This window comes from Marmota marmota, unplaced genomic scaffold (genome assembly GCF_001458135.2).
Source record: "Marmota marmota marmota unplaced genomic scaffold, marMar, whole genome shotgun sequence".
Taxonomy (NCBI): domain Eukaryota; kingdom Metazoa; phylum Chordata; class Mammalia; order Rodentia; family Sciuridae; genus Marmota; species Marmota marmota.
The window spans coordinates 22,019,381-22,091,469 of record NW_025999990.1 but is presented as its reverse complement, the minus strand read 5'-3'; positions in this window follow the sequence as shown (position 1 = coordinate 22,091,469).

The window sequence follows — 72,089 nt, the reverse complement described above, 5'->3', positions numbered from 1 at the left end:
TATAAACAAATCGAAAGCTTATTGAATTCTTGAGGATGGCAAACTCTAAAAATTATACCAACAACACTTTGTAAACCATCCAGGTTAATTCTTCTCTGACTTAGAAATGAAAGAGCTGAAGTCCCCTGGAGGGACTAGTCAAAGTCATGTGCCTTATCATAATAAGGGCTCCAGATATATAAATACAAAGAGAGCTAATAAAAAAAGCTGGGTATTTTTTTGCCCTCATTTTACAGATTTAGAAGTTAAAAATTTACTAAAGTTAAGAAACTCACCCCAAACACATAAAGAGTAAGTTATGAAGCTGTGTCTATTAAATGCTAAATCCTGCAATGTTAATTTCCTTATTACATGAAGTATGAAATTTCTGGAAAAAATAAATTTTTTTATGTTACTGTGGAAAAATCACAATATATGATAAAAGTGTCTTCAAGATATACAGGGCTGGAAATTGAACCCAGGGCCTTACACATACCAGGCAATCTCTCTACCACTTTCTATATTTTTATATGGCTTTTATATGCCAAACTGTTTACAAGAATGGAGAGTGACTTAATCATAGAGATTACTTGTTGGGAGAAATGGAGACTGGGCAGACAGAGCAGGAGTGGGAAATCTCACTGTACTTTTAAAATACATGTTAACATTTGAAACATGTACATGGATTATCTCCTAAATTTTTTAAAATTTAAAACAGATTTTAATAACTATAGGGCTTTTTGTCTTGGCCATTTTGACATGGGGAATTTCTAACATGGTCTTAAATATACAGCCATTGTTAGTGTGTAATTGCATGTCAGACACACTCATTCCACTGCAGAGCCATGCCAAATCCAAACCAGTACAGAAGCCTGAGGATTACGTACAGAGCTTCTGCTTTGACCAAAAGAACTTGAGAAATTTGAGAGAAAGTCATTGTGACGCTGGCCCCTTGGCCTCTGTCTGGCTGCCCCAGGCCTCCCTGGTGGCTTTGCCCTGTTGGCATAACCCCAGCTCATGATTGGTGCTTCAGCTTTATGTGCTCATACCCTTGAGCTTTCCTCTTGACCAAAAGTGGATCTGCATCTCCAAAGTCGATTCACATTTGTGGGTTTGCAGGAGCCTGAAATATGAACCACAGCGAGCCAGCTTAGCAATTTACAATGAGACAGCAGAAGAGCCAACATATTCTCCCCCTGTAGGCAAAGACACATGGTGATACAACCTGTATTAACAGATTGCTCCATCCATATGTCATGAGAACAGAGGAACAAGCTCTGTGGTGGTGAGCAGGAGGTCAAGCCTGATGCTGCCATGTCACTGCAATAGGGACATCCTTGCCACACGGACCTGGGAGGATCTGTTCTCAAGTCAGAACATGTCTCCTTTGGTCAGTGCTCAGATGGGCCCTGCCAACATTTGCCTTTGGGCCTCCACTGTGTTGTGATTCTCAGGGACACGTTCATTGCCAAGAACAGTCTACAGAGCCCCTGTGTCTGGACCCCACTCCCCCGGGGTTCGTCAGTTTCCTTAAGCACACTCCCTGGAGGCTGACCAGAGCTAAACCACGGTCATCTGATACTGAGGCCTTTTCTCCTTCACTCTGGGAACTGTATTTTCAATTCATCTGTTTTCATGGGAAGGGAAATGCTTTATGACTGCATTAGGACTGCACATCTGGGTAAGAATGAGTTGACAGCCACGTTAAGTGCCAGAGAGGCCCAAGGAGAAACCATAAGGCAGTTCTTTGAGAGGGGAGATGGAATGCTGGGAGCTCATCTGTCACAGGACCAGAGACAAATGTGGGCCATCTCACAGTTTTGCTGAGGGCTGGTGCTAGAAGAGAGGATCCAAGGCAATCTAAGATCAGCAAGCCTATCCTCTCTCTGTGCAAGGTTGTACTGCTAAGGGCGAATCACTGGTCTTTTTTGAAACAGCAAATTATTTTAAATTGATCTTATATCCAAAGTGAAGAGTATAAAAGGACGTAGGGCAATGATGGTTCATGAACTTTGTTTTACTGGTGCACAGAAATTCAGAATACGAATTAAGAAGTTACAAATTTTAATAGCAATGTGAGATTGTCTCAACATCTAAGTATGAAGCCAGTGGTCTCTGGTTCAGGAAAAGGGAATAAACCAGTTGGAAGTTGTCAAGTTCACATGCTAAGTGGTACATAGAGTTAGTTACAGAGACACCTGAAAATTATCCTATTACTATCCATGAGCTGTAGTGGATGACAGACCATAGGTAGTTTAACCCTCACAGGTAGTTTGATAAACGCTACTATTCAGAGAAGAATCTTCTTCATCTCTGTTCCTCAACCGTCCAATTTGTTCCCTCCTGGAGGCAACAAATGTATTGATCTCTTGGGTATCCTTGCACCATTCAAATACATGCAGGTATACACACATGCATACACACACACACACACAAATACACAAATGGTAGCATAGTAAATATTATGCACCTTGCTTTTTCATTTATCTAGGAGACGTTTTTCCTGTGCTGCAGAATAGTCCCCTGTGTGACAATGGTATATAATTTTTAAACCATTTTTTCTGTTTTGTTAAGACAAAAGAACAATCTGATATGTATTTTGTTTTACACATGCGGACTAAATCATTGAATTGCTATTTATAAGCAGGAAGCGTGCATTTAATGCACATAATAGGTCTTTAATAAATACTTGTTAAATTAAGTGAAAAATGTCAGAATTGGTGAGTCTTCAGAGGAGACAGGGCAGACAACCTGGGGCACCATAAATACAGGGAGGATTTTTCCTGGTAGGTTGGAGACGAAGTAGGGAGGGGGCTTGGCTCAGAGTGCTCACTGCCAATATCACCCTGCCTTGCAGGAAGTCAGGAAAGACTGAGCCTCAACATTCGGCTCTTCCCTTCCCCCTTCCTTCCCCTTAAGGCTCCTACTGGGTTGCTCATTCCTTCCTTCCTGTTAAACAATACTGTGCCCATTCATTCCTGGTTGAGTTGGCTTGCATTGTCTCTGTGCCTTTTCAGCAATCAGGGACCGACTGGAAAACAGGAGTGAACTCAGGCTTAGGTGTAGATGGAAGATCCTGGCTTCAAAGCCATCTCTAGCTGTGTGAATTGGCCAGGTTTTTGAGCCCCTCCGTTACCTGTATCTAAAATGCAGATTGTAATGTGCCCTCCTAGAGCAGGAAAGATGAAACGTCCTGGCTCATATAATGCTCCAGTCCTGGTGCCTGGGATGTAGTAAGCTCTCAAAGAATTGTAACCCTTGACACAAGCCTAGGTGATCCATATACATTCAGTGAACTAAATAGAATCACATTGAATGCTGCAGAACGTTTTAGTGCTTCTGACCCACGTGGGTGACTGTACCATGTCTTCTTGTGTCTTCAAGATGCATTTGCTCTCAAAGAGCTTGGGAGGCCATCTCTCAGAAGCTCACTCCATTAGGGTGAGAAAAGCTCAAAAAGCCGATTTTCCCCCAAGGAGAAACACATAAGACACTGAAGGAAACTAAGACTGTTTCTATTCCTGGAGTTCAATGAGAAGTGGGGTCATTCAAGCCAAAGCCTGCTGTGCAGAAAACAGGCTGGAGTGAGAGGATGGTACGGAGTCAATGACCCGAAGTGCACGTTTATTCGCTGCCTTCTTATTACCTTAACAAATGCCAGCTTAGCCAGAGAAGGTACACAGGGTGCACTGTGCAGAACGGCAGAGCAAGTTTGGAACTTAGTGTTAATGACTGGGTCAGGGTGTTGGGGGGTGCACAGTTAAAAGGTGTCTGTTGCAACCTGGCCAATTTAGAGCTATTTCCTGGGAGATTGCTTCAGGCTGTGGGCTGACTGTGCACTGGCAGGTTGTGGAGTTCTTGTTACACCTCATCCATGAACTCTAGCCCAAGTACACTCGCTCACAACAGGCTTTTAAATAGCAATTGCTGGACGAAATGTGTCTCTATAGTCTCCTGTAGGATTAATTAGCAGTTTCCCAGCCTTTGGTACAGTGTCCCTAATGCTCAGCAACAGTCCAACACAGGTGAAAAAACTGCCTAATGGCTGTTAGGGAACAGAAATCAAAACCAGGAGAACCCATCTTTTGTTATAAGCAATTTAACTTGCTCCACCTCCAGGAAAGTCAGGTTTTAAAAAAATTAAATGTGCATTTGCACCCTTAGAGGAAGGTGTTTTGTTTTACCTGGAATACTGAGAACCAGCCAGTCTCTCAGGCTTAGGTGAACATGAACCTTTAGTTAGCCTTTTCCTGATTACCCAAGTAATACAAATGTTGAAGAACTGAATGCCAATACAAGTCAGCTGGTGTTGAAAGAGACTGGTAAAAGAGTGTGAGCACATGGGTAAAGAAGAGGATATGGCCCCTTCAGGGACAGAAAGTGAAGCTCATGGGGATGCCAAACTTTTCAACAGAGTCTGAGATCATTCTCCATCCGTCCATCTATTTAATATGTTTATACATCTACTACGCATCAGAAACTGCGCTAAGGGATAAAGGATGAAAATAAAACTTCAAGTCTGAGCATGCCCTACCAAAAAACTACCTGAAGTGCTCCAAGATGACAGAAGCCCACCTGAATTCAGAGCAAGGAATTAAGGATGAGACCAGACAAGGCCCAAATGGTCATGGGGACAAGAATGGCTATTTCCCTATGACTCATATGAGGTTACCAGTTTCTTGTGCCCTCTCCCTTTATCTGTAATAACACTGGACAAAGGCTGAATGATTCTGACTTATTCCTTTGATTCCTGCCCATCAACATAAGGATTTTGGGGCTGGGGTTGTGACTCAGTGGTAGAGTGCTGGCCTAGCACGTGTGAGGCACTGGGTTTGATTCTCAGCACCACATAAAGATAAACAAATACAATAAAGGTTCATCAACATATAAAAATTTTATTTTTAAAAAAGATAAGGATTCTGCTTAATTAATATGTGGCATTTGGTAAACGCCTAAAACATAGGAATTGTGTTTTCCAGAACACCAAACTAACTGTAAATAAATGTATAACTTATTAATAGGTTCATGTCTGGTTGGTCATAGCTTTGGTATAATATTCCAGTAGATTCTGTGCATACAGAGCAGGGACAGGACACTCCAACTGAAATACCAATTACTTCTCTGCCTGACATTTCCTCTGTTTACACTCACCTCCTAATGAACCTCTTGCATGAAAATGCAATCCTAGATATCAGAGGTTTCACAAGCCCCTGCAGCATGGCTGACTGTACCAGGTCAAGCCGGAACAATCCAAGTTTCTCCTTGAATTTCAAAAAGGAACTCAGATTAAATTACGCAGTGTTCCATGCTTCAAGTAGAAGTCTGTGTAGCCTCAGGGTTGTGGCTGTTTGGGGGGATTGCTCTGATTTACATGAGCAGAGAAGCTCACCTATAATAGAGAAAAATAGGCCAGAGAGTTTCTCAGTGGTGAAGAGAAACTCTCTAACTCCCTCACAACACTTCAGGTCCTACCACACCTGCTGTTATTGCAGCCGCTGGCTTTTCTGAGTTACACCTTTATCTTTAAACTCTCTAAAATTAAGGCTGGTTTGAATGGATTTCTAATACTTGTAATCAAAGTCCAACTGTCTAATATATTCAGAATAAAGGTCTAGGTCCTTCTAGGAAGATGTCAAGATGAAAGCCTAGATACAGAAGGAACATGGAATGTAGAGGTCAGAATGTGCCAGTCTGTGAAAAATCCAATAATCCAACAGAAATGAGGGTAGCCATCGCATCATCTGCTTTGCCTCAGTTTCTTTCTTTCTTTCTTTCTTTTTTAAGACTGTTTTCGGTTCCTTTCTGTTTTCCTGAGGACCTGTTGGGCATCGAATCCCTGCATTTTCTTTATCTATTGCTCTTCCAGCTAGTTTGTATCAAGCCTTTGTGGCTTTTCTGTTTCAGTAGCTCTGTCCAGTAGACCTCACTGCGATGACCAAAATGCTCTCAATGTGCGCCATCCAAGAAGGAAGCCACACATGACTACAGAGTACTTGAAGTGCAGCTAGTGTGACTGAGGAACTGATTTTTTTATTTTTTATTTTTTGGTGGGGATACTGGGGGTTGAACTCAGGGGCACGCAACCATTAAGCCATGTCCTCAGCCCTTTTTTGTATTTTATTTAGAGATAGGGTCTCACTGAGTTGCTTAGCCCCTTGCTGTTGCTGAGTCTGGCTTAGAACTCACAATCCTCCTGCCTTAGCCTCCTGAGCTGCTGGGGTTACAAGCGTGCACCAGCACACCTGGCTGAGTTTTTAATTGCATTTAATTTTAACTCATAAATGTACATAGAGTCACACAGGACATGCTTGCAGCTACTGCATTGGATAGAGTGTCTCTAGAACACACCCCATATCCCCACATCTCCCTGCTGCATCCTGCTCTGATAAGCCCCCAGCCGTACCTTTGCTGCTTCCTTTGCTTCGGTAGTTGGCTGTTCTTCACAGAGCTGCCGGAGAAATTTTTCAAAATAAAAAGCTGATTAGAAATCTCTCCTATCTGAAGCCATCCTGTGTTTTATATTTAAATTTGGAATAAAATCTAAACTTCTGTAGCTTTCCAGGCCTGCCCCCGCACAATGCTTGGTCCCCTGTTTATAGCCCTCCAGCCTCACTGGCCTTCATCCTGTCCCCTGAACAGGCCCAGGGTGTTGTCACCTCAGGATTTTGGTGCAATGCCTTTCTGCTTGGAATATTTTCTCCCAGATCTTGCTAGGACTAGCTCTTCCTCATTATTTAACTCTCAGTTCATACATTATCTTCTCAGGGAAATTTTTCCTGGACACCTGTGATGGATCTCCATTTAAAGTTGATCCTGTTTTCTTTTCTTTATAGGAATTATTATTTTCCGAAATTACCTCATGTATTTTTATCATCCTTCCACCCATCCATCTGTCCATTCATCCATGATTTGCCTGTGTATTCCCCTATAAAACCATAAGCCCTTGAGGAAAGAGGATTTGTCTGGATTAGCCATTACTCATTGCTGTAGTCTTGGAGCCTAGAACATTTTCTGGCACATAGTCAGTGTTCAACAAATGCATTTTGATGGCTGGCTGCCCTTCTGAGTTTGGAACTCTTGACTGTGGCCCTCTCAAGGCTCCCTTCTCAGCCTAGAACAGGGCCTTACAATAGCACAATTCCATTAATATTTATTGAGTAAATGGATGATATAGGACAGTTAGAAATTTAAATAAAGTGATTTAAATAGTTATGAAGTAAGTTCATTTTCTAGTAAACAGAAGCCACATAAATTAAGTAATGAGTCTTAAAGGATCAACTTACTCAAAGATTCATGTGTCCCATAGTCTTGAAGTCACTAAGAGCCCAGGCTGATTGGTCTAATTACCTATTTTCAAAGCAGAATCTTCTCCTTAATCATTGTTACTTAACACTGATGACAGATCAGACCCAGTTTGCCCACATAGCGTGTAAATACATTAAAGAAACAAAATTAAAAATCTCTTCTGTCGTGAGCATTGTTTACAAACTGTAAGCACTTTAGAGCTGCTTGTCACCCTAGGAGATGGCATCAGGGGGCCAGACAGAATCAGACGATGTTGAGAAAAAATGAGGAATTTGCTCCAAGAGAGGGACTGGTATAAAGACTACTCCATTCCAAGAAGACTGCCCCTGCAAGTAGAGGTGGAAATGGGAACACTTCAGTAAACTGAAGGTCACTGTCAAGGAGATGGAGGCAATGCAGGCCAGACTCAGGGCTGTAGGGCTGGCTCATCAGACCACCTCCCTGTGCTAACACTGCAACGCCCACCCTCAGACTTCTTACATTATGCCAACAGTAAGGGAACCAGAGTGGACTAGGACCTCCCACTTAAAAATAACAAGGATTCATAGAGGCCAACCAATTTAGTTTGGTGAGATCTAATTAGTGTATGTAGTAGAGCAGCCACTAAATAAACCTCTTTCTCATATCTGTGAATCCCCCAAATCTCTTACATCCATGGGCTCCAGCTGAGGCTCCTACATTTGACTTTAAGTGAACATCCAATAACCCACTGGTTTCCCTTGACCATCATGCATTCCAGCCCTCCATTATGGGGGAAACACAGAGAAAAGAAACGTTCTGTAGGGATTGCGATGATCTTCAAAAGCTTTTATAATCTGCATCTTCTCCCCCATGTCTTTCCTCATTGGTTCAGTAGCTATGTGTTGCATATCTATTTCTTACCAGGGCCTGTGCCAGGAATTGGGTTTATGAGGACAAAGAAGATAAAAGACCCTGGTGGTGGAGTTCACCATGTGAACCTTGAGGACAGAGCCCGTAGCTCCTATGCTGAGCCCTTACATGACAGAGATATCCTATCTGATAAAGAAAGGAAAATTTAAAGTCAAAATTACATTGAAGTCCCATAGGAATACCACAGTGAGAACCAACTTACAACTTTTCAATAAGCCCAACTGAGCCAATTTTTCCACCCAGAGCTATTCCTTGGTTGAGCATCAGTGAAGCAGTTGGCTTTTGTTCAGGGGCAATGTGGAAAATAAGATACAAATCTTCAATGGCAAAATCTTTGGCAATGCAGCAAGATTCTCAGGGAAGAAGGGTCACATTAGAACTAAGACCAACTTGGAACAGAGACTCTTTAAAGGAAATGAGCTATAGAATAACAAAATTATGTCACTTAATGTTGATCCTTCTATGTTTTGGCTAAGCCCATGTGGTTGAATAAGTCCAATGCCTGAATAAAACTGCAAGTTAGTATGTGTCAGGTGATTTTTGTACTTTTCTGATCTTAAAAATAAATGTAGGAGATATATCATTATCTTCATTTTACAGGTTGAGAAGTAGGCATAGAGAGGTTAGATAACTTGAACAAGGTCACAAAACAAGTAAGCAAACACCTTTGTATCAGTCAGGTGGCACAATGAAATTGGATAATTCAAGGATAGTCTAAGAAAGAACTATTTTCAAAAGATGTGGGCAGGATGTGGTGAAATATGACGGAAAGTATAATATTCTAAATTTGAAGATAGAAGTGATATTACTATCTCTAAACACATGAGGAGGGTAGCGGTACGGAATCATAAGAGAGAGAATGCTGGACCTGCTGCTGGTGGGAGCCATGCTGAAGTTGAGGGAGGCAGGTGACTAGGCGACCAAGCAGGGAGGGAGCAGGAGAGTGGCTATTCAGAGTTCTCTCCACTCTCAAGCTCCTCTCTCTCTGCAAGTTTCTTCTATCTGAACCCATCAGAAGGCAGAGGTCAAGAAAATCTGTTGGTGTGGTGCATATTGTTCAGGCTTCTGGGGCACTTGAGGGTTGATAATGAATCAGAAGGGACAAATTGAAGTTATCCAGCAAGATTCCCTGTCAGACAGTGATTGTAAAGTTGGAGTCAGCAGCATCTTACTCATCTTTACATTCCACTGAACAATGCCTGTCACATCATAAGAAATCAATGAAAAAATGGGCTAATAATTTTTCCGTCCTTTCCTCTCCACTTTTCTGTCTCCAAAACTCCAGTCAAAAGGAAAAATGGCATGTACAACCAATTGGGGACCGCTGTTGGTTGTTTAATAAGATAAAGTATTGTGTCCTTCCCACAGAGTAGGGGTACGAGGGGAGAACATTCTAGAACAGGTTTCCCTCCAGTAAAGACTCCATGTCCTGGCTTTTTGCAGTTGGCCTGAAGACTGGGAACAGGGAGGGTGGAGTGTTTCTTTTTCTGGGGATCTTTCCAAACCATTTTGTAGAGCATCAGCAACTTTAATTTGGGTCAAGACCAAAGTTTGAGAACTAAGCTATTCACTGAACATCTTTACAAGATGTTGGGAGGAAAATCCTACTGTTTTTCAAGTGACCAAAATTGTCAGAAGCACTTCAATTTGACTCATATTCATGAGAATGTGGCAGAAGAGAACTACCTATCTGTTCCTTCAATTAGCACCTATTAACTGTATCAGGAGCCTTAGCACCATAAACAGTCAGTTAGAGGACATTCAGGCTAAAACCAACAATAATTTTTTTTTCTTCTTCAAGTCCCCTCCCAAAAATCCAGCATCTCAAAAGCAAATTATTTGTGCTCTAAGGAGGTCATTTTGCTCTTGTTGGAGCATTTATTTCTGACAAACCTTTCATATGGTTATTGATGGTCTTTTAAGCACAAGCAGCTGGGATCTCACTATTTGTTAAAACTTTCTCTGGACATATTTGCACAAGAAGAATATGTGCTGTGGCTGGAAGGTCATGTGGAGGTCATCTGGTATGTCCCCTGTCCTTTTGTATTCAGTCCTTCCCATACTAGTTGATAAGAATCTTCCTGAGACTGAGAGCCCTGAAGAAGAGAAATCATCCTCTCTTCTAATTTGCCTTGTCTTGCTGCAAGAAAGCAAGTTGCTCTTTTTGAATCTTGCCTGTTCAGAATTAAAAATGGAAAGTACAATAGTTTAATACATTTTATGACCTTCATGTTTTATTAAATTTCATAAAGGCATTCCATTCAAAAGAGGGTCAGATTTTAAATTAAGGCTCTACAACAAATATTTAAACTCAGATTTAATAAAAAAGTTATTGTGTATTCATGCAATTGCAATTGATTATAGAAGACTTAGGTATTGAAATTTTAAAAGGGTAATAGATATTGTAAATGGATAATAATGTTTAACAGGATACAGAATTTGGTATTTATTTGGCCTATTTTATGTACATTTTGAGAATTTATGGAACAATGGTAATTGTTTTTTAGATACAAGTGCTTCACAAAATGAAGGAGCATAATAAATATTGATTGAAAGAAAGCATGGAATATATGAATGAAAAAATATCTGCAAACTATGTTCTCTTGTGTTATGAGGACTGATGTACTTTAATTAATTCCATGTAGCAAAATTTCACAGGGAGTATAATTTGTTCTAGCATTGCACCAAGCCTTGGACAAGCTATGTGAAATGTTCATAAGATAGCCTGCATCCTTTAAGAAGCCTACCACTGAGATGGAGAGATGTGATTTATGCCCACAAAAAACATGGAAAGAACTAGAGAAAAGAGACCTCTAGCTCTGTCCCAGCTCTCAGGGAAGTGAAATAAATAGTGGCACAAGACTTCATGGAGGAAATGCCACTGAGGCAGATCTTGAAAACACTTCCAAAGGGGTTTATAACATGCTTCTCCATTTTAATTACCATAAGCATTTAACAATGGTCAGAGGATTTGCCAAAGATTCTCATCCAGGCAATATGAAAAGCCTACTTAACAAAATAAAACTTCCTTCTCCATTCTATTATTTCTCTCTATGGAAAATCTCCCTATAGTTCTGTTTCTAGAGGTTTAGATCTATGTTACCCAAATATATCATTTTTACAGTTCTCCAATTATGATTCACTGAGCTACTCAAATCTGTGGGTTGATGTCTTTCATTAGAATTGGAAATTTCTTGAATATCCCAGACTATTTCTTGTTTATTTTTTTTCCTCTTTGAGGATTGGAATTCCATATACATTAGATGGTATAATTAATTTTGGCTATTTCTGTTTTGTTCTTTATGTTATTTTTCTTCCCCATGCTTTGGTTTGGGTGTTTTCTTATACCCTCTCTCATAGAATTCCACAATTCTGTCTATTGTTGTGTCTAGAATGCTGTTAAATATATTCAACTTTTTTTAGATATTGAATTTCTCACTTCTAGAAGATTCATGTAACTACTTTTTAAGAGATTCTAATCCTGTGTCAAAATAATTCATCTTCATATTCATTCTACTTATTTTCCTCTCAATTTTATTTAAGACTTGTTTAAAGTTGTCTGGTTAACTTCAACATCTAGATTATCTCTAGATGTGCTTCTGTTAACTGTCTTTCTCTCTATATAGTGAGTAACCTTTTCTGTTTCATTTTGAAAATTTTGATGGTATGCTGGACATTTTGAACAATGCTTTGCAGAGGTTTTGGTTTATCTTATCATCTTTAAAGAGATTTAAATTTTATTTTCGCAAGTAGTTAATTCCTGGTATCTCTTCTGATTCTTTCCAGGCCTGATAAAAGCTTTGCTGAGACAGAACTATTTCTTTTATTGTTGTTTTATTTTTATATTTTTTAAATTTCTCAAGCATGTACCTTACTCCTACAGTAAGTGTCCACAGTATGGCATTTTAAAGAACTTTAAATATTCAGGGTGTTGCTTGAGGTACCTCCATTCCATCTGTTCCCTGTGGAACTTCTTCTGTATTCTTGACCAGCTCTCAACCTCCCACCATCTGCAATCCCTAGGCTCCTAGGGTCTCATACTGCCCCCACACAGGCCAGGAGTTTGCCCCAGATCTGAGGTGTATTTCCACAGTTTGGATACATCCCATCTCTGGCATCTTGTCTCTAATATCCTGGTAATCTCTGCAGGCTCCATCTCTGATTTTGCTTACCTTGACCATTAAGATTACTATTCATCTAAAGCATCAAAGCCAGAAAATATCCCTAGGGGATGTTTCAGCTTTTCTTCTCTTAAGGAACATAGCATTTCATTTGGCTGCTCTCCAATATCTGCAAATAATGACTTGATATGATTTATATAGGTTTTATAGTTATTTGCTGGGCAGGTGAGTCCAGTTCTTATTATTTCACCAGGGCTGGAGTCTCCCTACTGAAGAGAAGTTCAAATTCACTTATATACAGCATAACAGGCAGGTTCTTGATATATTCACACTTTCAGATGTCCTGTACTTGTATCCATGCATACAGTTTTACTTATAAATTTACTTATAAATAAATATATATTTACTTATAAATATATACATGTATATATACCTATGTGCACACACATTGGACTGAGGTTTAATTTATGCAGCCAGAATTGGCTTTGTGTGATTAGAAGGTAGAAGTTTGTCTTTCCACTGACAGATAATTTATTAGAGATTGGTTTGGTTAATTCCTCAATTGATTGTTGCCAGGATCAATTCCATAGCCATTGACTTTTTACTGTGAATTCCTTGAAATAGAGTCTCCTTCTACCAAGGGCCCATGTTATGGTTTAGATATGAGGCATCCCCCAACAACTTATGTGTGAGACAATGCATGAGAGTTTGGAGGTGAAATAATTGGGTTATGAGAGCATTAACCCAATCAGTGAATTAATCCCCTAATAGGGATTAACTGACTGGTAATTGAAGGCAGCAGGTAAGCTGTGGCTGGTGGAGGTGGGTCATTGGGGGTGTGCCTTTGGGGTATATATTTTGTATCTGGCAAGTGGAGTCTCTCTCCCTCTCTCTGTCTCTGATTCCTGAGGTGAAGTCTTGAGCTGCTTTCTTCTGCCAAACTTTCCACCACGATGTTTTGCCTCACTTTCAGCCCTGAGGAAAGGAGCCAGCTCTCTATGGACAGAGACCTCTGAAACTGTGAGCCCCTAAATAAACTTTTCCTTGTCTAAAATTGTTCTTTCTCAGAGCGATTTGGTTGTAGCAGCGATAAAATCTGATTAAAAGAGCCTACCAGGGAAATTTCTAGGGCTAGCATTCCAAAACAAGTCTCCATGTCTCCAGATAAGTCTCCATGTCTTATCCAACACTCCTTCCATTATACAAAATTGTCTGTCTTCAGAGGAAGTTTGTCTTTTCCTGCGGTTCTTCACTCCACAGATCCATGGTTCCGTGCTGTAAGCAATGAGTATTGGCAACTAATTGAGACATTCCAGGTGGCTTTCTGGAGATTCAATTCCATTCTTCTACGTTGGTTTCAGGTACAAGCCTTAGCAAGCTTTCCTTTAATTCTTTCTCAAAACAAAAGTGACTATTACTTACTCAAGCAAAGTGAGGAAGAAAAAGGAAAAAAATGACATTCAGATAGAAAAAAAGGCCAGAAGGAAGCAGAAAATGATTGTCAGTTTGGAGGTTTTTATTAAAAGTGCTGCCTGTCTTTTACATCTGGTTGTGTCCAGTCATGGTAGGGTTGAGAGCTCTGATGCTTTCTCATTCTCTCTCTCCTCTCTCAATTCTCAATAAAACCTCAATTTGAGGTGACAGTGAGCAATGATGATAAGCTAAAAGTCACTCCCCCTTGGAGATACTTGCATTTTAAACCCATTCTCTAGATAGCAGTCAAAGTTATCTTTTAAACATGAAAATTAATTTATGGCCCTTCACAGATTAAAAGCCTCCAGTGTCTTTCCCTGGCATGCAGACTGGACTAGAAGTCCCCAGTGATCTGCACTCCGCCTTCTCCCTCTCTATCTAAGCTCCAGCCATGCCCAACTGTCTGTCTTGTCAGGAGGCCCACCTCGCTCGGCTTTGGGAGCTTTTCATTATTTGTTTTGCTGCCTCAACCATTCTTCCCTTGGACCTTTGCTCTTGCTTGTCATTTGAGACTCAGTTCTAATGTCATCTCCTCAGAGACGCTGATAAGATCCATCCCACTCCACTATGTTCCCAGCTAGCATTTTACCTTAGCAAGGATTTTGGTTTGGGGGAAGGGTTTTGGCCACCCTTTGTGTGCTGTTCTTCCCGTAGGCTAAGTTGTCAGAACAGTAAATAGCACAGAGCAGGATTCCAACAAAGTGTGTGGAGCTTGGGAATTAATGAATATGGGAACAAGTAGTTCATTTTGATATGTTCACAAGAATGGACTCCTAGATTCATAAAATGCCTAAACTGAGAGACCCACAGAAATCTCAAGGCCAATTTTCACCTACTACAGCTCCAACACCTACTTCAGCCTCCTGATAGCTGCTCCTGCTTAAACCAGCTTCATGTACTGGCCAGCTTCGCTCTGGACATCCTTGGTAGTGCCACATTCTTTGTGTACCGACTCTCATTGACTGTACAGTTTGAGCATGCTCCCCTGGATTCTGAGTTCTTAGGAGAACTGTAGCACCAACTTACATGAAGGAGGAGACTATCCCAGAGACAGGAGAAAGAAGGGCATCTCAGTTGATGGAGGAAAAGAAAGACAAAATTCTCCAAAGAACTCAAAACCTGGAAGCTGTACTCACTGAATTACGGGGAAAGACATTTCAGTAACTGGAGAGCATCATAATATCACAGAACAGGAAAGTACACATTACAGTGGCTTTGGACAATACCCTTTGTAAGCCCATTGCCTGCTTGTGTGTTATAGAAATAAACTCTTCTGAGAGATGCTGTAAGAGTTGATATAATCTTTGTACAACACCAAGCCAGATAAACGTTCAATAATTGTGCGCTACCCTTATTACAGTAATAATGTTCATTGTGATGGCCTTATGTTATAAATAAAAGGATAAAATTTGTGCAGTAAATTCTATGTATAGCCAACACTATTACTCTTTTTAAGTTTTAGTCTAAAATAAAACTTTAAATATTCAAACAACCTGACACAATTCATATTAATACTAATATGTTTTATTTTTATAATATTTTATATTTTACAAACCCTGTTCATTCTTTCATTTGATGATTCACAGCTGCTCACTCACTGAGTAATGTAAAGCTCCAGCAATATTTTGTAATAAGAGTTACCTGTATTCCGGTTCAAGGAGCAGCTGTAGCTCTGCAGTTTTAATGTTTTGTTTGGCCAAATCAGATTTCTTACACCAGAAAGCACAGAGCCAATTTGTCCTCTTGAAAGCTCAAATGTTAAAGGTAGGGAAGAAAAGTCTTTGTCATCAAAAAGCAGTTTGGAGGTGTCAGTTAAATTCGCTGCCACCCACAGATGCTTAACTTGGAGGAATCAAAAATCATGGAGGATTAAAGATTATGAGCCTACAGTAATTTTGGAAAATGAAGGAGTCCCTCAGGTAGAAACACGATCCATTAGCCCCAAACTTTTCAAGTTACAGCCTATAAATATTTGACGTGTTTAACTTCTAAAGAGGCAAAGGAATTATTCAAGCCGGTACAAGGAGAGGTGATAAGGAGTAATGGGATGACATTAACAAAGAGAACGTTTCCTCAGTAGGGAGAACAGATAATGCAGAGGCTGCACTGAGCCCGGAGATGCTGCGACTCAAGAAGAGGTAAAGCAAGAAGCACTTTATGGCTAGAACCTTTGGCGGAGTTCCATTTTCAGTTTCTGTGGCTGGTGACCTGCTTGGAGTTCATTGAGTGATTTTAATGGTTCACTCAGCATCTTTTAAATTGGTTTCAGTTGAACTGAAAGGAAGATGAGTCTGAATAAGTAGAAATGTTGATGATTTGCTGTCACATTGGCCTGGACCCGTGCTGTTTTTCTTATTTAATACCCCGTTCTGCAGACTTCTACATGTTCACTTGATGGTTCCTAAGGATAGCTAAAGAAGAGAAGGAACAACAAGAGACAGGGACAGGAGGAGAGAGGAGAGTGTCAAGCCAGCTGTGGCACTTGTGCAATCACTGATGAATATGAACATCGCCCTGCCCACTGGCACCAAGGTACCTGTCCTCAGCAGTGCACACTTGCTTCTCTCTAGACCCCTTGACTAACTCTTCACCAGCAGTCCTGTCTTTTATATTATTAAATGCACAAAGAAAGAAAGCAAACAGAAAGAATAAAAGGACCAGTGTGAAGGTATTCCTGTCCTCTGATTTATCTATCTTGCAGATGATAGTGGGATTTTCAAGTACTTAGATGATAGAAATGCAGTTTTCAAAACATATTGTGTGAATACTCTTACATGAGTCACCTAGGATATGCAAATTCACACACAGGCAAAGAGGTTACCTGGGGCTAGGTGAGGGGAGAGGTGCAGATGTATTGTTGAATGAGTGCAGAGTTTCTCTGTGGGATGATAAAACAGTTACTGTCTTACCACAATAAAAAGGTTATTTTTTTACTTTGAATGTTAACTCTGAATTAATCAAGGGATCAATTTTTGAGTTATAGGACATTTTTCCTTTGTTCCCTATCTTTTCATTACCATCACCAAAAGCTGTCTAAAAATCAAAGAAATCTTAAAGATTACACTCTTGTATTGGTTGTAGCCATACGTTGATTTTAAATTTACTGTATATTATTATTTACGATAAAATTTGTTTATATGTTCATTCATGCAACAAGCACACTAAAGTGCCTACTGGTCAAGATTTTATTCTAGGTAGTAGACTACACGAGGGTGGTGGGTGTGAACCCTGGTGATGTTGGTCTCCACCTCTAAGCAGCTTAAATGGGAAAAATAAAACATGCATGTCAAACGCGATAGTCTGGATCTTAAATGTCCCCCAGAGGCTGAAGGTTTGGTCCCTAGTCTGCTGTCACCTTTATGGGGTAAGGACTTCTGGAAAGAACTTAGGTCACTAGGCATGTGCCCTCGAAGGGAATGTTGAGACCCTGGCCTCTCATCTCTTGCGCTTTGCTTCCCAGCTGCTATGAGGTGAACAGGTTTCTGCTATAAAGCATTGCCTTGCCACAGTCCCAAAGGCAATGGGACCAAGCAATGATGGGCTGACACCACTGATTCCATGAGCCACAATAAACCTTTCCTCCTTTTAGGTTGTTTAACTCAGGTATTTTCTCACAGGATGAAAGCCTAACCAGCACACCAACAATTGAAAAGTATATAAAGCAATAGGATTGAATGTACTATAGCCATTTTCAAATTAATATCTTAAATTTGATACTTTGGAGAACGAATTTGCATAAATAAGAACTTATTTGCATAAAAGTAGGAATCAGGCCTAGACTAACTCTGATTGTTACTGTGTGCTCAGGGATAAGTTGCTTAATGCTCTGGAGTTTCAGTGTTGTCTTCCACAAAATGGAGATGCTGACTCCCTCCTGGCCATGTCCCGCTGACTGAGGTAACACATGTAAAACACTTGGATGAAACAACTGCTTAATAAATTTGAGTTGTCTTCTCCAGCTGTGGTTGATGTAGCTTAGGTTGTTATGACATAATGCTGATCGAATCTATGATTTACTTGGTGTGATCCCTGGGTCTGGTACACCAGTCCCAATTAAAACATTGTTTCTATCTGAAAATATAATCTGTTTTTCAGTGATCTGCATTTAATAATCTTCTTTGTGATATGATTTCCAGGAACATGCCTCAATGAAAAGACTGTCTTTCATATAGCTGTGTGTGAATACATATACGCATACAGAAAAGATATATTTGCACTATTTTCAAGTACTTCTAGTAATGCAAGCTAGGGTCTAACAAAGTGTTAGAGAACAGGGTTTCTACCAGATGTGTTTGAATGACTGGCTATCAATCATTTGTAATTAGCACACTATATGTAAATTTATGCAACTTAAGTGCTTGAAAACAATTTATTCTTGTAAGTAGATTAAATTGTCCCTTTTACAATCCTGTTTACATTGGTAATTTATTTAACAGACCCTCATTTCATTGATGGTAAACTTTACCCCTGCCCAAGTTCAAATCCTCTCAGCTTGGCTAAGAGCCATCTGAATTCATGAGTTTATATTGTTCTAAGAAAAAAAAATGGAGTACCAAATTCCATCAATCAAGTGTTGGCTGTCAGTGACAGGAAATTGGCACAGGCAAAAGGACCCCTGACCAGATGGTACACATCTGTGCTTTTTTCATCAGCAGGGCCAGGTCAAACATGCACTCTCTGCAGATAAGCCCCAAAGAGTCACAGCCCCATAGGTGGACATCTCCTCAGGACTGTTAAAACATTTTGGTTATGAACACCAAGACAGAAACCAACACCTTGGGATGCCTAGAACTTTTTTTTTTTCCTTCTTCTACTTTTTAAATTGTATCATAGAATTTGGAGCAGGAACCAGTTTTGATCTCACTGAGCATTTTCAGGACTGGGAGAGTGCCTGCATAGGAGCCATCTTCAAGCTGGTCATTATAGAAGGTATCCTGGGAGGAAGTTTGAGGGACCTGGGCTCTAACCAGATGTGGGAACTTGGGCTACTCACAGGCTGGAGTCAAAAGAAGACATATATTCTCTGACTCTTTCCTCTACCTTCCAGGGAGTATTTGACAGTAACAGGAGCTGAAGAAAATGAATGTTCTTCTTGAGTCCAGAGAGAATGGAGCAAGCAACTCACCACAATTCCCCACACCTGCCTAAATCCTGGCATCTTTCTTGATAAGATGAAGCACTGTGACCTCCATGAACACTGTTTCCATTCTTACCATTCAGGTGGTCTTTCCAGTTCTGAAATGCAAGAACTTCCAAGATGTAGCAGGGTCTTGTGTTGTTCTGGACTTCACTTTGAAATGGTAGGGAGTTTGAGCACAGGAGCCATGTCTTCCCATCCTCGTTCACAGGAAGATTCTAAATAAAAATGTGTTAACTGATTCATAGCTCTGACATTTCCACTCAGATTCACAGCCCACTAGGCTGCAGTACTTTTCCTTCAAATCTCTGGCTGAAATCCTGTTAAAAGGACAAGCAGGATATTTCCATTTTCAGTGCTTGTCAGTAAGCACCAGCCCTGCCAATGCCCACAGATGAATCCCAGCCTCTCCTGTTCTGTGAAAGTGAGGGGGACTCCATCACCAGGCTCTCTCACTCTGAGAAAGTCATCGCTGAGCTTTCAAAAACACTTGCGAATTTGAATTTCTCTTTAAATACTGTTGTTACTGGATTTTGATCACCAAGAGTGACAGCATGGACAATATATGAGAGATAAAGAAAGAAATAGAGATAGTGGCAGGCAGACAGACAGACGATACTGATTATCTTTGTGATGTTAGAAGAAGAAGTGGGCATAAAAATTTAGAAAGCTGAAATCTAATTCTAGCTCTGCCTAGAACTAGCTTTGTAACTTTGAGCAACTCATTTAATGAATCAGAGCTCAGTTTCCTTTCTTCTGACAAGATAATTTGGACTAGATAGTTTCTAATGACCCTTCCCATTCTATTGGTTAGTCATTCCAAGTGGAAAAGATCATGGGTAGACTTAGTAAGCTCCAAGTGAAGGGAGTGGTGATAGGAAGCATACTAACTCTTATATTCTTTTCTGGGAGAAAAAAATCAAACAAGCAAGTAAAAATCTCACTAATAATTTATATGCTAGCGGAATTAGATCTCAGTTCTGAAAAATATGGCAAGCTCATAGATGAACAAGAAAGAGGCTTATTGATTTGTTTGTACATTTATATGTATTTGCATATCTATTTATTCATTCAACAAGTATCTATTGAGCATCTAACGTGCACCATGAACTCTTTCAGGCACCAAAGACACAAGTGAATACCAAAGAGATAAAATTAGTGGCTTTTATTTTACCTACACTTCAATATTCAAATAATGACAGATAAACAAATAAATAGATAATATATAAGACAAAGTTTTTTTCAGACATCTGAAAAAAAAGTAGGAAAAGGATATAGAATAAGAAATGGGGAATCACTGTTTTAAATAGTCCTCGTATGTTTGAGGAACAACTAAGAAACCAGGCAGCTCGAGCTGAAATAATAGTGGAGAGGAAGGGAATGAGGTCAGAGCTTTGGTAGGACCAGATATTACAGCATCTTGTAGGAAGGTGGGCTTGAGGCTTTCACTCTGAGCATGATGGCACCCACTGAAGGGATGGAGTGAATGATATGCCTTATATGTAGAAAGATCACTCTGCTGCATGGTGGAGGATACACGGTGTGAAGGCAAAGATGGAAGCAGAGACCAGTTTAGAGGCAATTTAGATAATTCAGGAGAAAATGGATGGCTGTCAGATTAGGCATGCAGCATCTGGGGGGAAGTAGTCTGGAATCTAAATATATTTCCATGGTTCAGCTGACTGAAGTTGCTGATGGGGTATATGTGTAGCATCAGAGAAAGACAGATGTCAAAGCTGATTCATATTATGGAGACGAAGGGTTTTTTTTTTTTTTTTTTTTTAATCTGATCAACTAACAGGTAACATGGAACTACCAGTTGTGAGTCAGAGAATATGTGAAAAAACAAGGACTTTGGTAGAAGGCTTCAAATCGAATGTCCCATTTAAAAACATGTACAAGGAGTTGCCAAACAGACATCCAAGCAGGGATGCGAAGTAGGAAGTTACACATTCATCTGGAGATCAGGGATAGGTCAAAGGTACAGATACAAATTTGGGTGCCATCACACAGAAAATAATAACCCTATAGGATTAAAATGAGCTCCACAGACAGGAAAAAAGTAAGTGGAGAAGATGACCAGAATTGAGCTCTGGTTCTTTAACATTTAGAGGTCAGTGAGTGATCGTCTCTCTCAAATGCATCTGGTAAATTCAGTAGGATAAAAGATTTTACTTAGAATCCCCATTGTGACATGGGGAACTTATTTTGCCTCATTTGCAACTGGGGTTCCCATCAATAATCTTTCCTGCTTATTTAAATATGAGGGTGGGGGAAACCACTGATGTGATACTAAAGCTTTCATCCACCACTATTTGTATGAAGGCTCAGGACTGGTTTCTATTTGATATCAATGTCTGTACGTCTGTGTGTGTGTGTGTGTGTGTGTGTGTGTCAAAGAAAGAGAGAAAAAAAGACGGACAGACAAGAGAATCCCTAACAAGTCAATATGGATTCAAAATGTACTGAAATAACTGCAGGAAACTCAAATGGAAAGATTATGCAATTAGACAGGTGCTGTGGCGCTGGGAAGGATCTATAATGAATGAAAATTATGGTGGCTGTCTTTGGGAATGCTAAGGAATTAATTTTTCTTCAGGATGCTGTGCCTTAGAGTAATTTCCCATCTTATGTTAGTACATTCTAGCTTTTGCTTAAGAATATCAAAGGGTGTCCCGTGGTCTGGAGGATGATCTCTCCCCAGGGCCCTGGCTTGCATTCAAGGTAAAACGCATCCCAGTTGGTCCTTCTAACCACGCTAACTTCAGCCAGTTTTCTTACTCTCGGATTCTTCAAAATCTACCAGCCATTCATTAGTTAATTGTTTTGTCTTTGAACAAATGTGTGCCTTATCTCTTCAAACAGATTGTAAGCTACGGAACAAATTAGATCTGATTTTACTTTTTCCCCCTATCACTACCATAGAACTATTACTAAGTGATACTTAAAAATGCTACTTGAATGAACATGCTGCAATGATCAAATATTTCTTTACCTGACATTCCTGGTGTTTAACTAGATGTGCTAGAACTAAGAAAAACATGATTAGGAACATTTTAAGGTGGTGAAGGAACTACTGCTAAGGCATTCAGCTGTTGTGTTTTCTACATTTACATGAAATATAAAATGAGGGGATTTAAGCCAACAGTTGATGTGTATATCATTTTTGTTCACAGAAACTCATGGAACTTCTCTCAAAGCTGCCTTCTCTCCTGCCAACGAAGTTATGACTTGTTTCCTAATGGCTTCAGACACAAAAAGGGATAAATGATGCCTTGCCTCATGGGCCCTATAATGACCATATAGTTTATCAGCTTGGTTGGGATGATTTGGAGAGTGGAAGGGGATGCTAATAAAAAAAAATACGAGGTAAATAGGAATATATCAGGACTGTCCTGGCTACCCTTTCTGAGTCATACAGTCCTTGGATAAAAAGCATGAAAGCTATATTTTTTTTCTCAAGAAAAATATTACCTATTTATTACTTACTCACTATAGCCTGTCCCAGGTCTCTACTTAAGAATCCCCAACCCAAATTATCTCCCTCTAAGTGCTGCTCCCTCAACAAACCCACAGGTCCACATTAAAGAGTCGATAAGATCTTCAAAGGTCCCTAAACTAAACCACCTGAACAACAATATGTAGGCACCATTTGCTGTACCTGATATATGCTATCAATTAAGATGTCTGAATAGTTTATGGAAAAAAACCCTATTTTCTATATTTTAAACAGGGTAATGTTGTAGTCCCATTTAGGGAAAATAGTTAAATATTTTTTCTATTTATAAAAGCATAGTAGTTACCTTTGAAATAGAGCCACATTTTTTCAAGAATCCCAGATATAACCATAGGCCATTTATGCTTGAATTTCTTTGACTTCCTTAGTCCTGTCTGTAAAATCACCTACCCTGTGAGATTTGATGTCTGAGAGAGCTTGGTTGCTGTACCATATGATGCCAGTAGGAGTCACTGCAACATGCTAGGGTTCTTTGAGTAAGGAGTTCTTGAACTATGTATTTTGTGGGTGTGAGTTCAAATTTTCAGCCATGAGATTGTAATGATTTTATCATGTAACAGTGAATAAAATTTGATGTGTAGGTCCCACTGAATTCATTCTGTTTCTTCAGTTTTCTAAATAGAATGAACAATGAATGAAAATGTACTTGGCAAGGAGATACAGTCATAGGATGTTGCCAGTTGTCTGTACTAAAAAAAAATTGTATATGATTCTGTACACATGTGCATGAACATATGTATGTGCATATTTGGGATGGGTTTTTGTGTCTAAAGAACTATTTTTTTTTCTAAGTGACAAATTTTTAAAAATCTACAGATACTACAATCTCATTGTAGAATATTTGAAATGTAAATTAGAAAATCATCCATAATTCTGCCATCCAGAGATAACCACTCTGGATACATAGCATATGCCCCAATTTTTCTACTTCTTTAAAGTGTAATATATATATATAAATATAAAATATTTCTTTATTTGAATATTTCAACTCATAATTAAGCATGGGCATTTTCTAAAAATCTAAAACTTAGAGTCAGAAAAGACCTAAAAAATCCTCCTTCTTGTTTACTACTGTTATAATGCATATAAGGAAATTAAGACATAGATGTTTATAACAATTTTTATCATAAATTAACAAATACAGAGGTGGGGGGGTCTATAGATCAGTGGTAGAAGGCTTGCCTAGCCAAAAAAATTAACAAATACATAAAGTGCCAATATTTTTAGTAAGCAAGTGTGTTTTTTGATATGTAGTCTCAAATTTAGACATCATTTGATATCTAAAATAAGCATAGGCTAATATAACTACAACTATATTCTTGAATAATATTTGAGAAATAATAAAGAACTTTTTGGAATTTCGTTTTCTTTAATCTCTGTATTATGGGAAATACCATTATTTTCCTAATTCCTGTCTTGGACAATGGGGAACTGAAGTTCAGACAGGTCACACAACATGCCAAAATCACACAATTAGTAAATTATTAATAAGAAATTGAATGCTGTGATTTCAAATTCCGTGCTGCTTTTTGTGTAGTACTGTGATCTGGCCACTGAAGTTCACAGTCAAGTCAATTAAGCTTTTGTACTCTTTTGAGGACAATAAATACTCATCAGAGTATATGAACACACAAACAAACAAACAAAAAATCTAGAATTTAATTTGAAGATTCAGGAGGAGCCAGAAACTATGCTTAAGAATTTTCATGCATTATCTGACATAATCCTTACATCTGAGGTAGGAACTATTATTTCCCCCATTTTACATGTGAAGAATTGAGGCTTAGAGAGGTCATATAATAAACTAGTTAACGAAATAGTATTTGGTTCCAGGAAGCCAGACCACAGAATCATAATACTGAATTTAAAAAAAAAAAATAATACAAACACAATGACTCTTCTTTGCTGAATGACCCAGTTCTGTATGTGCCATTAAATCTGACATCTTTCCCAATACTAAGAGCAATGGGAAGATTATATAAGTTATAGGGTGTTGGTTTATTGAGAGTCAAGCCGAGACTTAAACTGGGCTTTGTTTAGAAATACATGGATGAAGTGAGAATAAGAGTAAAACTGGTATCACTGCAAATGTGGGCAGGAGCCAAAGAGAGGTAGAAATAATGATGTGGTATTTATGGGAATAGTAAGGAAACTATGTAGTCAGAATTCTGAGGCCACAGCTCGAGCAAGTGTTTGGAGCCAGTTCACAAAGGGCCAGGAACATGAGGATGAAGAGTTGGGGCTTTGACTTGAAACCATAGAGGGCTACTGAAAATCTTGAATACAAAGGTCTGACAATGGCGTGCCACGGAGCATGGGAAAGAGAGGATATCTAGGTTAGTATAATTGGCACTGAGCAGGAGCAGCTGTCAGGAACTTCAGTTTAAAAGCCCATCTTTGGTTTTGCCTACAGAGTTAAGGAAACGAATCATTGCTGTCCGTGGTTCTATGGCAGCTAGACCCTGGGGCAAGGTTGGAAAAAATATAAATGTCAGTCTGATTTCCTCTGTTGAGAAGCAAGAAAGAGAGCCTAATCTCCTCTCTGCTCTGGCAGTGTGAATTTTTAAGGATTCACATTTCAATGGCTCTCAAGGCTGGCTGCATGTTAGAGTTACCTGGGGCATATTTTAGGAGCACATATGTTCACCATCACCCAGGAAGCTCTGATTTAGCTTTCTGGGAGAAGGAGCCCAAGCTCGGGGAATTCTTAAAGCTCCCTGGTTATTCAAAGTTATAGCAGTGGGTCAAAAATTGTGAGTACAATGGAAAATGTTCAATCTAGGACTGCAGATCCTTGAGTGTGACTTTTCTTAGGGCCTTAAACCAAAAACTTCTTTCCAAACATGTTGGTTAAACCTGAGCAAAAACCCTCTTGTAGACAGAACATGGTCAAGTATTTGGGAGGGTGTCTTCAGATCCTTTCTTCTATATTTCTGGATAATTTTGCTACAGGGGCCAAGAGAAGAGGGGAAACATTTGATTGGCCTGTCAGGGTTTTGTTCATTTTCTTATTCAACTTGTCTGGCATCTCTTAAATATACGGGGTTGAGGTTGAGCTTCTATTTGAACTTATCATCCAGACTCACCTTTCTGGCTAATCTAATTTTCCCTCCATTAACTTTCCCTCCTCATTTAACACCTGCCATGTTGTCAGAAATTGGTGCCCAATGAAAGTCCCATATCTCTTCCCTGGAGAGCCTTCAGATGAATCATTCTTTAAGCTTCAACTAAGTATTACTTCTATCATGAGTCTTTCCTGGGTAGACCCTATTCTGAACTCCTTATTTGTCCCACTAAACAGCACCTTGAATTATCAAACTTTTGTATGCTTTATCTCTTCCCCCTCAAGTCGCTATGTCTTAGGTACCTTTATAGCCTGCTCAAAGCAGATGCTTAATCAATCTTCTCTAAGGGCTTTCTGTGGTGATCTTCTCCCCACACTGAGGACTGTAACTCTGCTTGTGGGTCCTGCTGCTTAACTTGTACCTCACGCTGTCACTTTGTCAATTTTTCTCACTGCTTCTGCTCTGCTAATTCTAATTTGAGTAAATAACACATGGATGGTAGCTTTTTCTGAGACATCTTCCACCGGTCCCTGGGCTCCTCCTCTTAAGAAAGGACCTGGAAGCTTATGTATTTCTTACAGTTATTAAATAATTTTGATAGCCAAATTTGGAAAAAATTTTCTGAGCAATATTTTAAATTTTATTATATTATGCAGTAATAGTTTTACACTCTGACCCAATACCCCACATATCCATAACTGAAACAGTACCTATGCACTTACTCATCTAAATATGAGATCTTGTGAGATTTTCTACTCTATTTTATTTAACTTAAAGGTGATGATCTTACAATTGTCTGTTGTTTTACAACACTTAATCTAAAAAATACTCTTCTAGAATCTCGCAGTTACTCACGTAGGTGCCATAAAAATGTAAGTGGTATTGGGGTGTGTGTGTGTATAACTACTCTAGGAGTTTCTATTTTTACTTAATATAACCTTACCCCATTTCTTTCTCTTATAAGTAAAATTATGCATATGAACCACTTTTCTCAGGTTGCTTATTCTATTTCATCCCCCTATTTCTTTAAGTCTTCTGAAAGTCTTGGTGCTTCTAGGAGATACTTTGAAGAATCTTGCCCATGCCTCGTCCCATAAGGATGAAAAGGTTCCTCTCAATGTCGGAAGGATCTTAATGTGTATCTTGATTTGTGTTTATTTTCTGTTTCTTTTGGTGGACTCCAACCTTCTAGAGAACACAGACTTTGCCTCTCTTGATCTGTATTTCAACAACTTGCAATACTGCTGTCTGCCATCTGGTTGTTCAACACATAGTTGTTGAGTGGTCGTCTTGTGCCTCCTAGCTCAGGCTATATGTAATAAAACTTGACATCAATTTATTCAAGCAGAGACCTCTTAATATACCAAGCTGTCACTTCTATCTTTCCACTTGAAAGACAAGATTGACACACCACCGTGGATTGTGTCACCAGCTCTTTAAAGTGAGAAAGTGGAGAAAGAGATAAGCCAAAGGTGATCAAAAAACAATACAGGACCTGATTCACTATTTTAATTTTTTTCTTTTTTGTGATCACTACAAGAAGTCCTCAAAACCACTGACCAATCAAATCTTTTAATGGCAGAGGAAGAATCCCTCCAATTTCCCATTCTGTGTTAATCGGGCCAATGAACAGGCCAAGAGGTCCACTAAGAACTTGAAGTTTTCCTCGTCAGTTGGCAAAAGACCGATGGAAAACTCTTTACCTAGAAAGTTGGATTTCACATGGCTACTATAGATGTTGCCCAGAATAATCATCTAGAATAAAAATTGGTTTGTGGGTAATACACTATATATTGGGTAAAATTTAAACAGATCTTTAAAAATGTTTCATTTTAACTTTTAGATTACTTTAGGCTATGCCATGACCATCTTATATACAGTATCTAGAAAACAATAGGACCCCAAAGCAGAACATCTCTATACCAAAAAGCTGATTCGTTCAGTGTGAGATCAAGTTCAATTTATAGGACTATCTTTTACCTACACATACACACATTTAGAAAGACTAACTAATGCCATTAAAAAAGATCCAAATTCTGCCAGCATGTAGTGTTGTATGAAGAAGAGAGGATGAACTCTCCTGAACTGACTATTGATATTTGAGACTGATAATTTCTTTGAATGAGTTGGATTAAATAATTGCATGAAGATCATAAGATACAATTTTCTTTTGATTTTTATAAATTTGCTTCACAGATTTCTTTTCATTCATTCAACAATAATTTATTGAGTACTCATGTGTCAGGCAAAATGCCAGGTTTCTGACATTAAGAAGCTCTCAATCTATTGAGACAGCAAGTAAACACATAGGTTTTTTGAATGATAAGCTTCAATAGAAAACAATAGAAGACTCGTCAGCTGATACCATTCAAACCTGTATTTTGTTTGTTGAGAAAGTTAAAGAGAAGAATTGAAAGAAAAAAGAAGGCTAATCTTATAGCTACTAATATATGTATCTCAAAGTGATCAGATTTACTAATTTTAGTGTGAGTCCAAGAACTTATGCATACAAGGTCAATGACTGGATCTTCACATGATGTTTCTTACAAACCACATTCGCAATGCATTGTATATAATTTCTACCATTCTCTGTTTCAAAGAAGAGTAAAACCTTAAAAATACTTGCATCAAAACAATCTGAGTTCTGAACACTTCTAGAATTTTGTGTCTTTATCACTATTCTTTTTATAATTTCATTCACTTCTAACTTGATTGCTTTTATCAAGTCTTTCCAAACCAATTAACTTAATTTTTGTAGAAACCCCATGCCCCTTTTACCTTTACATTCATGTTTCATCAATTTAAATAATACATGATTTTACTGCATTAAATAATATATGATTTAATTGCATATTTACAAGGAAAAGTTAAGCTGTCATAAAAAATTGGGGAACACATCTGATTTTTGGGACTTGTGCCACTTGAATTCTGGTGGGAATAGAAGTGTACAGGTGTGCTAGACAGGGGATACCAGTCCCATGCATTCAGTGTGTCCTGTCATCTGGGAAGAAAATCATAAGTTAATGGGAAGAAAAAGTTGTTTTATCAATCAAGAAAATTGCTAAGGTAGTATGTGTTAATAATCTATGGTCAAACAAAATGAGGTAGTTTAGAGAAGTTATTAACTGATTGAGAAGATTTCATTCATAGAGGTGATGGTATGTGAACTAGATTTTAAAGACTGAGCAGGAATTTTCTACATGAAGAAAGGAGCAAAAGGCATTTTAACCTACGAAAACAGCTTGTAGAAATGCACAAAAAGATGTCAAGAAGGGTATGGAGCATTTGAGGAGTTGTTGGAAATTGAGGGTGACTGAACATAGGATTTAATGAATAGAATAGTAAAATATGGAGTTTGAGAAATCAAAGGGCGGGGCATACTAATTAGCTAGAGATTTAACCTGAATACCTAATTTTTAATGTATAAAGTGGACACAATACTCATTTAATATTTGTTAAATGAATGCCATAGAACACAGCTGGGTGTCTATTACTGAGCATCACTTTTTACAGAATAACCAGGTCAAGATGAGATCTTATTAAACACGTAATGTACAAATATTTTTAATAATTGTTTTTCAAACAGAAGGTTTGAAACAAATGCTTGTTATGTGAAAACTAAACCTTGTGTGTCTTCACACTCAACAATAAAAATAAATAAATCCAAACAGAAAATGGGCAAAAAGGCATGTAGAAATATTTCATTGAAGAGGATTCCACAGATGGCAAATCAACACATGAAAAGATGTTCAACATCATTAGCTATTAGATAAATGAAAATGAGGCACCACTGCACACCTATCAAGATGGCTAAAGTGGAAAATAGTGGTGAAGAAAAATGGAGGCAAAGATGCAAAAAAACTGTCACCCTCCTACATTGCTGGTGGGATGTAAACTGGGGGAGCTGCTTCAGAACACTGTGGCAGTTTCTTTTGGAAACTGAAAACTCCGCTTAACATACAACCCAGACATTTCAGTTTTGAGTGTTTATTTCAGAAAAATGAAGTCTTGTTTTCACACAAGAGCATGCATATAAATGTTCCTAACTGCTCTCTCTGTAATAACCCCAAACTGGAAATTTCTCACATGTCCTTCAATGGGTGCAGAATAAAATAAACTGTGGCTGCCCATATCATGCAGTACCACTCATTAAGTAAAAGGAGTGAACTATTAACACAAAAAGCTTGGATAAACCTCCAGGAAATTATGCTGAGTTTAAAAAAGCCAATTTCAAAGGGACATATATCACATGATTTTATTTATGTAACTTTCATGCAGCTACCCAGAGATGGAGAATAGATGAATGGTTTCCAGGAAGTAGGACTGTTGGCGAGAGTACTGTAAGGCTGGGTATAGTACGAAGCAATAGCAGAAATCTTTGTGGTGGTACAGTTAAATATCTTGATTGTGTTGGTGGTTATGCAAGGCCACACATGTGCTAATATTCCATAGAACCGTGACCATACATTCCTTCACATGTACACCTGAGTGCACATACAGCTGGTGAAATTTGAATAAGCATTATAGATTATATTAACATCAAATTCTTGGTTTTAATATTGTACTAGAGTTTATAAGATGTTAAGTTTGGGGGACTCTAGGGGAAATGGTGCACTCGATTTCTCTCTGCATTTCTTTGCAGCCTCCTGTGAATCTATTACACAAAAGTGCAAGTTATTTCACAATGCAAAGTTTTTCAAAACTTTGTAGATACATTACAACTTCAATATGTCCCACCCATTGTGTTGAGCATCTATGCTCAGCCATGTCTGTCACCTGATGACAACCTCTGTAGTAGTAATTCCTTGCTAGGATGGGGAAAATCTTTTAAGGATCAACTTTAAAGCCAAACCCACAATATATGTAGTGGTTATATGTGTCACTCTCAGTGGCTATACATGACATACTGTGATACCAGTTTCACCACTCCCTACATACCTAGTGCAAAATGGGCTTGGCAGGAGATGAGTATTCACAGTAGACACATATTGATTATATTGAGTGATATCTGCCATATGTTCAACGTCAACATTTTGGTATATCTTTTCTTCAGGGAAGAGAATATAGCACATTCCAAAATAAACTAACTGAAACCTAAATCGTATCCACAAAGAAAGTTCTTCTGCCTAATGTTATAATGAGAGTAAAGGAAAACACACAAATTCAGCAAAATTCTAAAGTCATTCCTGAAGAGTTCATTCTACATCAAAGTTTCAGAGCAACCTTGACTTCAGCAGAGTGGAATTCCAGAATAATCATGGATATGCTATCGTTTGTCTACTTTTTTCTTGATAAATAAATTTTGATAACCAGGGGTAATGCTCTTCCGTTTAGATGCATAAACTAGACCACTACAAATCCCCTTACAGGGAGATAAATGATGACTTAAATTTCTCTCCAGAGTTTGGCATTAAACACTACAGGTTTGAACAGAAAGGCCAAGAATGTATTCCCAGCAACTCCCTCAAATCGTGGCTGTGAAGCACAGGGCTCACAGGAGCCCTCAGTCATTGGTCACCAAAGATGGTGGTGATAATAGGTTCAGGATGGTCAAGATCCCAGCCCTACACAGTACGTCTCTTTGGTCCTTTCTACATTTGCCATATTGGTTCTAAGCATAGGAAGGAGCTGTACAGATCAGAGACCTGGGCTTGCACAAGTTTCACTTTGGAGAAAGAAAAATACAGTTCCTTTCACTAAGAAAAAAATCTAACTCCATTATAATTCCCTGAAATGTAATAACCTCCTCTTTTGGTTTTAGTGTGCTGCTCACAGTGACTGATCAATAAATGCTTGTTGACAATCATGAAGAAAGTAGATGATCACAGGGGTCATTTGGGTGCACGAAATGAAACCCATTAAAGCCAGAGAGAGAGAGAGAGAAAGAGAGAGGAGAGAGAACACAATGGCAGATATGCAGTGAGTCTTACTCTTAGGCCCTGAATATTATCAAATAGCTGTTCTTTCTTCATCTTTCTAAGACTCACCTTCTCTCTGCACTTCCACTGAAGTCTTCCATTCACCTTTCTGTCTTAGAACATTTTCTCCAAGGCCTTCAATTCAACTCCCCATTCAACATTTACATCCCCAATTCAACTTGACCTGAAAGTGGCTTTGGTGTCCTGGCAACAACTATACCTTGGAGGAGTTCCAGTTCTTGTGCCTGACATTCTGTGATGGCCTCAGTATCCACACTTCAATTCCATTTTTCTGAGAGAATAGCTGCCTGACCTGGCTGAGTCAACTATTTTTCTGTGGGCCATGGAACTCTGACAGGGGGTTGGGTTCTATAGTTTGGGTGCTGCCCTTGTGGCGTCATTGAGGGTAACAGCTTCTGCACAAGAAAAATCGGGCAGAAGTGGGTATGATGGGCATTTCCAGAATACAAAAGCAAATATTTAATTTTTAAAAAAATATTTCAAATGTTTAAATTCTTTTTAAATATTTAACTTTTTCACAGAAATAATTATCAAAGAAATTTTCACATTGCATATTCATACAATATGTTAAATAGCTTCCAGAACGGGGTTTGAGATTGCTGCGGCTTTAGAGTTGGATTATGAGAACTGCACTATTGTGTGCACAAGCTATGTACTCCTCTGTGTTTTATGAATGCAGAGCAGGCAGGAAAAGGTTCATCTTCCAAAAAAACCTGACCTTAAGATAGGTCCATTGTTTGTATATGACCCCAGTGTTAAACTTCTGCTATTTTTGCTCCAAATGAGAAATGAATGTGCATCTTCCCCACCATGGGTGATGATCTCCCCAGCACCCAGCTCTTCTGCCAACCTAGGCACCAAGACAAAGGGGCCAGGTTAGTGGCTGCAACTGCCCTGATGTGCCACAGTGTCACAGATCCTGATCTCTTCATCCATTCCCTTAGCCTTGTTGTCATGGTCCCTGGTGCCTCAGCTGCTCTCTGCAGCACATTAAAGCCTTGCTGTCTCTATTAGCCACCAATAATGCACTAATACATTCGTTCTCCTATTACCTCGGACACTAATTTGGTGGAATTGGATAGTGACAGCACATTGATGTTGTTGAAGTTAATGACCCAGCAATTTACAAGATAAGTCACATTAGTAGTCAAATTGATTGTAATCATTGTTTCACTGAACAGAATCTGCATTAAGTACAGTATGTTGTGCTCTGTCCTTCACCACCCCATTAACGGAGAGAAAGAGTCCATCAGAATCTTCACCTTTCATACTTTGTCTCATGTTTTTGCAATTAATATATTGGGGCTTCCATTCTGTTTTGCAGTTTTTAAAGAAAGGAGCTGAGCACACATGAGAAACAATGGAATTGGAGTTTATGCACTCGTGAATTCAGCTAGGTTAAACAAATTGTTAAGATTACATTTTTCCTTTATTGGGTATTGTTATGGTTTAGACACAAGAGACCCCCCAAAAAGCTCATATGTTAGAGAATGCAAGAAAGCTTAGAGGTGAAATTATTGGGTTATGAGAGTCTTAACCTAATTAGTCATTAATACATGATAGGGCTTAACTTGGTGGTAACTGTATGCAGGTAGAATGTGGCTAGAGGAGGTGAGTTATTGGAAGCGCATCTTTGTGGTATGTATTTTGTCAGTGTTAAGACAAGTCAGTCTCTCCCTCTCCCCCTCCCTCTCCCTCTCCCTTTCCCTCTCCCTCTCCCTCTCCCTCTCCCTCTCCCTCTCCCTTTCCCTCTCTCCTTCAGGTGCCATGTCCTGAGCTGCTTTCCTTTGCTACACCCTTCTGCCATGATATTCTGCCTCAACTCATTCCAGAGCAATGGAGTTGTCTGTCTAGGGATTGAGACCTCTGAAACTGTGAGCCCCCAAATACACTTTTCTTCCTCTAATTGTTCTTGTCAGGTCTTTTGGTCACAGCATTGAAAAAACTGACTAAAACAGGTATCTACGATTTTCTTAATTTTATTTTTGTGCTGAGAGCTATGGGATAAATTGTAAGATGCAATTTCTGCTGTGAAGGAGTTTGTCATCAAATAAGAATCACCCATCATATGATAATGAAAAAGAAGACTGACATTCCCTGTGATTGGAGGGACAAGGAGGAATAGACAGGAGGAATGTCTTCTATGGAGAACAAGGCTGAATAGACAGGAGGAATGTCATACTGGTGACAGAACAGAAGATGGGCATTAAAATATTTCTTAGATGTTGATAAATATGAATGATCAGGTCTTTATCCTTTAATTTATAGTTAGAAAATACAATTTAAAATTTACTTATGCCTTGCAGTTGGGTAAGATTGCGGGTCTCACATGTCTCTTTTATAAGAATGATGAAAGAAGACATAAATGCAACTTCCTGGAAGAATGTTAGTATATAGTAAGAATTTCAATAAAAGCTATTTGATTCCATATCTGATTTAATTTTTAAAGAAAATTAAAAGCCACTTGAAGCCAAGATAGAAATAAGGTGAATGGTCAGACTCGGAAATAACATTTGGGTTATAAATAAACAAGATGTATCCCTGAAATGATTGCCTCATCTTTGGGGGTATGCTTATGTGTTTGCATGTGCAGTGCATGCATACGTCTGTGCATGCAAATCATCTATAAAACCAAGGAAAAAAAGGTTCTAGAACAGGCTTTACGGTCAGTAGAGAACATGGTAATATATTTTAAGGGATGGATTGCTGAGAAACTGTGTGGTACAGATAAAAAAAGAGTCAAATAGATGAGGGGAAGAAATGTTGGTCTGTTTTCTGAGTGTTCAGTCTCATTTCTTTGCTTTCATACATTCTGTAAGAAACATTTCCTCTTCTCTGGTTATTACGGTTTTATTATCCTTGTTCCATTTCCCTGGAACACAGGATCACCTAGCTAACTTGATGCCATTGCTCTTACTCTTCTTGCTTGTGACATTGCAAGCTGTCTTGGCATAGATGAGTGATCTGACATGGACTAAAATTCTCTTGTCACCAGTTATGGTGGGTCCTCAAGTGAATTCCCACATTCCAATGGCAACGGTCCAATTACAAAATATCCTGATGTTGCATGGATTAGAATGAGGATTCTTGTTTGTTTGTTTTTTTCTTTATTTGAACTTTTGCTTTTATGTTGTCAGAGAGCTGGCGCTTGTACAAGGCCCTACTTTGCAAGTCCAAGACCATTTAATTAATGCCAATAAAACAGTTGAAAGCAAAGGCAGGAAAAATAATATCGATGATGATGATGATGATGATGATGATGATGATGGTAGTAACCAGAGAAGCCAGAGGGAAGGGCATTACAGCTTTCAATATGATGTGTTATGAGAAAGAAACCATGTAACCTTGAACAACAACACATACCAATTATAAATAAGAAATCTGCTTCATTGTCTGCTACAAACTCAGCCTGGCAACATTAGTCTCCACTCCATGTTAAACTTTTTAATTATCTCATAATAGTTAAAATTGTTGTACATTGTATACATGATCTCTTGTTGGTCTTCTTGAAATATCCTTGTAGTTCAAGTTTCAAATTATCAAAACTTGGTTAGTGGGGCATTTTGACAATAAAATCAGCTTCAGAAATGCTGGTGGGGTGTGGAGTTCTGTGCTCATGCAAGCATGGTAGAGTGCAGCCAGCAGGGCTTGACTTCTAGGGAGGATATCAAGTAATATGGTGGCAGCAAAAGAGCAGAAGCTGTAGTTTCTAAGAGTTACAGGAAAGAATAGGTTGTGTGTCATGAGTCTTAGTCTCTTTAGACAGAGAAAATCAAATGGGCAATAGCAGATCAGAGGATCAGGAGACTTTAGATCTTTGAGATCTGTAGATAGAATTCAGAGCTGACATAGGGCAAGAGATGGTTCAGAGAGAAGGAAGCACAGGTCAAAGCAAACCAAGGTATGACACATTAAACATGTTAATACTGAGTTACTAGGATAAGCTGCTATCTGCCCATATTGTACTCTATTTTTAAGCTTCTCCGTTTTTGCATAACATGTTTATGAGGGTGGATAAATGTTGACAAAGATGAGTTCCTTCCACACTAGGATCAGGGTACTTAGTAATATAGATTATCATTCTCATATCTTCTTTTACTCAATATATTTTCTACCAGCATTTTTGAGTGCCTAGTGCATGCTTTTTCTTTCTTTTCTTTTTTTCCTTTTGTGCAGTTGTAGGGAGGAATGCCAAAAGAACTAGCATATGATCTCTACCCTGAAGGATGCCACACCTATTCAGGTGGATACACAAAACAGATCTACAATTCCTTGGTAAGATAGAAGTAAAACAGAAAGTAGTTAAAGAATGTGTATTTTAGAATTTGGAAGTATAATACTTGATACGTATAAATTATATAAAGGTTATTATCTGTATACATTTCCTAATTGATAATTTTATCATCTGATGTATTATTATTGAGAGAGATATTAAAACTTCACCCTGTAATGATATACCTGTCAATTTGTCCTTATAAATTTTTGCTTTATATATTTTGCTTTAGATATTTTCAGGCTTTGTTATTGGACATGTGTGAATTTGAATTTAGGAAATCATCTTTTTAAAGAAATCTTTGTCTTTGTTTGAGTGATTTAAAGCACAAATTCAATTTTTAAAATAGGTTCAGATGGGCTGTTGGGACATATTTTGTAAATACCAATTAGATCAAGTTGGTTAATAATGTTGTTCAGGTCTTCTATACCCATTGATTTTCTATCTACTTCTATTTATTAATTAGAGAATAAATCACATTCTCCAACTATAATTGTGGATTTATTTATTTCTTTTTTCAGCTCTATCAACTTTTTGCTCCCATGTGTTGTAAAGCTGGGTTTTTAGCCACATATCCCTTTAGGATTGTTAAGAATTTTTGGTGTATGTAATATCTCTTTTTACCTCTAGCAATGTTCCTTGTCTTAAGTTTACTTTTATTAATATTAAGAAAAACTTCAGTTTGTTTTTGATATGTTCGTCTGATTATCACTCATCTTTTTTGTTTATAATCTATGAATTTGTAGTTGAAGTGTACTTCTTATAGACTGCATGTAGTTGTATCTTGCTTTCTTATCTATCCTCATAATCTCTGACATTTAATTAGTGTGTGTAGACCATTTATATTTAATATAATTATTGGAATGTTTGGATTTAATATACAATTAACTAGTTGTTCTTAATTGCCTCTTATGTTTTTTATTTATTTTTTGCTCTTCTCAGGTTAATTAAGCATTGTTTATGATTCTATTGTATCTTTATTATTGTGTTGTTATTTATAACTTAAGTTTTCTTCTTAATTATTGCCCTAGGATTTGCAATACACATCTTTAATTAGCCAAATATTACCTCCAAATTATAGCATGCCACTTTATGTGTAATATAAGTACATCACACCACACTTCCAATTCTTCCCTACCATCCTTATTGCTATAGTTATCATATATTACACTATTACTATTTGCAATAAGTAAAATACACATTGCTGTTACTTTTGCCTTAGACAGTAAATTATATGTAAGGCAATAAAATAGTATTTAAGTTAGTATGTTTCTTTTCCTTCAGTGCTAATTGTAGAGGGATTATTCATGCAGTTTAGAGTTGTGCTGCATTTGGATTTTGTTGTTATATTTACCCTGTTTATTGCAAGCTTCAAAATCCTTTAACATTACCTTGTACATGAGAGAAGGACTGTTTCATCACAGCTATTTTCTTAATGTCCAATTCACCATTAGAATTGACTCTTCCCTTTGTGCCAGAAACTCAGAGAGACTTGCTCTAAATGTTCTTGTCCTCCTCTATGCATACACTACCACTATTTTTTTTTTACTTGATACTTGCAAACCTAGATGGGGAAGAGAGAGCAGATGGGAATTCTGTTTTTCTGGTTCAGATTTAGCCTTACGAAAATGATTTGTCCCTAGATTTCATGTGTGGGACCTTTTCCATGATCCTGCCTCTCCCTTAGTGGTGCTAGATCTCCATTGTTCTGAACACAACCTGTTTTCCAGACCCTTTCCTTCCCCAAGGACAAAGGTGTTTTTCTATTCTCCTTTCCCCAGCTCACTTTGTACCCTGAGAGTTACAAGATATTCTGCATTTCTAGAAGCACTTTTTTTTTCTGAAGGAGAGAGAGAGGAGCACAATCTGGGTTGGACTTTTTCCTACCACTGCTTCTGTTCCCTTCCTGTAGGCTAGAAGCCCATGGATTCTTTCCCTAATCTCTCATGCCTTGCCCCCAGTGTACTTCTATGAGTATTCAGAATGGTCCGAGTAGCAGAGCTTGAGAGGCAGACAGTAATGTCCTTTCTATCTATTGCTCCCGGTGCTTTTATACTCTCAAACTATTATTATCTTTCAGCAATAGTTACATATTTTAGGTGAGTTTTTTGCCAGCTTGTATTATGCTCAGCATCTGTCCCAGATGAGCAAGTGCTTGTGTCCTGTCTCTCCTTGGAGACATCTCTCTTTCCATAGATTGTGGCTTAGTTAGTTATCCTTTAACCTCAGCCTTCCACTGGCTTCAGGTGGAAAAAAGAAAACACAATTGTTTTCTCAGAGTATCCAATTTTTCTTATTCTAAGAGTGAGAATGTTATTTTTTAACATCCCAAGCAGAAGCTAGCTATCTGTTGTTGTTATTGTTTAATTTGCCAGCCTATTTTTTTGGTCTCCTGTTCCCTGAAGATATTTTCTAGCACTTTTAATATGTTTAGACTGAGACGTAGTAAACACAGTTATTTTATAGTATTTGGTGATATTTATACAACATGAAGTCTTTGCAAGTTGATTCTTGCTGTCTGTTGTTTCTGCTGGTTTGTGGACATTGCACTTGTTGCTGTTCCTGTTTGTATGGACAGTGGACTCGTCATTTCCCTTGGAAATTTATTTGTGTCAGTTCTCCAAGTTTTAGGATGAATACCTTTTCCTTCAAAAAAAGTTTGCCTTTCTTTTGCTGGATCCCGCAAGGGACTACCAGTACTCAACTACTTTGAATCAATTCATGTATGGTTTCAGGTATCTTCGATCATCCTAGGAACTCAAAGGTGGGATTTACATATACATAAGCGCCTACCTTGGAGGGATTGGACTCTCTATTTTTTTTTCCCATTGCCTTTTCTCCTTTTCCCTTTGTTCTCTTTAATAACAATGAGCTTCTCCCCCGCTTTCAGAAATGGAAGCTATTAAGATAAACAATTCTTGAAGACCCATTAACACAGATCCTGAAAGACATCAAAATACAGAAATGCTTGAAACCAAAGAATCCACCCTTTATGATAAAATATCAGCTATTACAGCAGTTATTTGAGAAGAGAATCCATGGCAAGAAAAGGAGACAGAGAGGGACTCTTCCAAAGGACCCTCGGATCTCTATTATTAACTGTCTCACACAGACACCTAACAGCTGACTGGGACGCCACATTGCTTTCCTGTGGGCTACAAGCAGAAGACAGCTTGATACTGGATCAACAACTCCATAGGTGGTCTGAGAAAGGAAGAATGGAAACCTCCGTAGGGGCAGAAGAATTATATTGTCTGGGGCTTGGCTGGGAGTTTCATCTGGCTGGAATATAATCTAAGAGAAAGTCACTGAGATCTGGCCTGATTTCAGCTGTCTGAAGCCAATCAGTGGTTCCCTGGGCTTTTCTGCATGCTGGTCACTGAAACCTTCTATTCAGTAAGCCCGTTCCCCATATCCTCTGTAACCCTTCAGCAAGGAACAAATGTTGATCCTACAAATTTTTTTGACACAAAAATCTATACTTGCATGGCTCTCCCTAAAGCAAGACAGAGTTCAGAGTTTATCAAAATCAATAAAGTTTAAGGAAAGGAATATCATTATAGCTTGGAAAATTCAGAACATAAATGGGGTCAGTTTTCTCCATTTCCTACTTTCCTCTAGTAGGTGACAACTTCAAGGCCTTGTATTTTCTTTTTGTTTCTTAGACTTGATAATTCCTGGATTTGGTCTTTGAAATTTACATCTTTGCTTTGTTTCAGTTTGTTCTGATCATGACATAAAAGAAGAGCTTTGCTCCTGTGTTCTTCCAGGGACCCTGCTTGCATTTTCCACCATTAACAAAACAGTACAACAGCCAAGAAAATATGACCCTTGAAGTTGTAATGAGACTCTAGACTCCTGCTAGCCCAGGGCTGCTGGTTTGGATAATTAAAGAGCAATGCAAATATTATTTTATTTATTTAAAAGGTATTTTTCATTCTCTAAGGGACATAGGTAGCTTACCAAGAGATGTGAAAATAGAAATAATGGCAAAAGGACAGAGAAAGAGAGAAAGAGATGAATGGAGACAAATATTCCACAAATAATTCCTATGAGTTGGTTACAAATTTGGTTATAAGATATAATTTAATTTCCCTTAAAAGGAAAAACCTGATGAATTATGCAAATTACACAGTGTCTTATCAGGTTAAAATAGATGATTTACTCAGGAGACCCAGAACTCTAACACTAATACTGGCTGAGAATGTTCCCCATGTACCACCATAAAGAGGACTCTGAGAAAAAAAGGAAAAACAACCCCCTTGTCAACATGATTTGGGTGTCACACAGTGCATAGTCCTTGGAGGGGTTTCTTATGGGGCCCCTTGGCATTGACCCATGGGATCCAGAAAAACATCATCTGTTCTGGAAACATCATAGAGGAACAAAACAGTACATAATGAAAACCCCAAACATGAAAGAGTGTTCTGAGTCCTGGGAGATTACAAAATGAATTCATGGAAGACAAGTTCTAGAAATTGGATATTTGGATAAAGGAAATGATGTTGATGACAGTCATCAGTATCTTGTATTTTTAGTGTTTTAAATGAAGTGCACGGGACATATAGGAGGTAAGTTCTCTCAGTAATGCTAAGTTCCTTGAGGACCAATGTGATCAAGATTTGTATCCTTAACACAGTGTCTAGACAGAGCAAATGCTCAGTAAATGGTAGTCATTGAATTAAGCACTGACTTAGTTCAAAGTAAGAAGCAGAGGCAGAAGTGTACATGGTGGAGAAACTGAATAGTAAGAAGCCTGGTCTGATTGAAAAGGAGGACTCTGTTGAACAGGAGTTCAAACCTCACCTCTTCCTGGAGGCCATTATTGACCCGACATCTCCAAACTGAGTTAATAATTTCCCACTAAGATGTCTCTCTCTTTTTGTTGTTGTTTGGTTACTGGGGATTGAACTCATGGGCACTCAACCACTGAGCCACATCCCCAGCACTATTTTGTATTTTGTTTATATACAAGGTCTCACTGAGTTGCTTAGTGCCTCGCAGTTGCTGAGGCTGGCTATGAACTTGCGATTCTCCTGCCTCAGCCTCCTGAGCTGCTGGGATTATAGGCCTGAGCCACCACACCCAGTTTCTGTCTGTCCAGTAGTGGCTCTTCCTAATGAAGTTCCCCACTGCACTGTGAATTTTTTCTAAAATGTCCTATTTCACTTTCCGTTCCTTCCCCTGTTAGGCTAGAAAATTCTTGGATATAAGGGTTCAGGATTTTACACTGTCATATCTCAAGCTTGAATTCTTAATGCAACTTTATTAATTGATACGGAGATTAGGACTGATCATTAGAATGGTCCTGAAGGAGAATGACCTCCAGCCTGTAGGTAGCCTTTATTCTATGTCAAGGAAATAAAGTCCCTTGAGAAAATGAGTTGAATAAAATATTTTCTAGGAATATTGATGTTTTGGTGACTAGGTGTGGATAAGGAGTTATCGGAGGTAAGACCAGCACTGAAGCTGATCCAAGAACTCAGGCCTGGAATAATGAGGGCCAGAGCTCAGTAAATACGCACCAAACAAAAAGAGTTGTCTCAGCAGGTAATTTTTCACATCCAAATAGTTCATGAAAAAAATAATAAAGAGTTTGAGGTAGAGTTTTGCTTAAGTTCTACTTTTTTCCTTTTCTTATTGTATCCCCAAGTCCAGAAATAATTTTTTTTCATGAGTGCTCATGTAGCTCTAATATTCTTGGAGAAAAGTGATAATAGCAGCATCAATAAGGCAGACAGAGAATGGCCATGAGGTTCATCTGCTCTGATGGGAACAAGGATAAAAGGGAGGCCACATCACCCAGAGACTGGGGAGCTGAGCTCTTTCTCTGTTTCAACACTAACATCGAGAAGTCACTTAACCTTTCTGATTACCCATTTCCCTGTGTATCAAAGAAGGAACAACAATATTTTCTACATCTTAGTCACAGGACCATGAGGACTGAAACCTTGCCTGATATCTTGATACTTAGTTTAATGTAATAGAAGAAAAGTGAAAAATATTGTCCGAAGAATGGATAAATGACATAATGAATACTGCATTACTGAGACCAGTCTACAATCCCAGGAATTAATATTACTGTAAAAAAATAATAATAAACCCATCTTGTATTTGTGTCATTCCATTTGGGATCATAGTCGCCAAAAGAGGCTATTTTTGCTCATACCCTGGGGCTGAGATGCAGCTAGTTATGGGAAGGGAAAGAGAATACTGGTGATAAAGAAATAGTGAGACGCTTTAGTCCCTCATCTCTGGTCATGTTAGGGGATGTCTATAGAATTTACTCATTTCTGTAGAAGGTTCTGGATTCCACCCTGCTCACCAGAGGCTTCTGTGTCAACAGCCAGAATTGATGTGTGTCTAATTTTAACTCAAGTAGAGCAGACATTTATTTTTGGAAGACAGAGTCCTTTTGAGAATGGCTGCAATTGCCTGTGGGTTGGGTTCAAGCTAAGTTCCAGGATCATTTTCCTTACCTGGTAGGGAAGATTTTATTGCATTTATACCTGACCATGATATGATCTTTTACTCTAAGTTTCTAAAAGACAAATAGGGGAATTTATTAACTCACCAAGATGCCTTACCCGTTGCACACTTTCTGCTGTATTTATCTGAGCATCTTATCTGGTGTGACTTCACACGTGGCTGAAGGAAGTTTTAAGTCATAACCTTTGATGGCATTTTGGGGGGGCCACATTCTTCTCACCCTCCAGGGCTCAGCAGCCGGAATGAGAGGAAGAAACACTGAATCAAGTGTTAGAAAGACCAAGAATCTGTTCCCAGATGTTCTAACTATTAGTAGCATAAGCTCTGGTACTTTGGACATGTGACCTGCTAGGAACTTCTATTTATTCTTATATAAAACATAAAACATAAATATACAGATATATTTATATAAATAATGTTGCTTTTCTTGACTTCATAAATATGCCTAGAGCTTATGTTGTTTATCTTATACCCAAACTTTTCAAGACATATGTAAGTTATTATTCTTGGAGTCTCTACGGCCCGATTCCACAATCATTCTCCATACCTTTTTATACTACATTAAAGATAGAATTGAGCATGGAAGAAAGAAAAGAAAAAGAAAATTTCTGAAGAATGCCTTCACGATGAAGTTGCGCTGTTTGGAAGCCTACAGAAGACAGAAATACTTCTTGGCAGGAAGCTGGTGCCATCTTCCTCCCAGAGGGAAGAATACAGATTGGTGCATTCACAAGACCCCATGAGGGTGTCTTTTCATAAGACCAAGTGCTATTGCAGTACAGAGGTATATACAGGGTCATGGGGCAACTTCAACCTGAGAATTACTCCATTCAAGTTAAGGCAATCTCTCAGAGTCTTCTCTATGCCTGAGCATAGGTACATGATGCTAGAGTAGTACAAGAAATGGTTTTGCCCTCAAGGAGTGCAGTTTATTGGGGGTATGAGATATGTACACAAGAAACAATCCCAGAAAATTTAAGTGAAATGCATTTCAAGTGAAGTGACAGAAAAAGCAATGGAGTGTCTGAAATGCTGGCTCAGACTCCACAAGTTCTGTAAAATTCAGGAAATCATTTCATTTCTTAAGCTTCATTTTTTCATCTTTTAAATAAAGGGTACAGTAGCATAAGGTTAAAGGTGGTTCTGGACCTAGACAAACTTGGAGTGTCTTTCAATAACTAGCCATAGGTTTACATTTGACAAATCATAAAAAGATATCCAGGCTGGGCATGATAGCACATGCCTGTAGTTCCACTGGCTTGGGAGGCTGAAGCAGAAGGATCACAAGTTCAAGATCAACCCCTGCACAAGTTGTCTCAAAATAAAAAGTCAAAAGGGTTAAGGGAGTAGCTCAGTGTTAGAGAACTTGCCTATCATTCTTGAAGACCTAGGTTCAGTCCCCAGCACGGGGGAAGGGTGGGGGGAGATCCTTTCCCCAGGCAGGGCACATTTTTTTTGGACAAAGAGTGGATTAAGTATCAGATCTTATTGGGCCTCTTGCTGTTCATGGTTGTACATTGCCTGAACTGTACAACCTTATATGGCAGCCCTTGCTCTATCCAAACTCTATTACTTATTTTTTTCTGGTCTTTTTCAAATTACTGAGCATCTCTAAGTTTCAGCTTTCTTATCTGTACAGTGGGAGTGATTATGCCTACTTAATAGCACTATTTTTTATTCATTTGTTTCAGTTATATATGACAGTAGAATTCATTTTAGTATAATTGTGCAAGCATGGAATGAATATATCTTACTCCAGTTAGAATCCCATTCTTATGGATGTACATGGTGGTGGGATTCGCAATAGTGTATTCGTATAAGTACTTAGGAAAATTATTTCAGACTCATTTCACTGCCTTTCCTATTCCCACTTCCCTTCCCTCCCTTCATTCCACTTTGTCTAATTCATTAAATATCTATTCTTCCCCTCTTTCCCCTTATTTTGGTTTAGTTTCCACATATCAATGAAAATATTTAACCTTTGTTTTTTTTTAAGACTGGCTTATTTTACTTGGCAAGATAATTTCCAGGTCCATCCATTCACTTGCAAATGTCATAAAGTCATTCTTATTTATGGCTGAGTACTACTGTATTATATGTATGTATGTGTGTGTGTGTGTGTGTGTGTATATATATATATATATTATTCATTCATCTGGTGAAGGGCATCCAGGTTGGTTCCATAGCTTAGCTATTGTGTTTTGAGCTGCTATAAACATTGATGTGGCTGCGTCACTGTACCATGCTGATTTTAAATCTTTTAAATATAAACTGAGGAGTGGGACAGTTGGATCAGATGTTGGTTCCATTGCTAGCTTTTCGAGGAATCTCCATACTGCTTTCCAGAGTGGTTGCACCAATTTGCAGTCCTATTAGTAATGTATGAGGGTGCCCATTTCCCCACATCCTGGCCAAGGTTTATTGTTACTTTTATTCTTGATAATTGCCATTCTGACTGGTGTGACATAAAATCGCAGTGTAGTTTTAATTCGTATTTCTTTAATTGCTAGAGATATTGAACATTTTTCATATATTTGTTGACCACTTGTATTTCTTCTTCTGGGAAGTGTCTATTTGGTTCCTTTTTCCATTTATTGATTAGGTTTTAATAGCACTATTTTGAAGATTAAGTGCAGTAGGAAATGCCAAAGTATATATTAAGTATTCAATGTCAGTTATGAGAAAGATAATTAAGATAATTTGGAAAATGCTAATATGTATTAGCTAGACCATGCAGTTTTGAGAACTGGGGAGGGGAGGGATCAACAGAACTCATCATGCCTTGGTGGAGGGGATGTGCCTGGAGGTGGCTCTTAAATGGCTGGCTGAGCACATATCTGGGATAACACATTAACACATTCCAGATAGGAGCTCTTCAGCAGGCCACTGTACTGTGTGGGAGTGTGGATGAGCAAAATCCTTTCTCAGAATAGAAACTTCATATTGGGAAAGGCAAGAGGAGGGCAGGACTAGTTGGAAGTTTGGAAGTTTGGAAGTTTTATGTGTGTATATATATAATTTATATATTATTATATATAAATTTATATAAATTATATATATATATTATATATATAAAATTATAAGAGCAGTGTGAATTGCTAAAGAGATTTTGCAGTTGCTACCATTCTGCCAGTGTGTCCCTAGAAAAGTGAAACATCCATAATACCATTAAGTCAAGCTAATGGTATATCCTCTGTTCTTCTATAGAAGAAATGTTACCTGGAATGCAAATGTGTTCAATCATCTCAGACAATCAAAGTGAAGGCATGGTAAGGGGAGTCAAGGTCACAGGATCCCTTGAGATCTCCTGGAATCCTAATTAATGTCTGTGATGTTATTAGCACTTCTGAGGAATGCCCTGATGGAAAGATACAAAATCCTTTGCCAATTCTATAACTCCCTCTCTTGACTACCAAGCCAGACTTTCTTCTTTTTTCATTATATATCACATTCAAGGAGATATAAACAGAATCTATGGGCTTGAGATATAGCTGAGTGGTAGAGTACCTGCCTAGAGTGCATGAGATCCTGGGTTGAATCCCCTGTATAAGGAAAAAAAAGTATTTCATTATAATAATAATTAGTATTATTATTTTGGCACTGGGAATTGAACCCAGGGGTACTTTACCACTGAACCACATCCCCTGTCCTTTTTAGTTTTTATTTTGAGACAGGCTGTCACTAAGTTGCTGAGACTGGCCATAAATTTGCAATCCTCCTGCTTCAGCCTCCCAAGTTGCTGAGATTACAGGTGTGTGCCACAGTGCCAGGACGGAAATTACATATTTTTGTTTTTATTAGTACATTATAGTTTTACATCATGAATAAGATAAGATAGGAAATGGGCACCAATTAAGGTTTTGGGTTTTTTTTTTTTTAAATGTAATGGCCACTCCATGAAAATAATCAGAAACTTTCCAAATATTTCAGTCACAGTTTTGACCCAGAAAAATGGGCGTGAGAGAGGACCCAAGTGGAGGTTGTGGGAAAGTTCAAATTTGAGGGCTAAAAGGGTACAGCCAATCAGAAGGTCAAAGGCCAATTAGTAGCTTTGATACTTTCCTACTACCTGTTTAGCATGTATTTGATCAAAAGCATTGGTACTTTTTCAATACCTGTTGAACATAGATTTTGAACATTAGCCTTGGCACTTTCAAAGACCCAATTAACATAGCTATTGATCAATGAATATCCCTACCCTGTAGCTATATAAGCCCCTAGACTAGTACACTAAGTGGCAACCCCTAGGGTTTCCTTTCACCCTGAAGCTCTGTCTCCTTTCTTCTCACAAGAATAAATCCTACTCTTTCACCTTTACTTTTCCAAGTCCATGGATTTCATTCTTCAGATTTGCAAGGCAAGAATCCTGAAAGGAGGCACTGACAGGCACCTGGGGACTGTGGTAACACTATAGCAGGCTGAAAATACAGTTTCAAATTGGGGTTCATTTTGCAATAATCATACATGCACAGAACTTCAGTCCTCAGTACTTTCTTTTCCCCTCCATTCTCCACCCCTTGTTCTTCTTCCTGTACTCTATGGGACTTCCTTCTACTTATTTATAGACTTTTAAATTGGTGCTTCATAGATACATTCAAAGGTGAAATCCACTGTGGTATATTCACATATGTACATAGCATAATTTGCTCATTTTTATTCCACCATTCCTCCCATTTTCCATTCTTCCTCCTTCTCCTTCAATCCCCTTCCTCTATTCTACTGATCTTCTCTTTTCATGGATTCTGCCTCCTTCTTTTTCCTTATTTAGACTTTGGTACCCATCAACAAATGAATGGATAAAGAAAATGTGGTGTATATGCACATTGTTTTACTCAGCCTAAGGAAGAGGGAAATTATGGAATTTCCTGATGAAAGGATGGGACTGGAGAATATCAAGCTAAGTGAAATCAGTCAGACTCAGCAAGGCTAGTCAAATGTTTTGTCTCATATGCACACAATATTTTGAAGACCTAAAAAAATATATAAGACTCTCTGGTACATGGGTGTTTGATACATTTTAATTAAACCAATCACCTTGGTTTATTTACATATGTAATACATTTAATATATAAAATTGGCATTAATGAGAAAGAAAACACATATTCTCTTACTAAAGACAGAATCAAAATATAAATTACTCTGTGAAGTAGTGGAAAGAATACGGGAACCAGGCGCAGGGGCACATGCCTGTAATCCTAGCAGCTCATGAGTTCAAAGCCAGCCTCAGCAACTTAGTGAGGCCCTAAGTAACATAGCTAGACTTTGTCTCTAAAATATAAAAAAAGGGCTGGAGATATGGCTCAGTGGTTAAGTGACCCTGGGTTTAATCTGTAGTACCAAAAAAAAAAAAAAAGAATAATGGGACTTGAAAGTCTGATGTTTGGGTTCAAGTCCAAGTTCTTCCTCCAACTACATATGTGATGTTCTTAAGGTATTTGGTTCACTGGATTAGGACTCTCAGTCACAAAATAAAACTGCTCTTTTCCTGATGAGATGGCTGATGTCACTCTCTTCTCATTTCTGTGTAGCAAATCTGCCCTTCCTCTAGTAACCCTTAGGAATTCTTAGGAATTTCACTTTTCTTGATGTTTTGACCTTTTACTTCTAGGTGTCCAGATATCTGTTTCTGAGACCTCCCATAGGTCTGAAATTCCTTAATTCTTTATGTTCCCATGGGATTATAGCTATAGTGTAGCTACATTTTTAAACAAATTTCTAGGCATATATGTATATGTGTATATATATATATATATATATATCTATATATATATATATATATAAAACTTGATATGTGTATGTGTGTTTGTGTATGAAACATCACTTCTTATGAAAGTCAAATCAGTGTTCATAAAGCAAAATTGAATTTGCACTAAACATTTCAGGACACGAATTGAGGAATTTTGTTTCTTTCTTTGTATTAAGATTTATTTGCTTATTTATTTCTAAACAAAATTAAAGTCATTTTAATTTTTCTATATGATTGAAAAATACACTATCCAACATGACACTTTTAGCTTAGCTGGAATGAAATAAAAGAAAATTCATTTCTCAGTAGCACTAGTCACATTGTAAATGCTCAGCAGTTATATGTGAATAGTGGTTCCCATACAGAATGTAGATGTAGGATATTTTCATCATCTCAGACATTTATGCTGGATAGCATAAGCAGAATTTTGGGGGGAGGGGTACCGGGGATTAAACTCAGGGGCACTCCATCACTGAGCCACATCTCCAGCCCTATTTTGTGTTTTATTTAGAGACAGGGTTTCAGTGAGTTGCCTAGTACCTCGCTTTTACTGAGGATGGCTTTGAACTTGCGATCCTCTTGTCTTACCTCCCAAGCCACTGGGATAACAGGCATGCATGCGCCACTGCACTTGACTGCATAAACAGAATTTGTTCTTACAAATATATGCCTTTATATATGCATGTGTATATGTGATTTCACATGCAATACTGAGTTTATTTAGCAAACTTTATGGAATATGACTAGTAAACCACCAAGACCCTCTTAGTTATTTAGATTCCTAAGTTAAAACCTTAGACATATGAATAGGCGATGAGTTCTTCAATGTTAGAAATCCATTCAGAGTAGTCTCAGCTCTATTCCTATTTATGCCTTGTACCTCCCTGTTCTGATTGATCAGGCATTTGGACTGATCAGAGTAGTGGAAAAGACCTACATATTCCATCCTTTGGGACTAGTATTAACAATTACATTTATTTCTGTATGAATAAAAGAACACTTTCTTAAAGATGATATATTAGGTTTCTAGGGCTGCCATAACAGAATACCACAGGTTTGCTGGCTTAAACAAGCAGAATTTGTCTGCTCACAGTTCTGGAGGCTGAAGTCTAAGAGCAAAGAGATCAATGTGCCTTCAGAGTTGGTTTCCCCTGAGGCCTTTCTCCTTGGCTTATAGACAGTCACCCTAGTGCTGTCATATCAGATGGTACATTCCTGGTATCCCTTTTGTTTGTCCAAATCCATTCTTCTTATAAGAACATCATCCAGATTGAATTAGGGTCCCCACCCTTACATTATTCTCTTAACTTAATCATTCCTTTATAGGTTCCCAGCTCTAAACACAGTCACATTCAGAGGTACTGGGGTTTAGGGCTTCAATGTGAATTTGAGGAGAACACAATTCAGCCTATAATAGATAATATCTATAGAACTGAAAAAAATATTCACTCAAAAAATATACACTAGAGAGTCAAGAGTTCTAATAAATTTAATTTTTGGTATGAGTAAAGGTCAAGTAGAAAATCCCAGTAGTTTCACCATATTATTTTTCTGTAAGTGAAGTTAGTTGGGAGTCAGTCAATTTTTTTCTCTCATTAATAAGGATGTTTCAGAGCCTGAGAGTAAATATTCCTTCTAAAATTGTGAAGGTTAGAGAAGAAAGTCATCTTGGGGTTGTCATTCAACTTCTCTGAGTCTTGGTGTCTTCCACTACAAAATGGAAATAATGACATCCGCCTTATTCTGCTGTTTCTGGAGTCAGTGCCTGTAAGGTACCTATCCCGAATCCCATTTCAGAACCCATGTTCTATCAATGTCTATTAGAAAGAGAGAAGGCTGAGTCTTAACTGGCCTCCTGGAAACCTGTATTTAAAAGCAATCTTTATCTAGAATGTTTTTCTTTCCTTTTCTGGTAAAATCCAAAGGCTCTGGGTAGTAAGATTCATATAAGTAGGCATACCAGGGAGATGAACTCTAGCTTACTAAAGTTTAATGAAAAACTAAGGAGAATCAGGATGAAATAATCATAGACATTTTCCCCTCCAACAGAGATTGTTGGTGACCCCTGCCCAGAATCCTGGAGGCCAGTTGAGAAGAGTTTGAGGAATCATCTAGTTTGAAATGACTACTATTTTCCTGGGGAGAGTCACTCTGTCCTTATAATCCTCTGGTACTCCCAGGAGGAGTTGGCTTCATTTTATGTATCTTTGTTAATTAAACCACTCCAAGAAATAATTGAGAAAAGAACACAAATGCCTCCCACCCCATGTAGGTACCCTCTTTCTGCCTCCTTTGGTCACTCAGCCTATCAAACTCACCATGTGACAGGAAACATCTTTCCCATGTAGTGTTCATTTGTTATAAATTCCTACCATAGATGATTGAGTAAAAATCTCCCTGCCTTTCCCTTCCAATTCTGGAAGCAATCACAACACCCCCAGCACAGCCTTAAGCGTGTTCCTTTAAGCCACATTTATGGAACAAACTCCTTGGTTTAATAACAGCATTCATGTTCCACTGGCAGCAGGTTTAAAAAGCTGTTCTGAGGACCATTCTGCAGTTCGGGTTTTCCCGTTGTGAATTGAGTCATTACAGGTGTGTGGGTGAGTGGATGGTGCCAACCTCATGGAGAGCTGGCTGAATGATTAATGGCCTTGGCTTCTGATTTTAGAGGTTCCCATTAATTACAAGGGATTGAGTCTTTTTCATGAAGACTCTGTTATAGCTTCTCCTGCCTGCCACTTCCTCAGTTCCTTTGAAAGTGAGTAAAGTGAACATTTTTAATTTTGGAGTGTGGAAAACATTTCTTATAATTTCCTTTTAAAACTTTCTGGGCCCAAATCACCTTAAAAACACATTTCTTAATCCTATAATGTTTAGACAGTTCTGGAACAAGAAAACTGGTAAAAATGCCAATGAATGTACTTCAAGAACTTGATTGGAATTGTCTTTATCCTGGGGAATTTTAGGGACAACGTGTGTCCAGAACAAAAATGTCAGTATCATCAGAATCTTTAAATCTTGAAGAAGCTTGTATTTGTCATCATCACTGTCTCTTGACTGTGGACAAAGTGTTATCTGGGCTAAGAGCACGGTAGGGTGGAAACAGGCTCAACATGTGAGGCAAGATGTTTGGGTTCAAATCCTGGCTCTGAGATTAACTGTCCATATTGCACATAACTTCCATTAGCCTCAGTTTTCAATCGTAAATAATAATACAGACATATAGATAAGATGATGTGAAGAATGTGGAAAATATGTGTAACTATTAGTCATGTTCTTGCATAACCCTCATTTGCTTTCTGCCTTACTATCCTTGATGACCTGTTCATATTAGCCATTCTGTACAAAATTGAAGTCTTCTGGTCAGATAAACTTTCAGCAGCAAGCTGACCACTAGGACTGGGAAGTAGCATGGTGAGGTGGAAAGCATTGGAGTCATAGTCTCCTAGGCTCATGTTCTCATTTAATAAAAAGTTTTAAAGCCCAGTGTGGCAGCATCTTTAGCTAGCACACTGTGATCCCAGCAGCTCGGGAGGCTGAGGCAGGAAAATGGTGAGTTCAAAGCCAACCTCAGAAACTTAGAAAACCGTAAATCAGCAAGAACCTTTCTCTAAATAAAATATAAAATAGTACTTGGGATGTAGTTCAATGTTTAAGTACCCCTGGGTTCAATCCCTGATTTAAAAAAAATATTTAAAAAGAAATAAATTGGTTAAATATAAAATGCTTCTAAATCCATTAATTCATAATGAAACTTAATAGTAAAAATGGTTACTGTTGAAAGATGCTAGCAAACTAATTTAAAATTTTGAAAACTTGTAAATTAAGGGAAAAAAATCACTCTTTAAGAATAATTCTCATCTAACTGACCCATGTAAACTTAAGTAAGTTACTTTACTTCCTTGATTTAACCCCTAAAATGATAGAAATGTCATTTACTTAATTAAATTACAGTAAGCATGAAAAGATTATATTTATGTGTGTGTTTAAACATATACACCTATATAGTAGCTCCATATATGCATATATATGTGTGTGTTTGTGTGTTCAGAGTGTGTATATAGTGTATGTGTCTATGTGTGTATATAGTAGCTACAAAAATGCCCAGCACTCAGTAGGTACTTATTATATATTATGAATGTATAAATACCTCTCTTCTCGCTCAGCCTTTCTCCTTTTCTTCCTTCCATAAAAACTACTCAGTCACTAATCACAGTGTGAACCATGTGATGGGTGGAGGAGGTGGCATGAATAGCAGACCCAGCTACAGACATAGAATTGACAGGTAGAAAAAAGTTCACTATGACCTTGCCCATCTGTTAGTGGGTAAGAACTCTGTGAGGAATTTAATGTCTCCTATGGTCCCAGACCTCTAATGGGTCCTCCCTTCTATATGAAGGAGAAGAAGAAACTGGAAATAAGGATCCTTGGCCTTCAGAGTATCCAAAATTGTTCTCCTATTTTTCAGGCCAGGAAACCCAGCTGAAAATAAACTGTTAGGCTCTCTGAGCTACCTAGAACGATACAAAGCATTAAAATTTGACCTGTAATCCACACAGCAACTGAAAGAATTTCAGAATTTGTTTGCAAGTAAGCATAATGAGGGCTCCCTCCTTCTCAAGGTAAATCTACTTGGAACCTCTTTCTAAAAATACTTAAGTAGGTTGTAAATGCTCAGGGTCATTTCTGTCAATCTAACAAAAGCTGAAATGGATACCGGTAACTGATGGCCTTAGGGCTCATCAGATGGACAGGAAGAGGTCCTCATTTGACATTCACCTAGAAGTACAGGGCACCCTGGAAGCAGCCCAAGGTAAATGGGAAGCATCTGTGTTACAAGTTCAGAGATATGATGACAGTCCAGGCTCCAGTATGACCTGTTGGGGACCTTAGGCAGATCTTTTGAGTTTCAATACTCAAGTCCTCCTCCTTAAAATGCAGATAATGATCACTATACCCCTGTGCCTCACAATGATATAATGAAGATTAACACAGATTATAGGTGATTATAGGTGTGAAAATGTTGTATAAAAACAAAACACTGTTATTATCGTTAGTAATAGTCTTCTGAAGTTCTGCCATAAGAGTTCTAGGGCTGTAATCCATGGGACCATTTCATAATGAGGACTTTGGGGAATTTCACTAACCAAATTTCCTTGGATGCCATTCAAATTGGACCAGAATCACAGCATGAGAGCGCTAAGAGCTGGAAGCAATCTCGATATGTCTAGTCCAGCGCTGTCATTTTACAGAAAGGAAAAAGGAATCTAGAGAAAGAGAAAGATGGGTCTCAGGTCACCCAGCCACAAGGTGGATGAGCCGCTGTAGGAGCCTAATGTTCTGTATGCTGTGAAAACAGAATTCTGCTTTTACATGGAAGGTGCATACACCAAATTCACTTCTTCCCTTCACTGTGGCCACTGCTGTAGATTTATCCTGGAGTGTCATAATTGTCTCCTTAGCTCTGAATTGGCCAGTGCAATTCTGCTTTTGGCCATAGTGGACTTTTTGAAATATAGATCCTCTCTCTCTCTCTCCATTTTAAATCTAATGTTTCTTCATTACTTTGAATATAAAATTAAAATTCTTAAAAATAGAGAATAGGCTTCCTTCCGGGTTTCGTTTCACATAGACTTTACCCCCCCCACCCCACCCCCGGCCACTTCCCTTTGGCAAGTATTTTATGTTCTTCTTACTTTCTTTACTTTGAGAGTTATCCTCCCTCTATCTCAAAGCCTGTTTCCCCATTTCTTATGTGGTAAATCCATCCTGACTACTGACTGAGTAACCTTTTGTGCTGCCCAATGCCCCAGGAATAGGTACCTTCTTCTCTATTCAGACACACATTTATTATGACATTTCCACACCAGGCTCTTTGGAAGAGGGAGACTGGGCTTGGCATAACTGACCTTTGTTTAAAGTCTGTGCCAGTCCCAAGCATCTACCAATTTGCACAATCATTGAGTAATGGAAACTTAGGGAAGACTTTTTTTTTTTAACAGTAGGAATCTGAACTCCCATTTTTACCCCAAATACAAATTGCAGAATCACATCGGTTACACATTCACATTTTTACATAATGCCATATTAGGGAGTTCATAACCCACTTGAATCAAATGTATGAAAGATGATATGTCATGAGCTTTGTAATGTTTTGAACAACCAATTAAAAAAAAACAGTAGGAATCTGAGAGATAAAAAGTTTGGAAAAGGGAGAGGAAAAAAGATGCATCAATTTGGCTTATTTGTATGTTGATTTATAAGACAAAAACCTATCCTTCAAGTTATGGGACACTGTTCCTCATAGAAGGGGCCCATTTCTAGTCCTTGACTCTTGCTGTCCCCTGTCCCTGTCCCTTGTACCCAAGCAAGGCTCTATATGCAGAGATATAGTGAGGTAATTATGACTAATTTTCTCAGAGTATCATAAGATCACTGCTATGTCCTTTCTATTGCATTCAAATGACTACACTGTCCTCTCTTCTTTTCTTCTTCCTTTTTATTTTTTCTCTCTTCCTCCCCACTCCTCGTTTTTCCAGGTAACATCACAGGGGAATATGTAGGAGGGTTGAAGAGGAATGTTTCAGATGTCTCAGAAGGAAATGGCCAGTTGTTTCTAGAAGCACCATTTCATCCTAAAGTAAACTAGTCTAACACAAGAACCAAATTCAGTATCCACAGCATAGGCCTACATACAGCATGGCCATGTCTACAGCATCCTAAAGCATTGATATTAGGTGTCATAAAAACCTATGGAGCAGGTGGAGACCAATGTTACTGTCCTTGTTTACCAGACAGGAGAACAGAGGCTAAGAGGATGTGCGTTACATGTCTAACTGGAAACGCAGGCTTGGAAACCAGGGCCCTGACTGGCTGTTTTGTATCCTCCATGGTCAAAGAGCTGCACAGATGGAAAGAGATGGGCCCCTATTCTGATCCCCTCCTCTCCATTCCTTTGGTGAGAAAGGGAGCCCCCACCCTACAGAATACTAGATGTCTGAACACATGACACCTTGACACAATGTCATGTGATTGACAGCAGTTAATTAGGCACATATACTCACAGACAGTGGTTGAGGGAAGGAGAGGACACTGCACACCATGTAGGGCCCCCAGGTTGTACTCAGAGGGAACCAGCAGGGGCTGTGGGAAGCAGGCTTTGTATTACCTGACTAATGGTAGAATGAACCAAGTGGGGAGCCTTTCAGCTGGCTGGGAGACACACCTGGAGAGTGCAGGGGAATGCACAGTAAGTCCTTGGTGGCCCGGTGAGCTCAAAGGTGTCAACGTAGCACATGAAATGCTGGAACTTACAATACAACTCCCTTTGCCTGTGCGTAGCACGTCTGCTCTGCAGAAATGGTCTAATTCATTGGAACGTCCCTTCAGGCTTTCAGTAAGATTTTCTCTCTCACACAAATAACTGTTCATAAAAGAATCCTGTCAAGGAGCTGGTCTGTCCTTTGATGGCCCAGTGGATAAGGAGGCCTGACGTTAATTTATTTGCCTAATGAATAACATGGCAAAGTCCTGGTTTGATAAGTGCGCCACTTACACCCAGGTCTTTCATTCACATTCAGCTTCATAAAATGGACATCCCTGTGGAAACCAATTGAATCTTGTGGGTGTCTGGGATAATGAACAGTGTCAGTCCTTCAGAGATTAAAGAGCCACACCAAAGGGAAGCCGCAGCAGGAGAGATTAGCCGTGCTTACTGGAGACGTTGGTCAAAGGGTCTCTGTGGCTCTCGTGCTGGCACCGTGTTCCATCCCCCATGATAACCAACCACCCTCCAATTTTCTCATTTCTAAAATCCTACACCTTTGAAACTCAACATTTTGTTGAAAGCACCTGATTTCTAAGAATATCCATGTGGAATGACCTTCACTCACAACAATTCATTTCGATAGACTAAATATTTTATCTGAATTTCCAAATAGGTTTTGCATTATCATTATGGTTTTATTTTGACCTCCACCCCAAACCTTCTAATCAGAGTGTAATCAGAGTGCAATTAGTGGGGACAGATGAAAATTTAAGAACCTGGGACCCTTTTTCCTACAGATTTTGCTTCTGTGCTAATACTTACAAAACTAGAATCTTGGTGGTAGTTCCAGAAACTGGTACCTGGGACACATGGCTCCTCTGTCCTCCCACTTACTATACTGTAATGTGAAATTACAATTGGGGGCCCATGCATTCATAGGAAAGGGAAAGTCTAGGGAAACCAAGCTTTCATGTTCAACGAAATGCTTCTCATCCTGCCTGTGCATGAGAATTGTTGTAGGTTTTTTTTCCTGTTCTTGTTTGCTTTTCTTTTGTACAGAAACCTATGTTCCTTCAGATTTTCCAAGGTAGAGCTAAGCAGCTGACTTCACATGTGACACACATGCAATTCTTTTGCACAGCCAGGATTGAGAATTTTGGTATTTTTTTGCATAGGAAAAGGAAAGAATGGGCAGTGGGTATACACTCAGGAAAGACATAAGGTCAGAACAATAGCCATTTAATGTGGAGGACAACAAATGAGTCCCAAAGAAAGTGAAATACAAAAAAAAGGCAATAGCCAGGTGCGGTGTATTCCTGTTATCCCAGAAACTCAGGAGCCGGGGCAGAAGGATCACAAGTTGGAGGCCAGCCTCAGCAATTTAGGCTCTATGCAACCTAGTAAAACCTATTTCAAAGTAAAAAAATAAAATAAAATATAATAAAAAGGGGGATGTAGCTCAGTGCTAAAGTGCTCCTGGTTTTAATCCCCAGTACTAAAACCAAACAAAAATAAAACAAGTAATGAAGTAATGAAGGGTCAGCTGAATAGGGAGGAGGATAAGAATGGCTCTAGACTATATCAGGAGCGACTTTTGCTATAGATAAGACCTATTTTCCCCACTGCTTTTGTATTCCCCATTGCAACTGAGCCAGGGCTTGTAGAAATCAGTTTGGAGTTGTGGCTGGAGTGTGGGGCTGCAGCTATAAACAGATTTTGAATCTAAGGAAGCTCCAAGATGGGAAGGGTGGTGAATGGGATTTTCCCACAGTAAATTCTACAGAGTGACACACAGATTTCTAGTAACATAAATTTAAGAATTAATGAATGTATTTACATTGGTGTAGAATATCTATCCATCCTACAAAAGGTTACTGATAGTTTGCTATTTTTATTAGTAAGTAACATACCCCAAATTTTACCAGGGTGATATAAAGAAGTAAAAATTACTGCACTGTCTTCAGTGAATTAGAAATCTGGCTTTGGAGACAAGAATCACATAGTGTTGATTATGTGCTAGACTGAAGAGTAGTCAGGACGGGTTGAATTTCTCTCTCATTGGGCCTCCATGTGTTCCTACACTCCAGAGATGCCAATCACTTCTAGTTTCCTGTCATGGCAGGCAGCTCAATGTCTTCTTGCCTTTATTAATGCTGTCCCGTTGCTCACAAACCCCAGGGCTCCACAGTGGCCCAGCAATGCCTGCTTCAGTCACAGTCAAATGTCGGCAGTAGTCCTTCTTCTATTCTTTTGCTAACCTCCCTCTGCCTTAGAGAACTGATGCTTTTTCATTTGCAAACCTGTCATCCTTATTGTATGAACCTGTTCAATTCTTGATGGGTACAAGTGTCACCATTGGACCATGTCATGCCTTTTCCCTGTTGCCCATGGGGGTCTTCTCCATGATATTGTGTTTATTTTGATTTGTGGGGCTCAATTTTTGTGGTAAATGTGCACTGCACAAGAAGAGCAGATGAGCTGAGAAATATCAAGGCCGCTTCTTAGTTAATAAAGAAGAAACCCCAGAATTGGAATGAATAAATGGCAGGTAAAGGACTCTGATTACATTCAGCTCTTGAAGTGAGGCCCTTTACCTACCTTCCTGTAATGAAAACAAATATCTTTATATCACTATTTCTGATCTTAATTGTGAACAAAAAATATTAATTTGATTAGCAATATTGAGTGCTCATTTTGTGCCAGGAAATATTCTGGGTGTTTTACACATGATAACCCACGTTAGCCACAGGAAGTCACCATGATGTAGGTTTTTTTCAGCTTTAGGGTTTTTTAGACAAAATGGCCAGGGATGAGCACAGATGGCTTTTAAACTTGAGCTGACTCATCCTGGAGCCCTCACATACAAGTCATCCTTATGTTATGCTTAAGGTGAATGAATATCCTGGTTTTCCTAGAACTGAATAGGTTCCTGGGATGCAGGGGTTTTATTTCTAAATTTGGGAAAATGCTGGGCAAATTGGGGCAACTTGGTCACTCCAGGCCTGCTTCAGGACCAGGGTGACTGCAATGGGGTCCTGAGGGATAGATTTGTCTGCTAGGGTACCAGACTGTCACAAACTGGATGCCTTGAACAACAGAAAGTTATTGTCTCATAGTCCTGGAGGCAGAGTTAGTTCTCTCAGGGCTCTGAGGGAAGGATATAGTCCAGGTCTCTATACTTGGCTTGTAGATGTCTGTCTCCAAATTTCCCCCTTTTGTAAGATACCAATAGTATTGGATTAGGTCCTATTCTTATGTTTGTCAGTTTTCTGTTACTATAACAAAATACTTTAGATAATCAACTGAAAAGGGAAAGATTTATTTTGGTTCATGGTTTTGGAGGTTTGAGTCCATGGTCAGGGGCTCCATTGCCTTTGGGCCTGTAGAAAACCGGCTATATCATGGTAGGAGCCTATGGTAGAGGAAGTTCATTCACCTCATGGCTGAAAAGGAGAAGAGGAGGATCCAGGCTCCCTTTGAGGGCACCGCCAATGACCAGAAGATCTCCTACCAGACACCACCTCCCAATAGCACCAAGGCTTTGACACATGAACCCTTGGGTGACATTTAAGATCCAAACCAAATTAACCCTTATGACTTCTTTCTAAATTGATGATCTTAAAGACCTTTTCTCTAAAATAAGGTCACATTCTGAAGGGGTCAGAACTTCAGCATATGAATTTAGGGGAATACAATTCAACCCATAATAAGGATCTTCCATTACCAGGGGTCAAGTTCAGGGCCATTAATATATTACAGGTTTTTCATTTAATCACATGTTAGAATTATCTAGGTAATTTTAAAGTAAAATAAAATAAAAAGTTAATAAGCACCAAAAAAGCACCACATTCAGGCCCTATACTGGACTAAGTAAACTAGAACTTTGATGGTGAGGCTTGGGGGTTGGAAAATTGGCTAAGCCTCCTCAGGTTATTCTAGTGCAGAGCTAGGGCTGAGAAACTCTGATCCGTCTGAGCCGAGGATCCTGCAAAAAGCAACCAGGAAGAACAAATAACAGTAGGGGAAAGTTATGGCACAATCCTCAGCTGAGGTTGGCAGCGTGGCTCCAGGAGGGCAGCAGGCAGGGGGTGAGACTGGATCACGCAGGAGGTAATAGAGAGGTGCTGATGTGAACTAACAGCGTCCTTTGGTCCTGGCAGGGTGGTTTCCTGAGCAGATCCCAGAAGGTAGCTGACCACTGGCCAAATGCAGGGGCTAGAGGTCCTCAAGTGTGTATCAGGAGGACATTTCACCCCTCTTCTGCTGCCTTTTGCATAATCCTCAGGCTCAGCCAGCATGTGGCTCCCCAGGGTTGGGAGAAACACAGGATGATTCAGTAGCTGAGATGAAGGCTCACCAGTACCCACTTTCAGCAGATACGTGTTGTTTGAAAATCTAGATTTGCAAAACGGATACATTAGAGAATATTTACTTCAAGATGATTCACAGTGGGGCTCTTTTAAATAGCATGTTTCCCCTGGGCTCGCTGATTTGATTTGCCAGAAATAATTTTACACAATTGTTTTCCATAAGCGCATTCAGCAAGAAGAATTGTGAACTAAGATTCAGAAGACAATAACTCTTATTTTTCTGACACTGGGTTTGAACTTAAACACACAATGTACCTATTTAAACTTGATATTTTCATGTACAGAATGGGAATGACACGAGTCCTCACTACCTCAGTATTTTAAAGTACTGAAATACTATGTGTAAAGGTAATCAGAAAATGTTTTAAAAATGTTTTAACAAGATAAAAATGTTTAACAAAGCCATTAATAACACCTGTGATTTGAAATCTCATGATTCCATTGACACTGAGTTTATGATACTGAATGTGATACTTGTTTGACTGATGGCTTTAAGGGTGATGTGTGATGGCATGTGCCCTGTTGCAAATCAGGAAGTAGATTCCCTGCCTTCACCCCAGCAAAGGAGAGAGAAAACTCAAGGGCAAGAACTTCCTGGGGCCTAGCAGAGCACTGAAGCTGGAGCAGAAGACACATCCTGGTCCTTCCTATAATAACAAGTAAAGCCTGCCAATGGCGTTTTGCACAACCAGGAAGACAAGCAAAGTCTCCCTCCAGAAGTGCAAGTTCACATGGAAGTTTGGGCATCTGAGATGGAAAGTATTAAAACAATAAATCAATAAGGGGTTTGGAATGGAAAAAATCATACAGCGAATAAAAGTTGTGATGGATTCACAGAAGTGGGCTGTGAGAAGAAGAGTGCTACAGCCAGGATCAGAAAGGGAACAATATTGTGAGTGACCTTAGGAAAAGATTACTCCCAAGTCCTTTATGGGCCAGGATTAGGAGATGATGTTAGAACACTTTCCCAATGGAAAGTATAGCCAATTATTCACAAGCTTGAGTTATTTTGTAATGAAACACAGAGCTCTCAATAAGGGTTCATTTTTAACAATTTTTTTCTGCTTAAATAATAAAATCATAAGTAATCTCTCAGTGCTGTTTTATCTAGAAGAGTCCTGCCTAACTCTTTGAGGCAAGGTGCTGATGTTCCCTTGGACACACTTCTGACCAGCATTCCTTATGAAACAGTGTTGAATGAAGGCTTCTTTGGGTCTGTCCAGCCTGCAGGTTGTACTCAGAGGACTTCTCCTCCTTCCTGAACATCCCCCCACCAAGATTGTCATTTCTATGGGAAGTTGTAAACCAAGAACCAAAGCCAATTCTCATCTCCCTCTCTTCCTAGCCTCTGCAGAGATGCAATGAACATGCAGGAGTAGATCCCAGAGCCAGAGGAGGTCAAGCAGATGCAAAGAGGAAATGAAGCATGTGGGAGGTATGACAGGACAGCCTGCATCTGAAGAATCCCTATCTCATGCCAAGCCAGTTGGAAATGCATTTTTTGTAAAAAAAAAAAAAAAAAAAGTGAGGGGTTTGTTGGGGGGCGGGTCAGGAAGGGAAATTAAAACGAGAAGCATTTGTTTGAAAGGAAAAATTGAAGGTCTCAAAGAAGGCTTATTCAGCAGGCTTGCTTGTATACTAGCTCATCATTCTTTTCTGGATGTAGCTGTTTCTCATCCTGTATTTGCTATGTTTCAAAGAAGATTCCAGAGATAAAGTGGAACTGAGCCTCATCTGGGAACTGGAGCAGGAGATGGAGTTCCCTCAGTGAGTTGCATGGAAAAGTAAGCTAGGCAATCAAGGGTGTCCTCTTGAGAGCATTGGCCTTCAAACTCCTGCAACCACAGAGCATGTTGAACTGTCACTGTCTAGAGTCATCATCTGGGTTCAGCTGGAAAAGAAATGTCTTGTGGAATACAGAGCGTTCCTGACACATATGTCTAGAAAGTGTCTAAATATCATCTGGAGAGTCAGACTGAATGAATTGTCAGACTGACCACCTGTTTCTTCACGCAGGAGAGAATACATATTTGGGAAGGTCTCCAGTGGGCTTGGCTAAGTTCAGAATATTGCACAAGCTAATCGGGAAGAAAATTTGTTGTGACAGCTCTGGCTTAGGCTGACTACTCTCGCCAGCATTGGACCCCACTTTACAGAACATCAAGTTCCTATTATAAAGCTCATATCTGAGGAGAAAGTTCTCCTAAAAATAGGAACTTGATGGAATTAGTGATCTGACTCATATCATAGGATCAGTTTTTTTATGATCATTTTCTTTCTTTTTCATAAACAGCATTTTAAATGTGATATGCTGTAACACAAACACTGCTCAACATAAGTGGCTTGTCCTCAAGGTCTTCTTACCCTAATTCAGATTCTATTTTTAAGTCTAATTGACTTGGACATGGTACAGATACTGATACTCAAAGACTAAGTTCAAATCCCAATCTCACAACTCACCAGGCTCATGACATCAAGCAGTTCATATAAGCTCCTACTCTGGTTTGCTCCACAGCCTCATAAGGACAACAGGGCCAATATCCTGTAAAAAATGAGAAGAATAAATGAGCTAATACACATGGAGCATCCATACAACACTCATTCATCACATGCAGTCATTAAATGATACTCCTGCTGCTCCTAGACTAGATGTGATTTCTTATCCCTTTCTCTGTTCCTTTAAGCCCTGGTCCTTCCCTGAGCTAATTTGGCTAGAGGTCCACAGAGGGCAGTACCAGGCTGCTTGACTCTGTGAGCTCTGCTGCTCTCTGGTCTGGCCCCAGAATCCTCTTGATGTGGTGAATTAGACTAGTGTGAAGAACTTGGGTTGCCCATCAGGGTACCTAGGGGGATGCTATGGTCAGTGAGGGAAAACTCAGCCAGCCTCTCCTGGCCCTGCAGGGTGACAGTTTTCCAGAGAGCATCCTTATCTTTCTTTTCTATTATTCCACAAAGAGATGTTATTGCTTCAGTCAGCCACTTGATATATTTTATGTTGACAGTATGGAATGTAATGACTTTCAAACATATTGACAGATCCTGTTTTTTTTTTTAACTACATATCATATACTACGGAAAGATATCACAATTCTCGTTGCTTTTTATATACAGTTGTATTGACATCAAGTCTTAGCACAGCCCTGGATGTCACATCTCCACCAGACCATTAAGCATGTCCATCCACAGCCACTGACCACAACCACTAAGAAGGTAAACCAAGCAATTTTGGCTAAAGTTTTTTCCTCCAATGAATGCAGACAGAAAGCACAGATAAAACAAAACTGGAAAATATATATTGTACTCAAACTATCCCAAGTTCAGGGTTACAAACTGGCTTGAGTTGTGTGATCTCTCTTATCACCGTTTGTAGAGATGGTAAGACATATTTATAGATAAATTTGTTATGCCTATTTCCTAGGACATAGCAGTCTGTGAGTGAACACTGGAGGGGTGGTTTTTGCTTTGGGAACTCCCCACTGAAACTTGAAGACCATCTGTCCCCAGGACTGAAAATGTTCCAGTCAATCTACCTACCTGTTGGCAGCAAATGTGCAACTCTTCTGATGATGTCAGATGGCCTTTGTTTTCCACTGTTGTCTGTGTGGGGGGTTTTATTTTGTATTTATTCATTTACTTTTTTTTTCAGATAGAATGTTGTGTTATTTGAGTTCTCTCCTTGGGAAACCAGTTGAGACAATATTCTGATCAAAGATATGGACCTCTGAGTTAGCAAATGAAGATATGAGACACCTAGTTAGATTTGAATTACAATTTTTAGCACAAGAATGTCCCAAATATTGCATAAAGCATATGTCTACTAAAACATCATTATTTATCTGAAATTCATATTGAATGTCATATTGAAATTCATGTTGCAATTTATCTGGCAACTCAGGGAAAATTTTATAGAAAAAGTCTATCTTATCCTGCTGCTTGACCCATGTGATGATGCATTTGTCATTTCCTGATGCACTTGGTTGCTGTGTGTCATGACCTGACCTGAGCTCCTGTCTCCTGGGCAGGCCTCCTCGACACACTGCTGTCAGCTTTGTGATTTCTATAATTAACTTCGGGCTTGGTGGGTGCCTCATTGCTGCTCCACCTCTCCTCTGCACAGCCAGCTCAATGAACAACCAGTTTGTTGAACAGCTGGATGGAGACACCATCCATCTTGATGTTGTTTGGTTTTGCAACTCCAAATTAATGCTAAATACTTCTCTGATACTCATATGACTCAGGAGAGCCTTGTGCTTGTCAAACTCCATTTTTCTCATTCTTGCTACTTTCTTTTAAGGTAACACATAATTGTCAAAAAGGTAAGTTGCTTCCAATCATCACTTTTAAATTTGTAATATATTTCCTAAATTTTTCCAGAGGGGAAAAGTCTGATTTTTGACATGAAATTTATATTTAGATTGGCAGCAGACTCTTCAACAGTTCCTATAGCCAATGGTTAGTGGGCATTTGGAGCCAAACATTTGGATTGAAATTTTGGTTGTACCACATAAGAGCTTTGTGTCAGTTTGTTAACCTTTCTGAGCCTTAGTTTCCTTATCTGTAAAATGGAAATAATGAGAGTAATGCTTACCTCTTAGAGTTTCATGTAGATTAGATTCAACCAAAATCTAAAGGGTTACAGTACTGGGCATATAAGAAAGACTTAGCACGTGGTGCTTTTAATAATATTTTTTAGATGTACTTATATTTTGAAGCATAGAATTTACTTACACGAGTCTTTAAATCTTGGTAGAAGTGCTTTCCTTTTGAAAATTTACCATATTGTGATCTAAGTGCTTGGAATATGGCTGATCACAAGAAATCTTCCTCTTTTGATGAGGCATTCAGCTCAGGGTATTGTTTTGGTGGGAAAAGAGCTCCTTTTTTAGGAGGCCGGCAGTGCCTCGAACATGATGTTCACATCTGACGATGGAGCAGCCCTAAAATTTTTTTAAACAAATTTTCAGTGAGAAATCTGCTGCTCCAAATTTATTAAAACTTATTAGACATTTAAAATACTGTATCATAGAATTATAAAGGGTGTTTCTATGTTCTTGAAGCAGGAGGTCAAATTTAATGACGACAGAGATTTGCCCATGTCAATCACTGCCATCCATGGGGCCCAGGTCCACACCTCACGGACAGTGACTAGATACATCACCACTGAAGACCAGAGTTTGAGTCTGACTCACTGAGAAATTAACCATTTGTAGTTATTGTCATTATATAATTTTATTTCAAAATTAAAAAAAAAAAACTTTTAAAAAATGGAGTTGATGAAAAGCCATAACCTTGAAAGTCAATTATTGGCTACATAGTAGGTGGTTAATGAAAACTTTTCCATATGAAATATATTTTTGTCTGAAATTCAACCAAGTTTAATCTTCAGGGATATGGAAAGTATGCTGATGAATCAATTTGGTGAACCAATTCATTTCAACATTGAGACCCGTGTCTAACACGTCCACAGATCACTCTATCATTGATGTGACCTCCAACATTTATGCAGCTGGCTTCTTGTCAGCAATCGTTCTCTCCTCCCTGTCTCTTCTCCCTCCTAAGATTGCTGCTGCCAGTATCATCTTCAAAGCTCTCTGATAATACTTTAATCACAAAGTCACAGATATATTAATACTTGCTTCATGTGTCTATCAATTTATGACAAGTTACCTTGGGCTTAGGTTACCTACAAAGAACACAATGCAGTTCCACTGGATAGACCATGTTTTTTCTGCCACACTTAACTTGCATCTTTGGAATAATCCAGGTATCCCTGCTCCACCCTGGACACTGGCCAAAGTTAAGGGTAGTCACAGATCTTTGCTTACCAAAGCCTCAGCCATGGCATCCAGTTCCTGGGCAACACATCCACTCATAATCCTTCCCAGCAGAATCATCAGGCTGTTAGGAGAACAGCACTCCAGAGGCCACCTGTCTCCTTCCTCGTAGCACAGGAAAGTTTTTTCTTGGGTCCTCGCCAACAAGGAAAACACAACTGAGAAAGGATCAAGGACCTAGGAAAGCTACGAACAAATGTTGCTTGGGGTTAAAGGAGGCAGGATAAAATTCTGGCTGGGATGATAAGGAACATCTTTAAAAAAGAGTAGCTGAAGGTGATTCTTGGAGAAGGAAGACAAATGAAATTGTCTTTCAATTCTGGAGTCATGGCTATGTCACTGTCCAGGAGAATATTTTTGAACAGCTATGAGATCTATTATGTTTTCATATATAAAGTAAAACATCAGGGCAGATTCTCAGGGCACATTTCATTCCACAACTTCAAGAACTAGAGACCCTATGAATGGGTGGGATTTGGAGAGGCAAAGCTGAGGAACTTTAGAGACAGAGGTAGAAGAGCAAGCAAAGGTTCAAGGTGTTCTAGGAAACAAGTGGTAATCTTTGGGAGGAGGTAAGAATTGAACAGGAAAGAACAGGCTCAGCTTTGGAATAAAGCAAATGTAAAGGACTTTATTTTGAGGAAAGAGATGCTTGGTATTCTTGGTTTCCTTGGGATAGGGATGCCCAGAACTGAATATTTGCTCATGGAAACAAAAGTAACGCACTACCTTGTGAGACTTGTCAAATATGTGAGGAAGTTGGTTTGTGCCCTGAAAATGGAGATTAAAGGTTAAAAGGTAGCAGGGACAAAATTAGCAAGCTCAGAATTCAGCCTTGCAAGTGACCTCATTGCCGTTTTTAACTCATTAGAAATGTATTAATTTCCATATGAAATATATTTTTGTCTGAAAATTCAACCAAGTTTAATCCACTGCTAACACTGAACAACTGCTCTGGACCCCAGTGTTAATTTTCATTGAGTTTCATCATATTTTTTGTGGGTCTAGGCGAATGTGACAGGATTATGTTATCTGAGTCTGCTTGAGGAACAGATGGTCTGTGTTTAAATAATTGGGAACAAGTACATGGGTTGTGAAGGAGTCTCAAAGAAATCTAATGATAAAAAGCACCATTGGTGGTAGAAGAGATACAAAATGCATAGAACCCAGTTGCTATTCTCTCACAGAATTTAAAATCTTATTGGGAAACCAGATGGACACAGCTATTCACAATCAAGCATAATGATAAGTTCATATAGAATATAGAATGACTCAAAGAGAGATCTATAGGACTTTGGTAGTAGGAGACAGAACTTTGGTCAAAAGTATGGTTGTCAGAGTTAGCAAGTCAAGATATGGAATGCCTTGTTAGATTTGAATTGCAACAGATAATTTTTAGCACACATTACATCCCAAATACTACAAAAAAAGATAATATTTTTACTAAAACATTATTGTTTGTTTGAAATTCAATGGAAGTGGGTATCCTTGCAATTTATCTGGCAATTCTAAAACACTTTATAGAAAGAATCAACCTTATCCTACAGCTTTATGGTTATGAGATTTTTTTCAAACAAATGGAAACTTCAGAGGAAAGAGAAAAGTATGTAATGATTGAAAGGAGGCTGCCTGTTGCAAAAGAGTGCTGAGTGAAGCAGGTAAACTAAGAGTGTAGAGCTTAGGTGGAAGAGAAAGGTGGCTATTAGGAATTCACAGCTCTAACAAATGGAAATTTAAAGCTGATAAGTCCAATGACCTCTGGATTGAAGATATGGAATCTGGGTAGATTTAATCTTTTAAAAAGTTCATGGACAATTAATACTGGAAGAAATCTTAACAGTCATCGCTGCCCTCATTTACAGATGAAGAAAGCCCAGCCCAAAGTCACAGACCTGGGACCAGAACCCTGATCTCCTAAGTCTCAGGCCAATGTTCTTTCTACTTCATCATGCTTGTTTTATTTATATTATTGCTCAGAGTAGTAGTCCCAAATCAACAAATCAACCATCTATTGGGATATGGCGGTGAAAACTAAGTAATGAAGTTCTTTGCTAAGTTCTACCATGAATCACTCAAATAGCCTCAAACAACTTTGGAAACCTTTCTTGGGTGTTCAGATTTCTCTAAGGCCCAACTTCTTTCATTAGCCTTCCATGGGGCAAATTGTTACTAACGTTCTATGAAGTTTAGGGAGGTAGATTTCCTTCAGAGTTCTGGTAGTTGTTATTTTCCACCAACAACTAAATTCTCCACACACAGAGAATTTCTGACTTGTGCCAGAAAATAATCTTCCATGTGTATCAATGTTGTAAGCAGTGACTGGCGTGGGTTGAGCGCATAAATAAGATTTGACTTTGCACAAAGATTTATTCCCTTAGTTGTTTCACCCTTCCCTAACCTCTGCCTATACTCACTTCCCTTAGAGACTCTCCCACTAACCTGCCACTAGGGTTTTGGTGCATGTGGCCTCCCAAATGGGCCCCCTCTCTTTCCTAAGCCAATGAACGTGTCCAGCCACCATCAAAACAGTTTATTGAAGAGAGTGCAATAGTCCATAAGATTAATTCATTGCTCTCCTTCTAGGTGGGATGATTTGTACTCTGAGCCATCAAGCATCACTAATGCAATGGAATAATGAAGGGTCTAAGTGGAAATTCTATCTCAGAGGTCATCAGGAAGATCGAAGGCATGTTTTGTCTGAAGTTAATGGATATTGATGGTAACTGGACCTTTTCTAGGTACACTGACCCCATGTCATGTGGTCGAATTTTTACCTTGTCAATATATTTGTTTGGTCTTAGAAATTCATTTATTCATTCCCTTATTTATCAATGGTTTTAATATCTTCCATTTGTAAACTACTGTCAAGGCCTCCCCAAAAGTTATAATTTTACCAGGGGTGGTGCTTAGAAATTGTTTATTCTCTTCCCTTGAATTTTCATCTTAGGAAAGTGAGAACAGAAGAAATAAAGGTGACTTTCCTTATAGTCATACTTATGAGCAAAGGTGTGACAAAATCTTAATTCTTCCTACTTTCCAATCCTAACTATCCATGGATCACCTCAACCTTGAGAGTACTTCATAAAATGTAATCATTGGAATTGTATCATCAACACAAAATAGCTAATAAAGATTATAGTTTTTTACTATTAAATAAAAACTAAATTGGTGCTATCAATTGGTGCTTTCTCCTGATTTAGGATGAGTATAGACATAAAGAGCAATGGATCAATGTTACACTTTTTCTCACAGGCAAAATGGAAAGCCATGTACTGACAGCCGTACAATTAGCTGCCTGTGAAGTAGTGAGTTCCTTGTCTTTGGGGCATTAAGCAATTCAGTGATACTTTGGCAAGAATGCTGCATGAGGAATTTTGAAATAGGTGAGAGATGTAACTGATAATATTTTAAATTTGTCTCCTCTATTGCTAAGTTTCTATATCTTACTTAAGTACCAAAGGAAAACTCATTTAGGTCCAGAAAAATCATTTAGATTCAGAAACAATGACAATAACAGCCCTTTTGAAGCATTATCCCAGAGGCCTAACAATAGTACCTGCTCCAGTATGAAAGACCAATATCAAGTTGGTTACCTTGTTTCTTTCATCATCATAGAGTGTCAGAAGTAAAAGAGATGGCCTGAGGATGGATTTATGAAAGAGGAAAAGAGAAACCAAGGCAAAACTTCAAGAACAGACATAGGAAGGTGACGAAGCAAAATCCCCTGAGAGAGCTCAGGTCTGCTGAAGCCCAGGTGTGTGGAAGCTGGTGAACTGGAAAAAGAGGCCAGTGCCTTTGGCCATGGCGGATGAAAAAGTTTGGAACTGACCTGGAGCTTGAAGCAGAAATGGAGCACCACAAATGATTTTCAATTATTTTCCCTTGGTGATAAGTATCATTCAACAGTCCAATGTCTTTGGATGCTCGGAAACTAACTGTGTGGCCTGTTGGGTAGAACCAGAGCTCTATAGAGCTACACAGTATCAGTAGGGAAGAGGCTGAACAAGGGTCCTGCAATGCCCCAGCCTGTCCCTCTACTTTATGGAAGGGAAAACTGAGCCCCTCCAACTAGTTCAACCTCTTATCTCCAGACACATGGCTAATAAGTGACAGAGCTTAGATTAAAATCACGTTCTACTGGTATTATTTTGATTGTATTGTTGGTCACATTATAAATTATTTTCAGGTTGCACTTTAAAGGACATGATGGAGTAAGTTGTTACCCCATATAAGTATGTGTTACCAGGTCAATTTTTGCATTTGATTATGCTTCCTTCTCACCCTGGAGCAGCCCCTGAACTGGACTCACCATTTCTATTTTTAAAGCACAGGGTAGATCAGATATGTACACCTAGGGAATGAGTTTTCTCCCTGACAGGGAGCATGTCACAGCACATCTCTTCCACCATGTCAGCATCTCTATTAACAATGACACACACTCTGCCTTCCCCCTAGTGATGACAAAGTCCTAGCCATTTTTCTTCTTTGCCAACAGATTTACAGGTGACTGACAGGTGGTTGTAAGGGTAATTCATCCTTCACAATTTCCCTCAAATCTTCTACTTTGCACTACCATTTTCCTAACTACCATCTAGAGAGCAATTGTTCTAGGGGGACCACACTAGAGAGGTTACACATATTCTCTAATTTGCACGTTTCTTTCAGAACTGGAAAGAATGAAACCCTGTTAAAGTGGAGTCTGCCAGAATTGCAACGAAAATAAATAAATAAATTAAAAGGCAGAGTTTGAATGTCAGTCATAAATCGCATCCTTCCCTGCTTCTTTCCTCTTCTAATAATAGTCTCATGTACCCTTCTCCACATAGTCATGCTTATATGTTTATTAATAGAAAATTAAAGCAAGAAAGGGTTCTGACTGAAATCACAAGAATTGGATCCTAGGGTGATGTATTAAAAATTATGGTGGGGGGGTTGCTCTACATGTTTAAGATATCTGAGCAAAAGAACTACCCCATAGATGGATGGATCATGCATATGAACAGTTAACAGAAAAAAGAAAACACATGAGGCTCTTAAATGAAAAGATGCACAAGCTCATACATAATAAGGGAAATGGAAATTAAAATTACACTGCAATCCCATTTTTTACTTATCAGATTGGCAAAAATCCACAAGATCAAAGCATACCCTATTGTTAAGGCTGTGGGGAAACAGGCCCTTTTCATACATTGCTGGTGGGAATTTAAATTAGTAAAACCCCTACAGAGGGCAATTTGGTGATCTCTGTCAAAATTACAAATGCAAACACCCTTTGGCCCAGTAATCCCACTTCTGGGAATTTATCCCATAGATAGACTCGCACAGGTGCAAGAAGATACGCCAACAGGGTGGTACATTGCAGCCCTATTTGTAATAGCAGTAAGCTGGAAACAAGCCAGGTCTGTCAGTAGGTCCTTTAAAATACATCATCATGTGTCCATATAATGACATAATGCACATACCGCTTTTAAAAAGAAGGGAGGTCTCTATATACTGATATGGAAAGAATCCCAAGATATATTGAGATTAAAACAGAGAAGGTAAAAAACACGGCCCTGATGTGCTACATTTGGGGATTTGGAAAAAAAATATTTAAAAATTTATTTTATGTGAAAAATGAAAATAAAATATCTTCGGGGAGATTCCAGGAGAGGCTGATAGATTTGGTTGTGTGACAACCAAAGACTTTTGAGTGATAACTGGGAAGGTGTAGAAGGGAACTGAGTCTCACACTGGGTACTGTTTGACTTTTGTGACTTATGAATATCACATTCCTTAGAAAAATAGGACCCCAGACCTAACTTCTTGAGTAAGATGTTTTCTAAGGTGACAGGTAAAAGAAATAAGACTGGGTCTGAGCAAGTCCCACTGCAAGCTCTTCTTGGTGATGGGCTACAACACTATAGAATATTCCATGGGTTGACTTATGATTGGTCACAGAGTTAGCAACCTTGAAGAGCCTACTGTGGAGCATGCTGACAGCATACTTTTGAAGGTAGTCACACTACTTGTTCGGGGGGGGAACATAAGGGTCTTTTCAGTGTATTGAGCCCTTAACTGGCAGTCCATGCGACAAGTAGCTTGGTCTGAGGAGTCCTTTTTATCTTCAAGTATCTGGTCAAATAAATAAAAAATTTAAACTATACCATAGAGTAGTCTCTAGTGAATAATTTTCTATTACCTCCTTGTAAAATTTGTCTGAAAAAAAAAAGAATAGATAATTCATCTTTGTGACCTGGTAAACGGGAGCTGATGAGCAGATTACCAGTGAGGCTGGACTGATGTCCACACTGGTTGTCCACTCCTGCTTGCTCATGGGAAGAGAATGAGCTCGCCCACTTGAAATAATATTCATAGCTAATGCTCACTGAGGTTTTCTCAACACCAGGCACTGTCAGGAATGCTTTGTAAATGCTAATTCATTGACTGCAATGTGATAAGTAATGTTTTTCATTTCAATTTTGTTTAGATGAAGAAACTATGCACAGGAAACATGTTCAAACTTTCTTAGCTGGTGAAAAGGCAGAAGTAGAATTTGAACCCACACAGTCAATGGGTTCTCTCCCAGAACCTCATGGACTCTTTTTTGTCCCCATTGCCTTTTCCCATTCCTGGTTGAAAAATAGGATTTGCACCAGGCTGGAAACTTCCACAAAGTTGGTACGGATTGACCAGTCTGT